The sequence below is a fragment of the Notamacropus eugenii genome, chromosome 6 (genome assembly GCF_028372415.1).
Source record: "Notamacropus eugenii isolate mMacEug1 chromosome 6, mMacEug1.pri_v2, whole genome shotgun sequence".
NCBI lineage: Eukaryota > Metazoa > Chordata > Mammalia > Diprotodontia > Macropodidae > Notamacropus > Notamacropus eugenii.
The window spans coordinates 383991180-384063268 of NC_092877.1; the positions used below are offsets into that span (position 1 = coordinate 383991180).

The following is a 72089-nucleotide window of genomic DNA, read 5'->3' on the forward strand; positions in this document are numbered from 1 at the left end:
TTCCTCTAATAGAATCTTAGCAGTTTCTCGTGTTGAACCACTTGACAGTGAAAAACACTTTTGTGTTAAGAACTTTCTCTTCTCCAGGTGCTGTGAGGATAGCACCTGCAAGAACAGTAGTCAGGCTATAAGTCTGTAGATGATGCTTCCCAATATGATGATATGAGGGTGCCTGGGCAGACACACAGCTCTTTTCAAAGCTCTTCAGTTCAGAGTCCTGGAATATTCCTGTCCGAGTCTGAGGGAAGATACCAGTCATGAAGGTCTGACTGGTCTGGAATGTGTTGGTTCCTATCTCACCCTTGGCTAGCGGTGGGGTTGATTACCCGCTTTTCCACAAGAGCTGGTTCTCTGATGATGGCTGTGAGCATGGGGCTGGATCTTCAAACACCTTTTCTAAACCAATGTGCAGGGAGACATTCAGTTTTGAGAGACAGATAGGAACAGGCACATCATGGAATTGTGCACTGAGAACTGGAAGAGATCTCAGAGCCTCTGTCATCCCATGTTGCCTTTACAGAGGAACAGAGTGAGGCTGGGGAGGGGGGACGGTGTTAAAGGAATATGTAAGTATACTCTTGGACTGAAAGAAATGCTGTCTATAAGAAATTCAGAGAAACATGGGAAGAATTATGACATGATACAGAGGCAAACCTACAGAACCAGCAGGAGTATATCCAAAGGCTAGAGCAACTTCAGTAAGCACAGTATGGACAGAGAACCAAACTAATTGCAATGATCTATCTAGCCTCTGAAACCAACTAATGAAACACATTCTCCTCTTTGCAGAGAGATGAGAACATCCAGGATTAGGATGCTACGTCAAATTGCCATATCAATTGGCTTTTCTCATCTCCATTTTCTGTTTGCCAGCTAGGTGGCAGAGTCAATAGAGTGCTGGGCCTGGAGTCAGGAAGTCTTCTCTTCCTGACTTCTGATCTGACCTCAGACACTTCTTAGTTGTGTGACACTAGCTGTCTGTCACTTAGCCCCTTTTGCCTATGCTGTAGGCTGTAAATGAGCTGAAGAAAAAAGGGGCAAATCAATTCAGTATTTTTTTTTTGCCAAGAAAACACCCAATGGAGTCATGAAGAGTTGGACACACCTGAAATGACTCAACAACAACCATCTTCTATGATGTAAGTGTATGAAGGGGTGAGGGACAGCTTTATCAGAAGATTTGGGATGCAAACACAAGTCATCATTAAATCTTTTTTTTTTAAGACAAATAATTACCGCTATTACCTCTATCAAAGCCTTTCTCTGCCTTGTTTTCCTTATTGTGACATCAAAGTGACTGGATTATACCTATGTCATCTAATCACAAGCTTGACATAACCTACTAAGTGGGAAAAGTTTTGTGGATGGGCCCAAGAATGGAAGGTGGGATTGTTTTCCAAGTTTGGTGAATATAGTCCAGCATAAGCCCCGAAGGCTGGCCACCAGTTGATGTCTCTTTGACCACAACGCCTGATGAATGCCATTGATTAAGGGGGGGGGGGGCATGTTTTGCACTGCCAGAGGGCATTCCCAGAGGGATACAATCACAGAATCTGGAAGGTCTTATTCCCTGAAGGTTATAATGGAACAATTCCTTCATGTCATAGAAATTCAAATTTCTCTTTTTCTGAAAATAAACTTTGACAGCATGGCAAAGAGAACGAGAGTTTGGTTGCAATCTGAGAGATTTTTTTTTTGCTCTGTTTTTTGTGTAGGGGTGGGAGGGGGAAGAATGTGTTTAAGGAAGACTTAGAGGATTGCTCCTTGGAGAGGATGGGACAAAGGACAACTCTTGGGTGTCTTCTGTTTTCTCTGTGGAGACAGATTTGAATTGGAAAGGACAGAACAGATATGACTGATGGGAGACTGAAATTCAAGATGAGTAAAGAGATAATTCAGGAGTTCCTTTTTGCCCTTGATGAGTTGGAGTTACCAACAGAGACAAACTGTTTCCTAGGGGACTGAAATAATGGTGTGATTACTGAGCCAATGGCAATATTCTCTGAAAGACTATAGAGAAGAACAGAGGATGAGAGAAAGGCAAATGGAAACTGTTCACTCTCCTGGTTGCCAGATTGACTCAGATTGTGTTTTATCATTCCCTAGACTCATTCCCCTAAGCCCAAATTTGTCCAGACTTTTTTCAGACAACTACTGTCTAGCCACAACTTCCCCATCCTGTACTTGATCTTGGACTGCACAGGAAAGGCAATGTATATGGGCCTGGGGTGGTGATAGACCCACTGTATTCTGTCCTTGCCAGACCACCTCCAGAAGACTGTGTTTACTCCTGAGCCATATGTTTTAGAAAGGAATTAGCAAGTTGGAGAGTGTGCAGGGTAAGTAAACTAGAGTGTTAAATATTAATTATGTTATCCTGGGCTACTAAAACTGAGAGAAGACACTGGAGATTGGCAGCCTGAAGAAGACAAAACTTAAGGAATTCATGATAGTGGTCCTCAACTGTTTAAAGACTGTCATCTTGAAAGGGGACATATGTATAAGAAACTAGAGTATCATGTGTCAGATGCAGTAGAGAGATCATTCTTATACAGGTAGGGGTCAGACTTGGTGCATCCCACTCTGAAAATCTATGTGACCTTCCAACCAGAGTTCAAATTCTGACTTTTCTCCCTAGTATATTTGATCTTGAGCAAGTCATTTGCCTTCCCAAGGCCTTCATTTCTTCACCTAAAATATGTGGCTTGGACTAGAAGAAATTAAAACTGCCCCTTTAATCTTTGGGCTCCCCCCTTCTCTTTCTCTCTTGTTTCTTCAATTCCTTCACCTTTAAAATAATTATTTGATTATATTGGAGCACAGGTAAGACCCAATACTGGTGAAGTCACTTCCAACCCTTTCTTCTGTTACTAAATAATTAAATGACTACAGGATCTCTAAGTTCTGCTGCAACTCGACATTCTATGCTCTTCCTGCTGCCTGATCTTCTAGTCACAGTGCAGTGAACATGAAGGAAAGCCCCCTTCAGATTTCCATGAGAAAAAAACTTTGACATTCATTCCATCTCAGGGATGCTCATTCTTTGTTCTATGTGTAGGAAGTGCATTTGCTTTAGAAGAAAGTCTTTTGGTTTCTCTCCTTTGGCCCTAGTGCCCTTTTGCTGTGTCTCCTGCAAAGTTCAGTGTAATCTAAGCACAGTAATAGGAAGGGACTAAGAGCTAATGCCTTCTTCTGGATTTCCCCAGGTAATGAGGAGCGCAAGCCATTCCTCCTCATGTGCTTGATTCTCATTGCTATAAAATCCATCTTATTTAAATGAGAACATGAAATATCTACTGTGGGCAAGGCAAGAAGAAGTTTGGTGTGATTGAAAGATAATTGATCTCATTAGTTGGAAGTCCTGCCTTCGAATCCCACCCTTGACACCTGGGCATGGAATTCTGGGCAATTTACTTAATGTTTCAGTGTCCCCAGAAAACTCTTTTAAGCTATAAGACTTCGAGAATCTGACCATGTGCTCTGTGAGAGGAAATTCCTTACCCAGAGAACAGGTCTGTTAATAGAAAAAACCTAAGGCATCATGCTGGGGCCTAGAGGTACGGAGATACGGATTGGAAATTGTGCCTGCTGGTAAGGAATTTAAATTATCCTGGGGCAGATGGCACATAAACAATGAAATGAGCCCAAGAGAATTTGAGAGTCGCAAGCAATCCCTGAGAGGCACAGATCAGTAGGGGCTCCTCTTAGGATGCGACACCAGAGACTTTAATAAAGCAAAATGTGCTCAGAGGAGAAATGAGGAAGGTTTGCAACTTAAGCCTCTGGATAACCTGTGCAAAGCCCGAAAGATTGAGGAGAGAGAAGAACGTTCAAAGAATATCAAGGATTCCAGGTTGACTGGAATGTGGCAGAGAATGGCACAGGGAATGGCACAGGGGGTCTTGGGGAAGAGATGGAAAGGACAGATGAAGATGGACTGAGGGTGAGCTTACATTGGCTTCTAGGAGCAAAGAAAGCCAGCAGAGGTTAGATATATGATCAGGATGTGTGTTAGAACACAAATATTTCAGCAGCAACATGAAGGATGACTGAGAAAGGGGAGAGATTAGAAGCAGGAAAAAGGAATAGGATGAAGTAAAATTGGAGAAGAGAAAAGAGGAGAAAAAAGGAAAGGAGAGAGTTGGAAGAGGAGAGAAGAGGAGAGGAAACATTTCTTAATTTGGTTCTGTAGCTCATGAAGAAACTGGAGAGGAAATAATTCAGAGCTGAAGGTGTGGCCAAGCCAACTCTCTTTTTTTGTCTTTGAAAAAAGGTCCAATTTTGCTTTGTCTTGGAACAAACAGTACCTAGACCACAAATCACTGGGTAGCCTCCCTCAGCCTGCACAGAGGACGGCTGTGTGCGATTAAAACAGATTGGATTTCCAAGCATGGCTGCCTCCCTCTGAAATAACAATGCCATTAAGAACAAGCAGGAAGCAAATGGCCATGGCATTCTGTGAGCGGGATGCCCATCTACAGAAATAAACCCACATAAAGCATTGATTCTCAACTCCAAGCCCAGACTGGACAACATCATGCCAAGCCCATCACCTCTTAGATTCAAACATGCTGACTGGGCAAAGATGGAGCAAAAGCTGTCTGGCTGCTGCAGTTGTTTGAAACATGAATTTCAGCAAAGATCCTACTAGAATCCCTTGGAGATTCATCTGACAGCACAGTATGAGAAATCTCCTTTTGCCATGTGTGACAGTACACTAAAGCTGCTGTGGTCCTGGGGCTTAAGTGACTGAGAAGCAGCAATAGAAAAGGGCCATTCTCAACACATTTGTTCATCCAAGATGGGATTGCTTCAAGAAGCTCTGATGTTTGCCTTCCAAAATACTCATAGAGTGTTCTACACATTGCCCCTTACCCCTTCTTTTCTACAAAATGAATGATTCGCTGATCCATACAAAGGAGGCAGCTTTCTTTTTCACCAGCCCTGGAGGGAACCTCTCCTTGGTTGTTGGCTTCCAGCATTGCCAGGCACAAAGGGAGGAGGTCCTCAGAAGACACCCCCAGTCACTGATGGAATAAGCCAAGCCTAAAGTATTGTCAGACAAGTGACCTCCTGTGACCCCTATATCTCCAGAGTCATCTATAACACCTCACTTTGGCACTGAAACTCGTTAGAAGCTGGACCCTTCTCTTCTCTCAGCCTGCTCTTGACTGCTAAGATTTGGGGGCACTGACCTCCTTGTAATTCCTCAAACATGCCATTGCATCTCCCATCAATGCCTTTAAACTGGCTTCTCCTCCTCACTGAAATGCTCCCCACCCTGGTCTTATGGTTATTGGCTTCTTTCAGGAGCAACTCAAACCCCATTTTCTGCAGGAAACTTTCCTCCTTCTCAAAATTGCTTGCTTTATCTCACTGAGATTACCACCCACATCTTATAGACACTGACTGCTAGGGAGTACCACAGTTCACAGAGAACTAGAATCTGAAAGTTCTAAGTTCAAAATCTGTCAGAAACCAACTAGCTAAGTGACCTTGGACAAGTCACTGAACTTAGTTAGCTTCATTTATTTTTCATCTGTAAAAAGAAGGAAACCAATAACTCTCAGTGGATTTTAGTGAAGATTAAAGGAGCTGATATTTGCAGTGTTTATATATAAAAGTTACACATTAATATTACACATTTTGTATATACACAATTGTTTGCATGTGGTCTCCCTTATTAGACTGGGAGCTTCTTGAAGACAGGAACTGTTTTATTTTTTGGTGGGTTTATTTGCGTATTAATATATAATTTATTCATTTTTCAGATCTTAACATTCACTTCCAGAAGAATTTGAATTCAAAATTTTCTCCCCATTCCCACCCCAGGACACCATATACCCCATCCACCCCTTCCTCCAGTCTGTCCTCCCATCTATTACCCATCCTTCTTCCATCCCCCTTCCCCTCTATTTTCCTGTAAGGCAGAATAGATTTCTATACTCCATTGCCTGTATAGCTTCATTTCCAGTTGCATGCTAAAACAAATTTTAATATTCATTCTTAAAGCTTTGAGTTCCATATTCTCTCCCTCCCTCCCCACCCACCCTCATTGAGAAAACAAGCAATTCAATATAGGTCATGCTTGTGTAATAATGAGAAACACTTCCATAATAGTTATGTTGTGAAAGACTAACCACATTTCCCTCTGTCCTATCCTGCCCTCCATTCATTCCATTCTCTCCCCTGACCCATCCTCCCACAATAATGTTTACTTAATTATCACTTCTCTCAATTTGCTGTCCCTTCTGTTAACTTCCCTCTTCTATCCCCTTTCCCCTTGCCTTCCTGCAGGGTAAAACATTTCCATATCCAATTGAGTGCATGTTATTCCCTCCTTAAGCCAAAACCCAGGACAGTGATGTTTATTTCCTTTCATCTCCTCCCTCTTCCCCTCCATTGTAGAAGCTTTCTTCCCTTTTCTATGTGAGATGATTTGTTACATTTTACCTCTCCCTTTTTCTTACTCCCAGTACATTTCATTCAACAATAAATTTTATTATATTTTTTTAGGTATTCTCCCCTCACATTCAGCTCATCATGTGTCCTCTGTTTCTTTCCATATATATCTAATCTATATATGCCATATATACATATACATATATGCATATATACATATATGTACATAAATGCACATACACACATGTACATATACATACCTATATATATAATACACCTATACATACATAGCTATAAACACCTACACACACACTATATATATATATATATATTCCCTCTAAGTACCCTAATACTGAAAAAGTTCTCATGAGTTAAAAATAACATTTTTCCATGTAGGAATGTAAACAGTTCAACTTTAATGAGTTCCTTAAAGGCTTCTCTTTCCTGTTTACCTTTTCATGTTTCTCTTAATTCTTGTATTTGAAAGTCAAATTTTCTATTCAGCACTGTTCTTTTCAACAAGAATGCTTGGAAGTCCTCTATTTCAATGAAATTCCATTTTTCCCTTGAAATATTACACTCAGTTTTGCTGGGTAGGTAATTCTTGGTTTTAATCCTATCTCCTCTGAACTCTAGAATATCATATTCCAAGCCCTTCAATCCCTTAGTGTAGAAGGTGATAAATCCTGTGTTATCCTGATTATATTTCCACAATACTTGAAATGTTTCTTTCTGGCTGCTTGTAATATTTTCTCCTTGACCTGAGAACTCTGGAATTTGGCTACAATATTTCTAGGAGTTTCTCTCCTTTGATCTCTTTCAGGAGGTGATCAGTGGATTCTTTCAATATTTATTTTGGCCTTTGGTTCTAGAATACCAGGGTAGTGTTCCTTGATACTTTCATGAAGTATGATGTCTAGGCATCTTTTTTGATCATGGCTTTAAGGTAGTCCCATCACTTCAAAATTGTCTCTCCTGGATCTGTATTCCAGGTCAGTTGTTTTTTCCAATGAGATATTGCACATTATATCCATTTTTTCATTCTTTTGGTTTTATTTTGTAATTTCTTGGTTTCTCATAAAGTCATTAGCTTTCATCTGTTCCATTCTAATTTTTAAATCACTATTTTCTTCAGTGAGATTTTGAAAGTCCTTTTCTATTTGCTAATTCTGCTTTTTCATTTTTTTATTAATTTTATTTGTTTTCAGTGTTCTACAATTGCTACTATATAACTTAAATTATTTACCTCTCCCTACTCCTTACATCCTCCCTCCCTCCCTCCCTCCCCAAGATGGCACACAATTTTATATAGGTTCTATACATACATTACTATTAAATATATTTTCACAATAGTCATGTTGTGTAGAAGAGTTAAAATGAATGGGAAAAATCATACAACAAACCAAAACATAACACAAAAGAACATGATCTGCTACATTCTGTGATTGAATTCCAAAGTTCTTTCTCTGGGAATGGAAGGCATTTTGCCTTAAAAGACCATTGGGAATTTTTTGAAGTCCTTGCATTGCAATGAAGTTCTAAGTCTACCAGAAAAAACTCTTGCACACTGTGGTCATTGCTGTGCACAAAGTTCTCCTGATTCTGCTCCTTTCACTCAGCATCAGATGATACAAGTCTTTCCAGGCTTCTCTGAAGGCTTCTTGTTCATCATTTCTTATGGCACAATAGTATTCCATTACATTCATATACCATAATTTATTAAGCCATTCCCCAATTAATGAGCATTCCCTTGATTTCCAGTTTTTGGCCACCCAAAAGAGGACTACTTTAAATATTTTGTATATGTTTATGATCTCTTGGGGATACAGTCCTAGAAGTGGTATTTCTGGGTCAAAGGGTATGCACATTTTTGTATCACATTTTGTATTTTGGATTACATTTTGGATCAGCTCACGGCTCCACCAACAATGAATTAGTGTTCCAGCTCTCCCACATCTTCTCCAACATTTATTATATGACTATTCTGCCATGTTAGTCAATCTGAAAGGTGTGATGTGGTATCTCAGAGTTTTGATTTGCATCTCTCTAATCAATAGTGATTTAGAACATTTTTTCACATGATTATAGATATCTTTAATTTCTTCCTCTGAAAACTGCCTGTTCATATCCTTTGAGCATTTATCAAGTGGGAAATGACATTTATTCTTGTACATTTGACTTAGTTCTCTATACATTTTAGAAATAAGGGCTTTATCACAGACATTAGTTCCAAAATTCTTTCCCAGTTTTCTGCTTCCTTCCTAATCTTGGTTGCATTGGATTTGGTTGCGCAAAAACTTTTCAGTTTCATGTAATCAAAATTATCCATTTTGCACTTCATAATGTTTCTATCTCTTCTTTAGTCAAAAATTCTTCCCTTCTCCATAAATCTGATAAATAAACTAATCATTGCTCCACTAATTTGTTTATAGTATCAATCTTTATACCTAGATCATGTACTCATTTGAACATTATTCTTGTGTACAGTGTCAGGCATTGGTCTATGCCTAGTTTCTGCCACACTTTTATCCAGTTTTCCCAGCAATTTTTGTCAAACAGTGAGTTCTTATCCCAGAAGCTGGGGTCCCTGGGTTTATCAAACAGCAGATTGCTATATTCATTGACTAATATGTCTAGAGTACCTAATCTATTCCAGTCATCTACTCTTCTGTTTCTTAGCCAGTACAAAGTAGTTTTGATAATTGTTGCTTTATAATATAATTTGAGATCTGGTAGAGCTAGGTCACTTTCCCTAGCATTTCTTTTCATTACTTCCCTTGTTATTCTGGATCTTTTGTTTTCCAGATGAATTTTGATATTATTTTTTCCAGTTCTAGAAAATAATTATCAGATAGGTTGATTGGTTTGGCAGTAAATAAGTAAATCAATTTAGGTAGAATTGTCGTTTTTATTATGTTGGCTTGGCCTAACCACAAGCAATTGATGTTTTTCCACTTACTTAGATCTGACTTTATTTGTGTGAAAAGTGTTTTGTAATTGTGTTCATATAGTCTCTTGATCTGTTTTGGCAGGTAGACTCTCAAATATTTTATAGTGTCTACCTTAGCTTTAAATGCAATTTCTCTTTCTATCTCTTGCTGTTAGGCTTTGTTAGCAATACGTAGAAATGCAGAAGATTTGTGCGGGTTTCTTTTGTAACTTGCAACTTTGCCAAAGTTGTTTATTATTTCAAGTAGTTTTTTAATGGAATGTCTGGGATTCTCTAAGTATATCATCATATCATCTGCAAAGAGTGATCTTAGTTTCTTCTTTACCTATTCTAATTCCTTCAATTTCTTTATCTTCTCTAATTGCTACAGCTAACATTTCTAGTATCATATTGAATAATAGTGGTGATGATGGACATCCTTGTTTCACCTCTGAACTTATTGGAAATGTATCTAGATTATCTCCATTATATGTGATGCTTGCTGAGGGTTTTAGACAGATACTGCTTATTAGTTTATGGAAAGTCCCTTTATTCCTGTGCTCTCCAGTATTTTTCATAGAAATCAGTATTGTCTTTTGTTGAAAGCTTTTTGTACATCTATTGAGATAATCACGTGTTTTCTGTTAGGTTTGTTGTTGATATGATCAATAATTCCAATAGTTTTCCTAATATTGAGCTATTACTGCATTTCTGGTATGAATCCTATCTGATCATAATGTATTATTCTCATAATAAGTTGCTGTATTCTTTTTGCTAAAATCATATTTAAAATTTTAGCATCTATATTCTTTAGAGAAATTGGTCTATAATTTTCTTTGTCTGTTTTGTCTCTCCCTGGTTTAGGTATGAAAATAATATTTGTATCATAAAAAGAGTTTTGGAGGACTCCTTCTTCCCCAATTTTCCCAAATAGTCTGTATAGTATTGGAATTAACTGTTCTTCAAATATTTGATAGAATTCACTTGTAAATCCTTGTGGCCCTGGAGGCTTTTTCCTGGGGAATTCATTGATGGCTTGTTCAATTTCTTTTTCTTAGATGGGGTTGTTTAAATATTCAAGTTCCTCTTCTGATTATCTGGGCAATTTATACACCTTTTAAAATACTCATTCATCTCATTTAGATTGTCGAATTTATGGACATAAAGGTGGGCAAAGTAATTTCTAATTATTGTTTTAATTTCCTCCCCATTGGAGGTGATTCCACCCCTTTCATTTTTGATAATTGTGATTTGGTTTTCTTCTTTCTTTTTTTTAAATCACATTGACCAAAGATTTATCAATTTTTTTGTTTTTTTCATAAATCCAGCTCTTAGTTTTATTTATCAGTTCAATTGTTTTCTTAATCTCAATTTTATTAATCTCTCCTTTGGTTTTCAGTATTTCTAAATTTGGTATTTACTTGGGGATTTTCCATTTGTTCTTTTTCAAGCTTTCTCAGCTGCATGCCCAATTTATTGATCTCCTCTTCTCTCTTTTATTCATGTAGGCATTCAAAAATATAAAGCTTCCCTTAAAAACTACTTTTGCAGTATCCCATAACATTTGGTAGGTTGTCTCATTATTGTCATTCTCTTCAATGAAGTTGTTGATTGTTTCTATGATTTGTTGTTTAACTCACTCTTTTTTTCAGAGTAGATTCTTTAGTTTTCAATTAATTTCTGGTCTACCTTTCCATGGTCTTTTATTATATATGATTCTTTTTTGCATTGTGATCTGAGAAGGATACATTGACTATCTCTGCCTTTCTGCACTGGATTGTGAGGTTTCTATGCCCTAATATATGGTCAATTTTTTATATGTGCCATGTGCTGCTGAGAAAAAGGTATATTCTTTTCTATCCCCATTCGGTTTTCTCCAGAGATCTATCATATCTACCTTATCCAGAGTTTTATTCACCTCCCTAAATTCTTTCTTGTTTATTTTAAAGTTAGATTTATCAAGTTTGGGGGGGGGGTTGAGGTCCCCCACCAGTATAGTTTTGCTGTCTCTCTCTTCCTGTAACTCCCTTAACTTCTCCTCTAAGAATTTGGATGTTATACCACTTGGAGCACATATGTTTAGTAATGATATTGCTTCATTTTCTATAGTGCCTTTCAGCAGGCTATAATTTCCTTCCTTATCTCTTTTGATTAGATCTATTTCTGCTTTTACTTTTTATGAGATTAGGATTGTTACCTCTGTTTTTCTTACATCAACTGAATCACAGTATAGTCTGCTCCAACCTTTTACTTTTACCCTGTGTATATTCCTCCAATTCAAATGTGTTTCCTGTAAACAACATATTGTTGGATTATGGCTTTTAATCCATTCTTCTATCTACCTCCATTTTAAGGGAGAATTCATCCCATTCATATTCACAGTTATGATTACTATCTGTGCCTTTTCCTCCATCTTCTTTCTCACCGCTTGTGCTTTTAGTTTTCCCTTCTTCCTTCCCCTCCACAATAGAGTTTTAATTTTTACCACTACCTCCCACAGTCTTCCCTTCCTTCTTTCAATCCACCTCCCTTTTACTGCCCTTTACCCTTACTACTTTTTCTCTCCCTCTTATCCTCCCCTTCCCCTTCTTTCCCCCTTTCCCTCCTACTGCCTATAGAGCTAGTTAGATTTATGTACTTAATTAAATTTGTTGTTCCCTCCTTGAACCAAATAAGATGAGAATACCTCTCAAACAATGCTCATTTCCCTCCCTTCTTTCCCTCCACTGTAATGTAATTTTGTACTCCTTCCTGTGATGCAGTTTACCATTTTCTGCTTCCTCTTTTTCACATCTCCTGTTACAATCCCTTTGCATGCTTAAATCACATTTTTATCATCACATAATTTACTTTATACCCATTACCTTTATCTCTGAATATCCCTTTTATATTTCATATTAGATATACAGTTCTCTAGATTAATGAATATCATCTTCCCTTATAGGAAGGTGAACTGTTTGCAGAAATTGAGTAACAACTTTTCCCCTGTTAACTGCTTTATGCCTCTCTTGACACCTGTGTTTGAAGATTGAATTTTCTATTGAGTTCTGGCCTTTTTATCAGGCAAGTCTGGAAATCCCTTATTTCATTGAATGTCTATCTCCTTGCCTGAAATGTTATGCTGAACTTTGCTGGGTAAGTGATCCTTGGTTGTACTCCCAGCTCCTTTGCCTTGCAAAATTTTATATTGCAATTACTTTGATCTTTTAATGTAGAACCTGCAAGGTCCTGTGTGATCCTGACTGTAGCTTCTCAATATTTGAATGATTTCGTTCTAGCTGTCTGTAGTATTTTTTCCTTCACTTGATAGTTCTGGAATTTGGCAGCAATGTTTCTTGATGTTTTTAGTTTGGGATATCTTTCAGGAGGTGAACAAGGGATTCTTTTGATGACTATTTTGCCCTCCAGATCTATCACTTCTGGCCAGTTTTCCTTGAAATTTCTTGGAAGATATTGTCCAGACTCTTTTTACATCATGGCTTTCTGGTAGGCCAATAATTCTTAAATTTTCCCTCCTCGATCTATTTTCCAGGTCAGTTGTTTTTCCAATAAGATATTTTACATTTTCTTCTTTCTTTTCATTCTTTAGATTTTGTTTGACTGATTCTTGATGTCTTGTAGATTCATTAGCTTCTACTTGTCCAATTCAAATTTTCATCAAATTGTTTTCTTCAGTTAAATTTTGCATTTCCTTTTCCATCTGTCCAATTATTCCTTTTAAGGAATTATTTTTTCCAGTCAATTTTGTACTTCCTTTTCCATTTGTTCAATTTTCCTTTTTAAAGATCTGTTCTCTTCAGTTACTTCTTTTTTCATACTTTTAAAATCATTGGCCATGTTTCCCTCTATTTCCTTCTTCAGTTGTTCCAGAAGTGCTCTCTGTGCATGGGAGTAGTTCATAGTCTCTTCGGAAGTTTCAGGTGAGAGTACAGTCTCAATACTGACCTCTTTGGTGTTTGTGTTTTGGACCTCGTCCCCACAGAAACATTCTATGGTCTTTTTCTTCCTCCTTTGCTTTTTGCTCATGATGGTAAGTCTTTGTGTGTTGTGGCCTCTGGTTCTCTAAAGAACTTGGAGCTGAACTAGCTGACATCAGAAAGCAATGGCAGGTGAAATCTGTGTGTGTTTCCCTGGATTAGCTCTGGGGCTAACTTGTTAAGTGCTCCAGAAGGGTAGTCTGTTCAAGGGAGATCTCCTAAGCTGAACTAGAGCAAAGGCAAGCTCAGTGCTAGGTGATCCTGGCTGTCTTCCCATTTCCCCTGGAATGTTTAGGCATACCTGGGTCCTAGTGCAAGCCTTTACACCCCTGGAGCTCCAGCTGTCTGGGACAACTACAGTCTGCCAGAGTAAGAGGAATCCTCTTTAGCTATTTTCCTAACCTCAGGTGCTATGAGACTGTTTGCCCCTTCTCGAGGGGAGATCCCACTGCTCAACGATTTTTCTGGGGGAGTATTTTTATGGTTCTTTCAAGGTCAATAAGGGGAGGAGGAGAGAACATTTACCATTCACTCCTCCATTTTGGCTCCAGGAAGTTCAAGTAGATGACTTACAGACATTTAATCTAAGGGTTGAAAGTCTCTGCACATCTGCTGCAGATATGAGGGCCTCCTTGAGTGGCTCTCATTTGCTCAGCTCTGCTTTACTCTCGCCCTGCTCTGCTATCCCACCATGCTGCCATTTCTTAGACTGCCTCTGGACTTTCCTGTCCAGCTGTGCCTCAACTGGGATGCTGTGCTGTGCTCTGTATGCTTCTCCACCCTTGTGGAATAGATTCTTTCCATCAATCTTCCAGTCTAACCTAGGCTGTGAAACTGTCAGTCTGTCTTCTATTGGATTCAGCACCTCCAAAATTTGGTCAGATTCTCTTTCTAGAAGTATCTGACAGAGTTTGTCTAAGAGCTTAGGTGAATAGTTGCTCTCTCTCCACCATCTTGACTCTGCCTCCTCATTCTACTTTTAAAAGCATTCTTCTCCTCATTGGCTTTTTGGACCTCTTTTGCCATTTGGGTTAGTCTATTTTTAAAGGTGTTATTTTCTTCAGCATTTTTGGGATCTCCTTTTGCAAACTATTGACTCACTTTTCATGAATTTCTTGCATTGCTCTAATTTCTCCTCTCTATTTTTTCCTCCACCTCTCTTACTTGATTTTTCAAAATATTTTATGAGCTCTTCCATGGCCTGATCCCACTGCATATTTATTTTGAAGGTTTTGGATGCAGAAGTATTGACTTTGATGTCTTCTTTTGATGGTATGCTTTGTTCTTATCTGAAAGGATGGAAGAAAATACCTTTTGACCAAGAAAGTAACCTTCCATAGTCTTATTTTTCCCTTTTTTGAGCATTTTCCCAGTCAGTTACTTATCATTTGTCAAGTGAAGGGCATACTCTAGGGACCTGTAAGTTCTCAGTTCCTCTAATAGTTCCACCATGCCAGTGCTCCCTTCAGTCCAAGACCATGACTCAGAACTGAGACCTAGATCAGCTGCCTGATTTCCCCAGGGTACTTAGGGGGAGGGCTCCAAAAGTGGACGCTGCTTGCCACAATGGCTGATGCCACCCTGGGACCGGGACTAGGGTCAAACCTTCTCCTTTCTCACCTGGGTGAAAGAGCTTCCTCACTGACCTTTGGAGTTGTCTTTGGCAAGGGTGGGTTGAGAAATCTGGGAACTGAAGCTGCTGCCTCTGGTTCCTCACCCTGAAGCCTGTTCCAGTCCTGTCCCTGAAGTTCTACACAGTCAAGGCTGGGATGTGCTGCGCTCTGAGACTAAAGAGATGGACCTTTCCTGTGGTCTTTCCAGGCTGTCTTGGACTGAAAATCTATTTCACTATGTTTCTTTGTGGCTTCTGCTTCTCTAGAATTTGTTTAGAGTCATTTTTAGAGGCATTTTATGGGTTATGGCAGGAACTAGGGACTATGTTTTGCCCATCTTTTGTAAAGCTGGTGCTTAGCACAGTGCCTGGCATGCAGGATGCACCTAATTAAAGCTTGTTGATTAACTAACTGAAGGATCACTACTTGAGCACCTGCCTCCAAATTCTTCCAGCTTTACATAAATCAGTGGAGGCCAGTCATGCCTGCAATGGGGTTCTCCTCCACTGTGGACCCCAGGAACACAGCTCACTTTCCCTGGTACCATCATTTTAAAAACAACAACAACAACAGTAACAATAATGCATGATCCAAGAAGAATGGTGCAGCCAACCATTGGAGCCAAGAGAGAGGCACCCTGTGGCAATCACTTCCATTGGCCCCAGGCCCAACTCCATCATCCCCGCCCCCTGAAAGAGGCAAACTGGGAAGCATTAGCCCCATGTGGCTGGGTGTTCTTTGTTCTGATTGCTGCTGTTCTAGCCTACCTGTGTGGGACATCTCTGATAGCACTGTGTGTGGGTGCCAAGGTTGGAGTCTGGCAGTTATCCTCAGAGCCTTGGCTTCTCTCTCTTTGGCTCCAGTAGCCTGGAGAGGTTTTTCCCAGTCCTTCTGCTCATAGATTTGGGCTTTATAACCATACTTGACATTTGGAAATCATATTGTGTCATTCAGTCATTCCATAAACATCGATTATGACTGCTGTGCCATAATCTGTTATGTGCTGCTATGCCAGTGTGGTAGAATGGGTGGAGGGCTTACTTTTAAGCCAGAAAACCCTGAGGACAAGTCACTGTACCTTTCTGTGCCCCCCCCCCCCCAGACAATTCTCTAAGTTTCTATAAGTGGCAGAGAAATTACCAACCTACCTTGGGAAACAAAGATTTCTATTCAAGTGAGTTGTGGCTGTCCAGAGATTTGGGTTCTGAGAATGGAACCCCCAGAAGTGAGTCTTGTCTATCTATACATGTGCCTCTTGAAAAACACCAATGGTTATTATCACCCACAAAACTCTTAGGATTATGAAATCTGATTCTAGACTCTGAACTGGTAACAAGTTGCTTTTGTCTGCTATAAGAACAAGAAAGTGTAGCTCCTTTTCCTTTGGGGAAAAGGAATGAACTGAGATAAGAGAAACAGAAAGACATTTATGCAATTCCCATAAACAGTAATAGGAAATCTTCAAGGTAATGAGACTCCAGGGCATGATTTAATGACTACCCTGTGTTACTTATCAATGTATGAATGTTTTTGACATTGGGCTTGTAATCTGGGATCACCTCCAATGCATATGACCAAACATTCATGCCAAAAGGTAGCCATGGTTTAGTCCAAAGAACTTTGGGCTTGGAGCAAGAAAAGACCAATGTTCAAATATTATTTCTGATCTCAGACTCCTGGCCATGTGATGCATAGCCTCTTTGAACTTAATAAATTTCCTCACTTGAAGAAGAGGAAAAATAGCATTGGCCCTAGGGCTGACGTGAAGGTCACATGGCACTAGGTTAGCTCAAAACTCTCCAGCAATGGGAGTTCTCCTTGTGATTAACCTCTAGCTGGGGGATCACTGACTCCTTCTGCAGAGCCTGTTACAAGAAGCAGTATCTGCTCCAACAAGCTCTGGCTGAATAATGGGCACCATATAACCGTGGCTGAGAGTCCAACATGAGCATAGTCATCACAAGCATAACCAATTATTTAACTAAATATCTAGAGGTTCGGCATATGTCAGCATTAGGCAGGAGATTGCCTGAAGGTTCCTCATAAATCATCTTCAAGGTTCCTGCTTTTCAGGTAGGAACATCAGACACTATGCCCATGGTCCATGCTAACGAGATTAGCTTTAAAATTAAGCAACACAAATATATTGCTTTCTGGTTCACACCTGAAATAATTAAACTTTTAAATCTCTGCTCTTTCTTATTGATCTAGCTCTTGTCAACTGAAAATGTGCTGTAGCAAAAAGATTTGATTTTGGGGGGTGCAATTGCTCTGAGATGAAGGTGGCAGCTGGAGTACAGTCCTTAATCAAGTCCTCTTTTTTTTTCTAGAGGAAATTGAAAGTGGGCCAGGAGAGCTAATGTGGCTTTGATCCCTGCTTTCTGCACCCTCTTGATCAAACTGAATCCTTTCATCAGAGTATTTGACTTTCCATCCAGACAGCAGGTACTGTGTCAGTTAACTAATGGGGAATACAGGGTGGGCTGGCTATCCCAGGGTCACACATCTTTTCATCTAAATCACAAGATTTTTCAAGGTCCCTTTTTCTTAAGGGTGGCAAGACTTCTCTCTCTTCCAAGGATGTTCTGATGTTTGACATTTGACACTGAACAACCAAAACCAGAAGTCATCGATTTTTTTTACTTCTTAAAAAAACAGTTCAACTCTTTTTAAAAATTAATGAGAGCAGTAAGAACACAAGCCGCAATAATGACAGATAATATCAACTTGTCTCTAAAGTTTTGAAGCAGTTTTCATGTGTTATATCATCTGACTGAGCCATAACGTGTATCCAGGTACAATGGAAGACAGTCCCTGTCCTCAAGGAGCCTATGTTGTGGTGTGGGGTTTAAAATCTGAGATAAGCAAATGTAAGCTGCCTTAAGGAGAGAAAGAGAGCTTCCACCACCAACTTTTCATCTAGGTGTTCTAGCAGCCATTAGAAAGAAAGGGTGTACAATGCAAAATACCAAGGACAGAGGGTCTGTGGGTACAAGGAGGTGAGGACCTAACATTTATTAAGTACTTACTATGTGCCAGGCACCATTCTAATTGGTGGGGATACAAATCCAAGGGGAAAAAAAGCAAGATGGTTCTTGTCCTCAAGGATAATGAGGAGCAAAGGGAAATACACAAAAGGTCCTGGAAAAGCAGAGTTAGTTGAAGTGGGGTGGCATACCTGCTCAGGTTCATAGCTGGAGAAGCTAGAAATAAGAAACTGAGTGATGAGGTGAAGGAAGGATGTTCTGTGTGGGCCACTCCCCAAAATGTAGGCCCTGGGAGCAACTCACCAATGGGAAAAGGTGAACAAAAAGGAGAAGGCTCCTTCATCAAACAGACCATTTTTAGAGGGTGTACCTTGTGCAGGAATTTTAATGTGTTGTTTGTTAGGGGACATAGAGCATTATAAGACTTGATTACTGCCCTCCAACAGGTTGTAATTAATCAACACTGGGCTACCATGTGCCAAGAACTACTTGAGGCACCAAAGAAATAAAGAAAAAATAAACCATTTCCTTTAGTTTAGCTAATAAAATAGTCCCTGAACATAATATATATACAGTACTAAGACATGGCTACTATACACTAGAACCTGAGTGGCAAATTTAGGGGGAATAGTGATCACTAGGTTAGGGAAGTTGACAGCAGTTGAAGGAAGGAAGGAGTTCCTCAGATAAATGGAGAAGGAAATGAGATAGCAGATAGAGAGGAGGAATAGCAGGGGCAATGCCTGCCCTTGGACAATGAGCAGATCACTTTCGAATGGAAAGTAGGCAGAAAGGATAGAAGATTGTACAAAAAGTAGAGGCCAGACATGATAGCCACTCCCAAAGTGACATGATCTGCCTGAAGATAGAAAGGGGCCTTTCTCACTGGAGGTCTCCGAGACTAAATTCCAAAGTGGAACTATCAAGTGAGGTGTCAGAGCTAAAGTGCAGTGGTTGCAGTTCCACTAATATCTGCTAGGTTCTTGTTACCAGTAATGGCTTCCAACCTCCCCCCCCCCCCAAAAAAAAAATAAAAGACAAACCATCATGTAATGGTCATCTGCCCAGAATGCATATAATGGAAAATGGAGATGGGACAGTCGTGTAGCAAGAGTGAGGAAAAGAGAATTAATTCTATTCAGAGGAAGGCTCACAAAGGTTGAGTGACAGGTTCTATGGACCCAAGTCACAAAGGATTAGAGAATAAGCATAAAATGGATTATTTAATATATGAAGGGCCAGGCTCTGCACTGAAGTGAATGCTGAGCCTTCTAAGGACTCAGATAGGAAGAAATGCTTTTTTTTTTTTTAAATGACAATGAATTTGATTTGCAGTCATATGGATAGACTCTGTGTTTCAATGAAATAACACTCAGTAGATTAGCAGAAATTGCCTGGACAATAAATTGACTGCTGGAAGTCAGTATTTTAATAAGTTAACTAAAAATGTGTCTGATGAATGGTTTAAAATGACTTCATTTTCTTCCAGAGGTGAAGCAAGGGGTGCCCTAAGAGAATGATGGGACTTAGCAGTTGCCAGTCAAATCAGCTGTCACAAGCACCCTGCCCACCATCTCCCTTTGTACAGCAATGGGACCAGCCCAGAACCTTGAGTCCTCAAACCTTGGTACTAGTCATAGTTCTAGCTCAGTGACCTCAGTCATCAAGCATAGGGGTTAAGCATTCTAGAGATGTGGCTGGGTAACTGACTGCTCTGGCCAGAGCTTGAGCCATAGCTACCGAAGACCCACGCAGTAAAGTTCCTGCCACCAAATCCTTGGTTCTGGCAAATGGGTCATCACTGGAAGTGGAAAGGATTTTTATTCCTGAAAATAGCATTAACCAAGAGGTGTGAGATTATGTACTCTACTGTTACATCCAAAAAATCACAGAACTCTTCCATGTGACTGCAACTGACATAATCCATATGTTGTCTTCCCTATCAGAATGTGAACTCCTTGGGAGCCGGAACAGTTTGACCTTTCTATCTGTAGCCCCTGAACTTAGCACACTGCTTGGAAAACTGAGAAAGCCTAATCTTTTTCATTCATTCAATTTGGGGTAAAAATAATGTGGGAGCACTGGTGATTATTTATTAAAATAACTTATAAATAACCCATCAAGTCTATAGGTTGATACTTTATACATAAAACTTTAGAAATGCAAATTAAAGACACATTTTACCTCTGCTGAGTTTAATGAAGAAATATTGATATTTACAACTGATGACAAACTTGCGCTTCCTTGCCTAGTTTTGTTCTCAATTATCTGGAATGTTTATAAGTGAAAGACATGGATACTCCTGGACACTCAGTGCTGCTGAGTAATGGAAGCCCAGAGCAGCAGCCCTTCAAGAATATTGACAGGATTCATTAACTTCTTTCTGAACTTTCTGCAATTGAAATCAGAATTAAAAATGAATTTTCCCTATTGATTTCTTTGTTCTGCTCCTTGGCTCAGCTCCAAAGATGAAAGTGAGGTACATACCTTAATCAAATCCAAGTCTCCCAGCTCCCACTTATCACAACTGATGTCCAAAGTTGCCACCCCATATTTATGCAGGCAAACTGGATGCCCATCGCTCATTTCCACCTTATCTCTATTTTGCCCTTAGCATAATTACTCCCCCCCCCCCAAAAAAAAACTCCAATGTGTGAGTTTGTAGAAAATCTCTCAATCTCCCAGGAAATATTGTGGTCTGGAATTATCTCATTTGGTCTTTAAAAAAAATGGAAAAATCTTAGCCTTCTAAATCTTAGATAATTTTTATAATGCTTATGTTTCCCTAAATATGGGCAACATCTGCAATTTTGAAGCATGTATTTTAATGATCACTTAAAAATAAAATTATAAATACATAATCAGTGCATTCTATTTTGATTGGAAGTTACCTCCCAAAAGTCTGCATGTCATCTACTTTCTTGTAAACAGCATGAAATGGATTGACAGGCAGATTCCTCTCATGATCAAAGTCACAACCACCTAATTTACCTTTTAATTATCAATGTATCTAGAATTCAAGCATCTGGCATCAAGGACTTAGCAGAACAACAACAACATTAGAAGTGCAGGCAGTTAAGTAACAAAGGATAATCAAGTGTATGTATGTATGTATGGATGGATGGATGTAAGAACACTTAAAATCTTACAGTACTACTTAAATTCTGTGGTAACAGCAAAGATAGATAGATAGATAGATAGATAGATAGATAGATAGATAGATAGATAGATAGATGATAGATAGATAGATAGATAGGTAGAAGATAGATAGATAGATAGATAGGTAGCTAGGTAGCTAGGTAGATAGATAGATAGATAGATAGATAGATAGATAGATAGATAGATAGATAGATAGATGATAGATAGATAGATAGATGATAGATAGATTGATAGGTAGGTAGGTAGATAGGTAGGTAGGTAGGTAGGTAGATAGATAGATAGATAGATAGATAGATAGATAGATAGATAGATGATAGATAGATAGGTAGGTAGGTAGGTAGATAGATAGGTAGGTAGGTAGATAGATAGATAGATAGATAGATAGATAGATAGATAGATAGATGATAGATAGATAGGTAGGTAGGTAGATAGGTAGGTAGGTAGGTAGGTAGGTAGATAGATAGATAGATAGATAGATAGATAGATAGATAGATAGATGATAGATAGGTAGGTAGGTAGGTAGATAGATAGATAGATAGGTAGGTAGGTAGGTAGACAGATACATAGATAGATAGATAGATAGATAGATAGATAGATAGATAGATAGATAGATAGATAGATAGATAGGTAGGTAGGTAGGTAGGTAGGTAGATAGATAGATAGATAGATAGATAGATAGATAGATAGATAGATAGATTGATAGATGATAGATAGATAGGTAGGTAGGTAGGTAGATAGATAGGTAGGTAGGTAGATAGATAGATAGATAGATAGATAGATAGATAGATAGATAGATAGGCAGGCAGGCAGGCAGATAGATAGATAGATAGATAGATAGATAGATAGATAGATAGATAGATAGATAGATAGATAGATAGATAGATGATAGATAGATAGATGATAGATAGATGATAGATAGATAGATAGATGATAGATAGATAGATAGATAGATAGATAGATAGATAGATAGATAGATAGATAGATAGATAGGTAGGTAGGTAGGTAGATAGATAGGTAGATAGATAGATAGATAGATAGATAGATAGATAGATAGATAGAGAGATAGAGAGATAGATAGATAGAGAGAGAGATAGATAGATAGATAGATAGATAGATAGATAGATAGATAGATAGATAGATAGATAGATAGATAGATATGGCATAGGGATGAGGCCTGTGATTTTATTATTCTGAGTAACTCATTGAAAATGAAACTCTTTTTAACAGTATTGGGTCGGTTGCTTTGCAACATATAGTAGGTTCAATAAGTAGTTCCTTTCTCTGCTTCTCATAGTCTTAGTCTTTTTATAAATTGTCCCATATTACTTCAAATAATTTTAACAAAAAATGTCTTTTTTATCCCCCGCAGTAATGTTAAACAAATAAAATCTTTTGAAAATTTAAAATCATAACCCAATCACTACAACATGAAAATAAATGTATGCTAATATTAGGTAGTTTGTCAGGGAAAATACTCTCAAACTTTTTATTTCAAGGTTGTGGTAAATTGTATATTTCAATAATATATTTTAAATTCCCAGCCCATTGCTTAGAGTTTTTCTGAGGAAAGAAAATGAGAGATGTAGGGAGACAGATGAAATGGCAAGAACTGAATTTGTGATTATTTGGAAATAATCACATAATAATTAATAAATGGAAGAAAATAATGAATTAATCTATAAGTTAGCTAACATTTTGTGACTATAGCTAATTTTAACTTTAAAATATTAAATAATTAACCCTGGGTCTCATATCCAGAATGTCAGAGATAGGACTGGAACCTAGGCCTTGTTCTGAAGCTAGTCATCTACCCAATTTACTATACTATGTTATACTATACTATGCTATACTGTACTTCACTCCAAAGCCCTACACTGTACCACACTACGCTATGCTGTGCTATGCTATTCTATGCTATACTATACCACACTATACACTACATTACACCATACCATACCATACCATACCATACCATACCATACCATACCATACCATACCAAACTTTACTATACTATGTTATACTGCCTATGAGCAACAGCAAAGCTTGTGCTGAAATGGAATCTTTGTAATTGCTGAGAAACAAGAAAAAATAAATCCTCCATAGACAATAGCTGCATCAACTCAACGAACAATATGCCAATGAAAAAATATTGAACAAGTGGGAAAAATGAGGAGTTGGTCATAGCATTTTGAAGCCAGGCCACTGACATCAGAAGTTACATAATTATCCATAAGTAGTCCTGAAGTGAAACTGGAGGAAATTGTACAACATATTAGTTCCAACCTTAAAAAATATAAAATCTAGTGGATATCTGGCAAGGTATAACATGGTGGCTACAAAGATACATCTGATGCACAATATTTGTTTTTCAAAGATTGGCAAATGACAGATGTTCATGCTACAAATACAAGCATCAAAACATTCTCAAGAAATCAACAGATAAATTGTTCTCCAATTAGACCTTTATAGCAAACTAAACTTTTGGTCACAATTGCCTGGACATCATATTGATTCATATAAATAAAAAAATAAATTTCCCCATACCAAATGCTTAATCTTTCAGCTACATCACATCAGAAAATATAGAGACCTTCCCAAGAAGAATCAAAATCATGGGATGACAGGATAACAGTTCATTAGTGTCCTGTCCAACAATGGAGGTGTACCAAACATGGTTTTATTGAACCTAGAGATAATAATCTTATACCTAACACCTTTGCTAGACTGAAATAAAAAGTTATTTCTACACTTTGGTAACAATTTTCAAAATACTTTGGATATACGAAAATGTAATAGTAATGTACTCATTGACCCAGTGTTATTTAAATCTGAAAGCCATTAAAATGATATGGTGATGATTGTTGATAACAACACCTATTATCATAATTATTATTTCTAATGAGAGGTATCAAATATTTATTTCAAATAAGTGAATATCAGTAACTCTTCCAATTATAGGCTGATCACATGATTCTCTAGTTTACAAAAAGAATTCAAACATTGTATCAATTAAAAAAACAGAAGAAAAAAACATTCATTGACGAGTAAAATATACTTAAGAATTACAGAGATATCAGGAATTATTCATTATCAATATGTTGATTACTGTAAAAGCCAAAGTATCATATACCTTATACCATCTTTATTTATTATCAAAATTGGCATTGGTTAGATCTTCTCTAATGACTTACTCATTTACTCTTAATATATAAATAGATAGAAGAACAGTGAGTACTTGAAAGTATTTGTGCTCCATGTAGAAAATTAATTTCTATTTAAAGTAAGCTACAAACATGATAAATTACATGTAACCTTATGCCAGTAACAAAAAAACCCAATCAATTTGAGCCCAATATATTTATGTTACTTTCAATATTCCTAAATAGAAAAATTGAACTTCAAGACAAAAGGTATAGAATCCTGTTTGGGCTGTACCACCAACTCAACTCTCACAAGTTTAAAGATTGGATCTCAAGTGGAGTGACTGATGCTAAGTTCCAGGATCTAGGATCTAGGAAGTCTTAGGATCCATAATCCTAAAACTATAGTTCACAAGCTATGATTGGTGTTCTTGCCTTTAGCAGCTAGCAAATAATGTAATCAACTCAGAACAGGCATTTTCAAAAATAGCACAGCAATTAATGCCTAAGTAAAGTGAGCCAAGGGAGAAGGCTGCATCAACCATCTATTGAACTCTCCTTTTGCTTGTAACAAGCACTACTTCAGTTCAGTGCTGGGTCTGAGAGATGGAGGGCTCTCTCCTGAAATGCTAATTGCTACCACAGTACTAGGTGCCAAATTGCAGCTGCTTTGATTTGTATCAGAGCAGGCGCTCAGGGGAGGAATAGACTAAGAAGTAGCCCTGTCTTTGGCTCTACCTTTTAGAATCCGACTGACTTTAGAACCCATTGCCCTGTAGGACTCAACAAAGCAGTTCATTACAGATGAGAAGCTCTGGTTATACTAATCAGTGTACAGCCTAACAGAATAATGAAATTGACTTACCTTAATGAACAGAAAATGATGGATTATTGATGAGAGTTATATTCGAATGGTTGTCTATATACAATCAGACCGTCATACACTTGAGGCAAAGGTCAAACTGTATATAAAAAGCAAAATAGAGGATAAATATGAGATCTATCATATCAATGTGATCTTGCAAAATAAGCCAGTAATGCTGAAATATGAAAAAAAGAAAGGGGATAAACAAATCAATGGTATGGATTATGAAAATTAACATTTCCTGCACAAACTTAGCAGCAGTCACAATGAGGGGCCCCAAACAGTCTGCAAACTATATTAGCAATCATCACTAGGTTCTCATGGTTGGCATTGTAGCCAAGTAAAATGCTGTCCTAGAATACAGAATCATCTGAAAAGGACAAGAAAGTGTAAGAAAAGATGAAGAACCTTAGCACCAATAAAACAGGAAAAAACACAGTGAAAGCAACAAGACCAAGGAAAGCTTGGCACAAGACCCAATGTGCCACATCATCCCAAAAGTATCCATAAGTGACATTGGCAGGAGGACAGCAAAGACAAAGAACACATTTGTCATCATTGCTCGAATGATCTATTTCCAGCATCAGTAACAAAGAAAGTACCACATTTGTAATCTAATAGTCAAAGTCCTCTCTGTGGAAAGAGAAAGAGCTCTTAGGAAGATGAAACTGGGACAATTGGCTGGACTAGTCCAAAGGCAGACAGATGAAACCTGTGCTGGAAACACAACAGTCTTCAAAGCATTGAAAGGTGATCCTTCAAAATTTTCTCAGGGAGAAGACATCAAGAGAATGGTGGAATAAACGAATTATATTGATTCCCTAGAAATTTCATGAAGGTATCTTGAGTAACTATTGACTCAGAAGTCAATTTTCTCATTTGTATTTTAATTTTTAATGGGACTCAAAGGTATCTTTCTTAAAAAGAATTTCTTGTTTATTTATTTTAGCATCTAACATAAATAGAATTTGTTTATTTAAATCCAAATCATTTTCCTCTCTCCTGCCTTTCCCCCATCCATTGAGAAGGCAGGAAATGTGATAACAGTTATACATGTGAATTCATACAAACTATTTCTCTATTAGCCATGTGACAAAAGAAAACAAGAAAAAGAAAGTGAAAAAAATTACTTCAATCTCCACTGAGACTTCATCAGTTCATACACTGGAGGTAGAGAGCATTTTTCATCATCCATCTTTCAGAATTATCTTGGATCATTGTTATCAAGGTTATCTTTGATGGAGATATGACAACGAAATAGGTGATTTTTTAAAAATGATTTTCTCTAGGAGCTCATATCATATAGATCACATGGCCAAATTTAAAGCTGGAAAGAATATCTGACAACATATTGTTCAAACCTCCCATTATATGTCACAGAAACATGGGACACAGTGTGGGCAAATAACTTGGCCAGCATCATAAAACAATAAGCATTTGAGGCAGAATTTGAATTCAGTCTTCTGACTCTTCAGCAAGGGTTCTTTACATTGGAGCGCACCACCTCACTTGATTTAATGATGCAGAGGACATGAGGACCTTTGCTGTCTATTGTTTGTTGATTTAAAAATAAAAAGTTTCAGTACAGCAAAATCTTACATTGAGAAAGAAATTATTTGTGGAAATGATAAAAATCATTCCCTGTTTCATGACTGATGTAGACATGCAGATTCATTTGCTTAGTCATGCTAGATAAAGCATGAAGCATGGAAGTCAACTGAAGAGCTCAGTCTAAATGTTTCTTACTACCCTGAAGACTGTATCATATAGGGACCCCATGGAAGAGGCATTTTCCCAGAGATGGCAAAATCTCCCAGGCCCTCAGACTCACAATCTAGGAGTCATTCTGAACTCATCACTGTCTCTCCCACCCCAGATCCAATATGGTGTCAAGGCCTATCAATTTCATTTTTGCAACACCTCTCCCTTCATTGCCTTGATCACTCTAGTGCAAGCCATCATTCCCTCATACCAAGACTGTTTGGGTAGCCTGCTGAGGTGGGGCAGGGCATGCTTTTCTCAAGTCTCTCCCCACTCCAATTCATCATGCACTCAGTCACTAAAGTGTACTTTAGGAAAAATATTCCCCTCCTACTCAATAAACTCTAGTAGCCCACTATCGCCTCCAGGATCAATTATAAAATGCTGTCTGGCATTCAAAGCCCTTGGTCCCCTCCTGCCTTTCCAGTTTTTTGTACCCTACATTTCAGTCTAATGACATAATCTCCTAGCTGACCCATACACCTCTCAGTTCAGAGCATTTTCTCTGACTGTCCTCTATGTCTGGAATATTCTTCCTCTTCTGCTCCCACTACTGACCTCCCCAGCTACAAGTCCCAACTAAAATCGAGCCTTCAGAAAGAGGCCTTCCATGCTAGTGACTGCTCCCTGTTAATCATCTCCTATTTATCCCATATATAACTTGCTGTGCATATGTGTTTTCATGGGGGGTTGGAAGGGGAACTTCAATTGCAAGCTCCTTCAAGGCAGAGACTGTCTGCCTTTCTTTTTGCATCCGTAGCACCACTTAACACAGACTGTCACACAGTAAGTACTTAATAAATGTATGTTAATTGATTACTTTTCTTCTTATCTGACTGGTCCTATCCAGCACTTATCTCAATGCCTGGCACATCATTCCCCATCATTTTCCTGCCTCAGATTTCACTGTAGCCCCATCCATTTAGCTCTCCTTCCTTATTACTGCTATTTTTGCTGCTGTTATCTCCCCCATCCCATGAAAATGTCAACTCCTTAAGGGCAGGGCCTATGTCTCTTTATACTTGTATGTCCAACATTGGTTGCCCAGTCACTGGCAGAGTAAGTACATTTGAATGTTTGTTGACTAACTGGCCAACTTAAAGGCAGAGAGTTGTTTCACTTTGGCCCAACAGATCCCCAGGGCCTACCACAGAATAGGGTCTTCAGTAAATACTTGGTTGATTGATACATACCTCCTTTTGTTCATGAAGACTCTTTGAGGACAAGACCTTTTATTCATCTTCTTGGACCCAACACATGGGAAAGGATTAATTAGCATGTGCCAACTTGCTTTATCTTGAACAGAATTGTTCAAAATTCACCTCTACCTTCTCTAGGTTCAATGACACAATGACATCTGAAGTCTGGCTGCTCTCCAATGTGCTGACCACATGACTTTCTGTTGAGAAGAATAAATTATCTGCCCTTGAAGATCAATCTGGGCCCTCTAACAGCTGATTGGACAATGACTCTGGGGAGTCTGGAGTTAGAGGAAAGGTTGTTTATGTCCTGATCAGCTTGAACATAGGCTGAGATGTTCATTTGCCCCAGGTAGCATGATCATGTTTTGGTTTTCAGTCAATTGGGTTTGTTCTATGAAGCTATCTATACTCAAGGAAAGAGAAAAGGAAAATATTTCCTTCTTAGAATCACAGAATCTCAAAGGCTTTAAGAGGCTATCTAGTCCAAAGCCAGAACTACTTCGATGACACTGTACAATTCATATGAAAAAATGCTCTAAATCATTACTGATTAGAGAGATGCAAATCAAAACAACTCTGAGGTACTACATCACACCTATCAGTTTGGCTAACATGACAAAATGGGAAGACCATAAATGTTGGAGATGTGGGAGAGTTGGAAGACTAATTCACTGTAAATGGAGCTATGAGCTGATCCAGCCATTCTGGAGAACAATTTGGAACTATGCTCAAAGGGCCACAAAAATGTGCATACCCTTTGACCTAGCAATATCGCTTCTAGGACTGTATTCCAAAGAGATTGTAAACATGGGAAAAGGTCTCACATGTACAAAATATTTATAGCAGTGCTCTTTGTGGTGGCCAAGAACTGGAAATTGAGGAGATGCCCATCAATTTGGTAATAGCTGAACAATCTGTGATATATGAATGTAATGGAATACTACTGTGCTATAAGAAATGATGGACAGTAGGACTTCAGAGAGGCTTGGAAGGATGTATTTGAGCTGATGCTGAGTGAAAGGAAAACAATATGCATAGTAACAGCTATAGTGTGTGAGGACTGTTTCTAATAGACTTATCCCTTCACAGCAATACAAGGACCTAAAACATTCCCAAAGGACTCTTTAGGCAAAATGCCATCCACATCCAGAGAAAGAACTATGGAATGGGAATGCAGAATGAAGCAGACTATTATTTCTTGTGTTAGGTTTTGTTTTGGTTTTTCTCATGATTTCTCACATTCATTTTGAATCTTCTATGCAATATGACTAATGTGAAAATGTGTTTAATAAGAATGTATGTGTAGAACCCATGTAAGATTGCATGACATCTTGGGGAGGGAGAGAGGAGGTGGGAGGTGGGAATTTTAGACTTATGGAAGTGATAGTTGAAAACTGAAAACAAATAAATTAATTTAAAAAATGACTGTGAGAAGCCATTTTTTAAAAGCACCAATAAAATGCTTTATGAGAAAAGTCCCCCCATGTTCCTAGTTGTTCTGGTGTGGTGCTGTGCCAGTAAAGATTCACCAAGAAATTTCATTGCACTGACTTCATAAGAGGAAGAAAGAGAAAAGCTGTTCTTGGTCCCATTGCCACCCAGGATTTGTGTCATTTTTCCTGTTCTCTTTCTCTTCCTATGGCTTTGTGTATCAGATAGTCTTCGGATAAAACACACAGTGTTCTGCCCAAGGAGTTCTGATCATTCTGGAAATATTGAAGATCATATGAAAGTGAAGACACAGACACAAGAGGAAGAATGTGTACAGGCAACAGAAAACAGGCTTCAATTCACGAAATTCCAACTTACTCTAAAGACACACATAAGCTATTAAATGCTGTGATTCCGAGTGAGTGGGCTTGAATTTATGCATATTATAAATGGGAAGAATCAAGTGATGCAGTAAATAGAGCACCAGGTCTGAAGTCAAAAATATCTGAGGTGAAATCTCAGATACTACCTATGTGACCCTGTAAAGGTCATTTCACCTCTCTTTATCTCACTTGTCTCATTTGTAAAATGGAGGTCATAATAGTACTTGCTCCCCAAAATTGTTGTGAGGAACACAGGAGACTATAATTGAGAAATGCTTAACACAGGGCATTATAGCAATGTTAGCTATAACTCTTCTTGGTGATGTGATGCTGGGACCACATTCCCCCCCTGCCCCTAAAGAAACGATAGTGTGCATTGTGGTCTGGTTCACAGGCCAAAGCCATGTAACCTGAGATGTAGCTGAATGAGGAGAGTATTATCAAATTACAAAGTTTATTAATGAAGCGTTTTCTATAGGGAAATGCATTCAGATTTTCAATTTATCATTAATCAATCAAAAATTCAGTTCTTGCTGTGTCCCAGGCTCTGGGCTCGGCACTGAGGCTAGGCATCTGTCTTTGAGGGAGTTTCAGGTTTCCTTTTCCAAAGGAAAACTTCCCTGTCTCTTTCACCAGCTGAGACTGGGCAGGGTTCCTGAATTGAAGAGCAAACTGGGACCTCTGCAAGGGTGGAGGAGTAGGGGTGGGGACATTGCAGGTGAGCCTGGTACACTAGTGGTGGACATTCAGAGGGGCTGGCTACAGAGTGTACCCTTCCTTTCCTGCCTCCCCTAACTCCTGGCCACCACTAGCCATAACAACACAACCCTAAGTCAGAGAATATAGCTGGTGTAGGACAGAACAAGATTGTGTGTGTGTGTGTGTGTGTGTGTGTGTGTGTGTGTGACTGAAGTACATGGGCTTGGGTAGGGAGGGTGGTGGAGGGAGGTTCCTAAATATCCATCAGAGATATGGAATGAGAGGGAGATGGTGGCAAATCTTGGCTACAAGTTCTATTGGGAAGGGTACTACATTTGGAATCGAGCACCCAGGTGGGAACTCGGCTGAAGCTCCTTACTAGTGTGGTGACCCGGGACAATTCTCTTCATAACAGCTCAATGTGTGTTTCCATTTCCTCTTATATAAAAGAAGAAGTCAAAAGAACTGATTCCTAGAATCTCTTCCGCTTCTGAATCTATTATCCCAACAGAGAAACAAATGCAAATGGTAACAGTAGGAAGAATTAAAGGGTTATTTCATTATTTTCTCCTCCTGACTCTGTTCCTGCCATGCTCTTGCCCTCAGAATCGTGCCCAGATCCCCTTCCCTTCAGCTCCTTTCTGTATGTCCTCTTCCAAATTAGAAGGCCAATTCCATGGGTACAAGAACAGTCTTCCTTTCCATTTGGATTTGTACCCCCAGGACTTAGTACGGTCACTGCTGCATAGTAAATGTTAAATGAATACTTCTTTCCTTCCTTACTCACTCCCTCCTTCCCTCTTTCCTTCCTTCCTTCCTTCTTCTGAAAAATAAGACTGATCAAAGAATCAAAAAACCTGGGTTTGGTCCTATCTCTCCCATATTATAGACAGGCAACTTCAGCAAGGTCCCTTCAGTTTCGTTAGCCTCAGATATTTCACTTATAGAGCAGACATATCCATACTTCTTCTGCTTACCTCTCAGACATGCTGCCAGGAACTTCTTTGTAAATGTAAAACTCCTATACTGGGGTGATGGTTCTTCTTGGGGGGTGGCCTACTGCCACCTTCACTTTGAAAACCCAGTGTCTTACACAGGTCACCAAAGGGTCAGGGTCTGTCTTTGTATGTGTAGAGGGCTGGACTTTGAGTCAGAAAGACTGGGTTCAAATCTTGCAAGTGACATCTGTGACCTGGAACTACGTGATACACATTCAGTAAGTGCCTAAGGACTCCCAGGCACCATTGGAGTTGCTGGAGATACAAGGCCAAAAATTAAGTCATCTATTTTGCTCAAGGACTTTATTCTGTTGGGCCCTGGCCAAGTCACCTACCACATACCAAGCTGGTTCTCTTACTGGTACTGAGGGACAAATAAAGAACATGCTACCTAACTCATAGTGTTTTTGGAGGCTCATGTGAGTTAATGAATGTGAAATCCTTCAGAAAGTTAAATGATTATGTACATTTCAGTAGAAAAGAAGGCAATTAAAGGTAGAGAAGTATGTGTGTATGTGTATGTGTGTTTGTGTGTGAAGCCCCAGTGTTTAGCACCCTGGCCCTGAGTAGGTGCTTAATAAACGATTGTTGGATTGGATTGTGTGACCCTTACTGTTGATGTTAGTGGCGGTACATTGGTGTCGACATCCTGGCTTTCCACTCTTAACTACCTGCGTTCAGACCGAAGAAAGTAGGCATTCCTCAGAAAATCTGCATTTGAGCCCTTGGCATTTTTATGCTCCTATTACAAAGTTTGTGTTGCATTAACTTCTTTGCATTTAATTTTCCTTTTAAAGGAGAAATGAAACATAACAAAGCACCAGTGGTTATTAATGGTCATGGCAGCCATTGCTCAGGCTGGCTTTGAAGTTAATACTTCATTGGAGATGAATGGGTCTGGGAGCTCAGAGATTTCATACTCCACTGAGGTGAATAAAAATCATATCCCCGGCTCCATTTGCATAATGCTTTCCTCACAGAGAGCTCAAAGCACTTTGCATTCCCCAAGACCTGGAACATTAGTCCTTGTCTTGGACTTTAGGACTTAAAAGAATCAGCATGTCAGCTTAATGAAACTGGGCAACGTCACCTTCAACCTGCTTTGTCTCCTCTGTGTCTTCTGGTCTTTGGATGGTTTGTTAGGATGTTCTGGGTGCTCTCATTGGACATATCCATCTTCCTCCCAACAACTTACAAACAGACTCATCTTCCACAGGAACACTTTTCAAGATGCCTCCCCAGCACTGTATAGCAAGGTATAATAATTCTGTAAGTCTCCAGAAATTCATACCCCAGGAAGGGAAGGGAGCTAAGGAATATACACTGATAACTGTGTTACTGGGAATCATTGATAAGTGCTTGTCTTCTTTCCCATAGCATTACCATTCACCACGGGCCATTTCTCCCTTCTCAGTTTCCCTTACACTTTACATTGTTTCCAGTTCCTTTGCTGGTATGCCTCATCTCTCTGATGGCCCCTTCCTTGTCCCTCTGTCTCTGTTTCTGTCTCTGCCTCTCAGTGTTTCTGCATCTAAGCCTTTTCCCTTTGTCTAACTTTCTCTGTGTCTCATGTCTCTTGCTGTGTCTGTCTCTTTATCTCACAGTTCCCGTCTTTCTCTGTCTCTGTCAGTTTCTCTGTGTCTTTTCTTCCATGACTCCTCTTTCTCCTTCTGGCCCTTCGCTATGTGCATTTGCTACAAACTCAGATTTGGGATCTTTTCTTCTCTTTCTGCATTCTTCCTGGTTGATCCGATCCATTCAGATCTCAGATCAATGCAAATGCCTCCTGATTCCACCAGTGTTAGTGCCCTCCATTACTCTGGTGACTTTTTAAAATTGGCTCACTCTTATTCACACTGTGCTCATTCCCTGTAACAGTATAATACGAGCACACTCAAGGCAGAACATTTCTAACTGTGCAGGTGCTATCCCTAGCATGTAGCAAACTGCTCAGCACATACTGTGGTGGACACTTGGGATCACAGCATCACAAACACAGAGGACGAAAGTGGAAGACCTCAGAGAAGTTTCAGAGGTCTTGTAGTCCAGCCCCATTGTTTATATTTTATGGCTCAAGGACTTCAAGTAACTTCCTGAAGGTCACATAGCTACTTGGAATCAGAGACATGGTTTGAACTCACCTCTTGTGACTTCAGACCATGTAATAAACATACCGGAATGCATTTATTAACTGAATAACACCCCTGACCTATTCTCCAAATACAGAACACAATGTCCAACACAGTGCTAGTGCCCCAAGCTCAAAATTCTCCATACCCAAATCGTCTTCCATCCCTGGCATTCTCATTCTTCTAGACATGTATTACCTGGCAAGTTATATCCGTTCTCTGGGCCTCAGTTTCCTCATCCATAAAATAAGGGGAGGAAGGTTGAATTGGTTGACTTTCAAGGTCCTTTTTCCTCTTAGATCTATGAGCTCCCAATACTCACTTTATTAATGGTATGGCAGTCTGCCCAGATCCAAGATTTCTGAATTATCTTTGATTCTGCCTTCCCCTGCAGCCCCCAGATTCAGTCAATCACTCAGCCTCTGACTTTGACCTCCCTGATGTCTCTCAAGCCTGTTCACTCATTGCAATCCATATGTCACCTCCCTCATCCATTTTCTCATTAACTTACAAAGGAACTGCTCCTGTAGCACCAGTGCCAGCTGTGTTCACCTTCTGCGGTCTCATTGCTTGCCTCCCTCCCTAGATGCTTTGTCTAGAGTGTTCTGAAAACACAGTTATCAGCATGTAATTGATATGCTCAACAATCTCCTAGATAATCAAATGCAACTAATATTTCCTAAGCTCCTCTGTGCCAGAGAATGCTCCAGAGGACACAAAACTACAGATGAAACCGTCCCTGTCTTCAAGGAGTTTCCAGTGTATTAGGAGAATATGACTTCAGAAAAAAAGAATTCAAACTAGTTGGAAGAGGAGGAAGGAGAGAAGGAGAAAGAAGGGGAGGGAGAGGAAAGGGAGGAGGAGACAGAGGAGAAGGAGAGGTAACCTAACAGCAGAGGGGAAGCAAAGGTCCCAGGAAGACTTCACCAAGGATATGGCATCTGAGCTGAGTGTGGAAGAAGGAAATTGATTCTGAACTTGGCAGATCAATTCAGTGAATGTTTATTAAGCACTTACTGTATACCTGATACTGAGTTAGGGGATGGAGACACAAACAAAAAGAGAAAACAGTGCTAGTCTTCAGGGAACTCATACACTGATGAGGGAGACATGTGCAGATACTGGTACATAAAAGATTCATTCTAAGTCCATATGTGTTACTTTGGATACTATCGGTTGGAGGGATCAAGAGAGGCCTCCTTCCTCCAGAAGGCAGCCCATGAGCTTACTCTGCAAAGAAGCCATTAATCCTGAGGGCAGAATGGAAGATGTAAATGTGTGGAGGAAGGTGACGATACTTTGAGTCAGTCCACTTTGGCCAGGCTCAGAGGACAGGAAGGGAGAGAAGAGAAAGATTGCAGCCTGACTTTGAAAGGAATGAATGTCAAGCTGAGTCCTTCTTTGGGGTGCCTGCCCTCCACACCATTAGTCCAGAAGCCTTGACAGCTTTGAAAGATTCTGAGAAGGAGAGCCATGTCTTTCTTTGCCTTAGAGGAATGAGCTTGGTACCTATGTGGAGGGATCATTGGAGGGAAGCAGCACTAGATGCAGAGATCACCATTATGAGACTATTATATATTCCAGGAAAGCAGTGACAAGAGGCTGGTCTAGGGAGATCAGCCTGCCCCTCTTCTGAGGCAGTATTTCCCTTCTAACCTCATGCTGGACTTTCTCCTGACCTAACTCACTGGACTCTGAATTCAGTCTCCTCCCTTTCCCCCACTGCCTAAAGACATTGATTTCTGTGGATGGCACCATTAACATTTTGATTCTATTTCCTACCTTCTTCTCTGCCTTCTGGTTTCATTTCTAATCACTCGTAAATTTAAGTCCTTTCAATTCTGTATTATGTCTTGCATTGGTCCTTACTTTTCAATTACAGTTGCTACTTTCTTGTTCAGTCCAAACATCTTCATTTCTCACCTGGAAGAGTGGCCTTTTGGTAGTCTGGCCCCTCTGCCTTCAGTTCCCAGACCTGCCCCAGACATGACTACCTTGTACACTGCTGTTAGGTTAATCTCATAAAGTACAGTCCCAATAAGGTTATTCCCTAGCTCAGAAATACTCTATGACTCCTGGCTGCCTAAGCATTGAGTCCAGATCCTTTAGTTTGACTGTGTGGCATCTGAAGTCATCCTCTGACTAGACACAGCCTTGTCAGACTTGTTTTACGTTCCTCTGCTACATATAATGGAGGTTTCAGTCAAGTGGATGATCGTCCCCTTTCCCAAGCATTCCATGCAGTTTCAGGATGCCAATTGGTTGACTCCTTCTTCCCATCAGATACTAACAATTGAAGTCCTGTCCATCCCAGTGGACAACTCTATCTCTTTTACAAAGACTCTTCACCTCTATCATAAGAGTTTGGGCCAGATCAAATACTCCCAGTGCTGTTATATATATAGGCTTTTCAAAAGTTGTTCATAGTAACTGCATTGTGGAATAGGGAAATGAGGACATTTGAGGTGAAGGTCAATGAGGTGAAGTCAGAAGATCCAGGTCCAAATGGCAATCTCTGTCGCACATGACTTCTGTGATCTAAGAAATGTCTTTCCCCTTCTTTGGGTCATACATAACATTTTCCTTTGCAAAATGAGAGCATGGGAGGACACAACACAGATGTTCCTGTCTAGCTTGAAATCTACCTTCCTTTGGGAAAAGCTAATGTGATTTTAGCAATGTTTTAAAATATATTTGTATTTTATCAATCATTACTTCATCTGGAGTCATTTGAAAAATCACAAGACATTGAGATATGGGAGACAGACTATTGATTCCATCTCCATGAGGTGAATTTGTTTATCAATCACAATGAGTCATATCTCCCGTTCTGGGGGACAAATCGGTTTGGAGCCAGGAGGCAAGGTGCCCAGAGTGATGCACAGAATCTTTCCCATAACATTGTGTCCCCACCCCTCCAATCCAAAGGCATTCAAAAACCTCTGAACAAGATGAGTTTCGAGGTCCCTTTCAGCTCAAACCCTAAGACCCATTGAATTCTAGGTCCCGTATCAGTGGCAGTAACGTTCATTTCATTCATATTTAAGCAATCATAGATGGAGAGGAGATAGGAAACTGAGGCCAAAAGAACAGTGGCTTGCCCCAAGACCATGCAAGTGTTAAGGAGTGGAGAGCATGTTTGAATCCAACATTGTTAAGTGTTCTATCACTTTTCTGTCAGACTATGGAAACTTTTCTAAGGACTTTCTTGACACCAATTCTGTGGGACAGATAATGAAGGTCTTATTCTCCCCACTGTACAGAGAAGCAAGTTGTGGTTCAAAAGCAAGTGACTTGCCCATGGTATCACCTTTATTGAACCCCTGAGGTGGGATTGGAGCCCAAGTATCCTGACGTCAGTGCCTGCCCCTTCTGTACAGATAACTATGGGGCACAATAGGAAGATAGAATGTTGAGCCTGGAGTGAAGAATGTCTGAGTTAAAATCCTATGTCAGACACTTACTAGCTGTGTGATCCTGGACAAGGAACTTTCTCTTGTCTGCCTCAGTTTACTCATCTTTAAAAACTGGGAAAACACTTATCTCACAGGGTTATTGTGAGAAGCAAATGAGATGACAAAACTTCATTCACTCTCTCAGTTCTAGATACTTTGCTCACTGTCCTTCTTGTTCTGTCCTCTAGCTAGCATACTTTAGAAAACACACCTCTCAGTTAACTGGGTGGTTTTCTTAGCTGAGGAAGCAGAGTGGCAAGCTAAGGAGTCCACTTTTCTCCTTGACATTCTTGAAGGCCCTAAATCTTCATCATCTCACATCATTATCATGGCAATGGATAATTGGGGTATAATGCAATATGCTTTTTAAGGCCTCTCCACTTGCATAGTATGCTTATGGTAACTGCCAGAGGGAGGAAGGCATTGTTAAAGCCCATTTCACAGATCAGGAAAATCATTCTTAGAAAATTTTAATGAATTGGCCAAGGTTGCATGGCTGTGAAAGTAGAGTATAATTTAGGTCTACTGGCTCTACATAGCTTCCTCTTTCTTTTACACCAGATGTACTATCAAAGTGCTATGTTCATTACTGTCCTGGGTCACTTAGCCTTGCCTTCTCCCATCCCCAACTCTAACACACACACACACACACACACACACACACACACACACCAAATATGCCATCCCTTGCTCTACTTTTTTCAAAAGGATATCACGAATCCTAGCCCAGACACCAAAAATTTGTTTTACATTGCACTGCAGGCTCTGCTACATCTGAGGCAGATATAATGCCTTGGCACAGTGTGTGATGATGCAGCAAATGGGGGGAGGGGAGGGGCAGTGTAGACTCTCCTTTCTTCTTGATGATGACCCAACAATGGCTGGAGATTGTGACAAAATCTTCCATGACAGGGCCCCTGCATTTCCTACGAACCCTTCACACATTGTGGCTAAATTCAAGCTCAGAAGGGGATGGCAGTTGTTACCCAGCTCTCCTCAAAGCTGTCTGCCTTATGACTGCCACTGAGGCACAATCTATTGGATTGGAATCAGGATCATAGGACAAAATCATAGATCCTCAAAGAAGAGTCTTATTTCCTGCTCAGTGGTCCTGAAATCATGCTGCAAGGGGACAAGAGGATTCTAACACCACAGGACAAAATTAGAATGGCCACATTCTTGGGATAAGGGACATTGAGCTCTAACTCACATTGCTAGATAGTGCTACTGTCACAATTTAAACCCATCTCTGGCAGGCAAAGTTCATGCAGTGGAAAGAAGTTTGACCTTGTCTCCAGAAACCCGAGTTCAAGTTATGGCAAGGACACTATTTATCTATGGAAGGGAAGTAGATGGATTTATCTATGAAGTACTTTTAATTTCCCAATCCTACAATGTTAATCATCTAACCTCCTTCAGCCACAGTGTCCCAGTCTGTGAAATGAGGTCCATACTTCCCCAATACTTCCTGCTCTTCTGTGGGGCTGTTGTGGAAAGCAATCAAACCACCAGGAAAACCTTCTGCTAGCCTGAATGAGCTTCTGGCAAAGCTTTACCACTTGAGAGCTAATCTCACAGATGAGCATCCTCTGTCCCACATCCTCCAATACCAGGGACCCTTAGAAAATAACTCCCCCAATACTACTGAGGTATCTCCATCTTCCCAGACACCTGGGGTCACAATGTCAGGGTCTCTATTGGCTCCTCACTCACACTCATTCCACTTAGCCAATTCATGACCAAGACGTGACATGTCTCCCTTCCCATGTTGGTATAATTCTCCTTCTCCTGACTCCCACAGTGATGGACCAGCACAGTCCTCCACCACTCCTCTCCTGGCCCATTGTAGTAGCCTTCCTATCATTTTGGTTTCTTTTTTTTGTATCCCCAGTGCTTTGCACAGGGCCCAGTGTATAGTAGGGATTTCATAAATGTTCACTTCCTTAACTTGACTTGCCTCTAGTCTCTCCTCATCTTATAATTTATCTGTCAACATGATTTTTCTGGAACCTAGGTCTGATCATGTCAAAAACACCTTTCCTCCCTATCTCTGCAATAATCTCTAGTGTTTCTGAATGACCTTGAGCATCAAATATAATGACCTCTGTTTAGCATTGAAAGCTTCACATGGGAGCCACCTCCTGCCTTTCCAGTCTTCTTCCATGTAATTCACCTCCACACGTAATGAAAGAGTTACCCTGGCTTTCTGGCTGTTCCTCCTACACATCATCCTAGCTCCTTGTCCTATTTGCCCTGGTTATCTCCTGTGTGGAATGTTCTCCCTCTCTGCATCCTGTCCTGTCTTCCCCGGATCACTCCAGACTTTGCTCGTCTCTTCTTCTGCAGAAGGCCTTTTTCAGTGACCACTCTTTGCTGGTACCTTCCCTCAGACATTCCCTTCCATTCACTCCGGAGATATCAGAGTGTGGCTATCTATAGTTGTAGCACATATTCAGGAGTCCATCTTTTCCTTCTCATTTGCAAGCATATATACTCTTTCTCCCCTTCGGATCTGAGGTGTGACCCAAAGAGGTTGTAAGTGCATTTTGTTTTATTTAATATTTATTTTAAATTAATTCATTTTATTCAACTTAAGCTTAAATATAAGATAAGAAGGGAAAAGGACTTTTTTATATAAACAGAAAAACAAAGAGAATTTAATATAAAACCATGGCTTTCCATTTCAGAATGTTTACTTAAAACAAATAACTGTAAGAAATGCTACATATTATTTTCAAAGCTCCTCAGCTGTTCTCTGCTTCATTCTATGTTTTTTTTTATTTTTTGCCATGCGCATTTTTAGTTTTTCTCCTTTCCTTTCCACCCTGCTCTAGAGAAAGCTACACAATACAAACACATACATGTGCATGTACACGCGCACACACACACACACAAACACACACACACACACACACACACTTAGGCACTCACAGGGGCCATTTACAGTCATCCTAACCTGCATCTTGTCATTGGGCTCAGATGTCTCTGGAGAAGAAAGTGAGGCTGGTAGGCTGGTGACTCTGCACAGTCCTCCCTCACTTAAATCCAATTGGCTTTCAAGTCATGACATCATCTTCCCTTCATGGCCCCTTTCAAGAATGAAGGACAAACAAGAACATGTGAGTAGTATAAGGTGCCCCACTGGGGAACGAACTGCTGCTTCCAGTTGGCCAATGCAGCTCCTTCCTTCTCCATTTCTTCTCTTCTCCTTTTCCCTCCTATCCTTTCCTCTATTTTCCCCCCTTTCCTTTTCCTTTCCTCCTTACTCTCCTTCTATTTACCTAGGACATAACACCCTTTCCTGAAGATGCTGTGCCTGAAGGAATGCAAATTTTGACCCCTGAAACCTCATGAGATAGTCTTTCTTTTAATGTGCTGAACATTCCCAGACTCACAGAATCCTAGTGGTGGAAAGTAACTCAAAAATCTTCGGGCCTCACCTGTAGCTGACCAAGAATTCCCTCTATACAAGTCATCAGCCATCCTTTCCTTGAAGACCACCTCCTTTGCTGAAACCTTGCAAGATATCTTGGAGTTTATAAGTTAGATCTCTTCCTTAAATCCAAATCACTAGTTTTCATTGATTGACCAACAGTAGAGTCCAGCCCAAGCTCCATCTGGTCATTATTTGACTCAGACTGAATGAAATAGCAATTGTTTCTATTCTGATCAGAAACCCTGGGACTCTTTCCCTCCAAGGTTGATTTTTTTAAAATTAGGTAAAAGAGGCCATTCTTTTCCTCATGTCTTAACAAGCCCTAATCATTGCATGGGTGTTGCCTCAGTCAAATTGAGATCTGAGAATGACCTTAGCACAAAAAGGCCAAAGTCTCCTCCTGCCTCTGCAGCCACCTCCAGTCATCCTGGTCTATATCTTTCCACTGGGCCAAGATGGCTCCAGAGGAGAAAGTGAGGTTAGTCAGTTTTCCCAGCCCTCCCTCACTTAAATCTAATTCACTTGCAACTCCTGGTATCACGTTGCTGATGTCATGGTCCTTTTCAAGAATGAAGGACACACAACAACACACACACACACACATATGTAGAAACATACTGTGCATCATTCCAATCATGAGTTCTTTCTCTGGAAATGGACAACACCTTCAGAGGTCCAAGCCTTACTTTGTTTTTCTGAAAATCAACCAGCTCATCATTTCTTATTTTATCATGATCACATACTATTATATAGTATTTCTAACACTACATGTTACAAAGCCCCATTTGGTGTGGAATAGACTTTCATAGATTGCATCTTTCCTCTGGTTCCAGACTGACCTTGGATTTCAATGAAGTAATCCCAATAGACAATGACATTATCTCATTTGACCATCAGTTTCTGAGAATAGTAGACCCCAAAATGAGCGGGAGCAAGAGGTCAGATTGCCTTTGTCTGGGAAGTTGGATGGAATGCCCACAGTGGTTCAGAGGAATTTGGGCACCATTCTCAGGTACAGTGGTTCCCTCTAGGCTGCTGACAGTGGGTAGTGAACTGCAAGTCATGGGAGACAATAAGTCTTCTTGCCACATTTTTTTGGGCTGGTGTGGTGAATATTTTGTGTCTGTTCATATCTCTATGTGGTGATTCTTCCCAATAGAATGTTTTTTAAGGTTTGTCTGTTTTAATTTCTGTCCTTGTAGTCATACCACATAGCATACTGCTGAGCCCTAAGCAGCTGCTCAGTATCGGTTGGAATTGAACTGAATGTCTCTTTCACCTTTGGAGATCCTTTTGGGGCAGCTCCTATTCTCCCAAAGGTAGCAGGAATGAAAGCACATTTGTTCGTATGGGGGTGAGGGCAGTGGTGTGCAGCAGATGTATTTGAGGATGTTATGCAGACTTAAAATATGAAGGTTAATCACTGCAAACAAATTTCAATTTATGAAATAACGCTTTGATGAATCATCTACTTCCATCAAAGGAATTCATATTTTTATCAATATAATGTTGAATATTTCAGCATCTAATTTGGAATGTTGCTTCATCACTCTGCTCATGTACTTCCAACACCCAAAAGGGCAGGAGAAAGTGTTCTGTGGAATGTTCTCTCTTTGATAAATTGAAGAAACTCAGCTAGGTGATCTTCCTTACTGAGAGCATTGGATTTCAATATTCTGTAATGTCAAAGGGTTTATTTAACACGGAGAACAATACAGTATGAAGGACAGACTCTTGGGCTTAGAATTAGGAAAGACTTGGGTTAAACACCTTCCTCAGGTATGAATCCACTTGCTGTGTGGCCTTGTGCAAATAATCTAACCTTTTTCAATCCCAATTTTCTCATCTGTAAAATGGAGATGATACGAGTCCATGCCAGTAAGGGGAACTAGGAAGATCAAATGAGATCCTCTATGCACAACACAATGAAATATTTAAAGTTCTACACAAAGAGGTCCAGGGACTCAAGCTGACATTTCACTGGTCTCTTACGAACATAAGAAATGTATATTACCTGTACATACTGACTACCTAGCTGCAAATTAGAGTTATTGATGATGACAACGATGACAACGATGACGATGATGATGATGCATGACAGCTAACAATGACATCGCACTTCCTATGTGCCAGGCACTGTGCTAAGTATTTTACAATTATTATGCATTTGATCCTTACCATCACCCTGGGAAGTAGATGCTGTTATTTCTCATTTTACACTCAAAGAAACTGAGGCAGACAGAGGTTAAGTGACTTGTACAGGACTTGTGTCCATGAGGTCTGATCTGAATTTCCATCAGCCTGACACCAGGCCCTGCATGCTATTTACTATGCCACCTAGCTTCTCCGACTTACAGTTTTTGAGAGATGCCTAGGAGGTTAAGTGACTTTCCCTGGGTCCTACAGTCAAGTATGTTGGTGTACAAGGTAGGAGCTCAGTATGGGTATTCCTGGCTTCTCTTCTTTAGATCCCTATGTCCCGTGACTGTATGTCACCATCTAAATATTAATTGTTGTTGCTATTTACATGAAAAGTCCTAAAATGAACCCAATGGTCAGCAGTAGCTTAATAATAAAAATATTGCTTCAAAGCTTCAGGCACACTCTTCACTGGCTTCTGCTGGATTACTTCCTCTGTATAATCAATCCCCAAATACAAAGCACAATCCTTTGAGGAACAGTGGGGAAACCATGCTCTCTCCTGCCCAAGCTGTCTTTCTTGTGCTTTAATAGGCTGGGTCTTTATTGCTTCCACTCCAAAGCCCAGCTCAGGGCTTACCTCTTCTGTCAGGCATTTCTGGAGCCCAGCAGGATTTGGGTTTTTCTCCTCCTTGAAATTTGCACAGTATTGTAGTGATTCACTGGTGTTCATGCTGCAAAATTCAACAGAAGCAAAGCTTTTGAAGTCAGGAATTATTAGATTTTTGTGTTCATCTCCCAGATGCAAATGCAATGCTCCATGCGTGCATGGATAATAGATCCTCAGGAAGTGCTTGGTAAGTTGAAAATCATTAGTACATATCATATCATCTTAAAATCATAGATTTAGCCTTTAAAGAGATCTCACAAGTCATCTTAACAAATCTTGTCATTTTACAGAGGAGGAAATTGAGGTCTGGAGAGGAAAAGGGACTTGCACAATTCACATTAAACACTTTTACTTCTTACAGACAACTCTCAATCACCTGATTACAAACAAGTCATACTCCAGATCTTAGTGACGACCCCCCTGCCCCTCCCTCTCGATCCATTCAACTTCTGTGACTTGAGAGGAAAGGATCCAGTAAAGCTGCCATGTGGCCATCATTGTTTAGGAAGTCCTCTTTGGGACTGAGCTGAGCACATTAGCCTTCTTCTAATATTCTAGGGGACCCCAAGGGTGCTTCAGGGGTGGGGGGGCCAAGCCAAAGAGAAGAGAGAGCATTAGTAAAGAAACACAGCTATTCTGTTAGCTGATTTTGTTCCAGAAATAAAGCTGCTCAATCTAGTAGTGTTTGAAGGAAGTGTGCATGTGTGTGTGCGTGTGCGCGTGTGTGTGTTTACTGTCTCTAGGTAGGAAGATTCCATTACTGCAGTCTGGAACTGCAAGCACTGGGAAAGAGGGTGATAAAAAAAATTGTAGGCAGTTGTGGGTGAACAGAGCCTCCTCATCTATTGTGATTCAGAGGTCTATGCTGACACTAGGGAAAGCCCCTGCGTGTCAAGCTGGGACAAGGATAGATGAATCCACTGATCAAAGAAGTGGTCACATTTTCCAAGCTCAATAAGACACCAGGGAGATGACAGTTCAATGACTGTGTGCCTTATCTCAATCTGTTCATTTCTTCTGCTGCAGTAGTGATCCTGAGGTCCAGTGCGTGCATAACCCTAAACCCTAAATGCACTTCACAGGGATGAGAATAAGGAGGAGGCAGAGGAAGGCCAACAGGAGAGGGAGAGGGAAGAGGAATAGAAGGGGAAAGAGGAGAGGGAGAGAGAGAAAGACAGGAGGAAAAGAAAGAAAAAGAGGAGGAGAAAGGGGGAAGGGAAAAGGGAGGAGAAGGGAGTGAGGGAGAAGGAAGATGAAAGACTACCCACCCTGCTGTGCCTTTGACAGGGAGTTTCTCAGTTTACTGCTGGTTCTTTTCTCCTCAAGTCTTGCACATGCGGTTTTATCTGGGGTTGTATGGGGTGGAGTTTCCAGCTGTATAGACAGTAAAATGGGGATCCCTTATCATAAATCCAGGAGTTTCTAAGGGATTATGTGACTTGTTAGGTTCACATGGCTAATAAGCATTTGAGGCTTGATTGTCATCAGTGTTCCCTATCTCAAAGCCCACCCACTGTTCCATCAACTACACCAAGCCACATCTTGCTCCACCACCACTGTGCTAAATACAAAGCTATATGTGTTCACCTTCCTTCTTCTAGCTTTGAATTCTATCCAGTCTCAGAATTTGAGAGTTCTAAGGGACCCCAGCACTCACTTTCTCATCAACCACATCCACCAAAGCACTTCCCCTGGTAAAGTCGCAATAAGTGAACCTCCAACCTCTGCTTGGAGACAGTCAAAATAAAGAAACCCACTTGCTCTTCAGGAAGCCCATTACATTTTTCACCAGCTCTCATCCTTAGAAAGTTGTTGTTTTTCCTGAAATGCAGCCAAAATTGCTCTCTTCACAACTTCTCCCCATTGTTTCTAGGTGTGCTTCCTGTGACCTTTGAAAAAGTCAAGGTTTGAACTTCACTTGATAGCCCAACAAGGGCTTAAACACCACATATCCTTTTGTCTGTATTTCTTCATGTCAAACATGGCCAATACAATCAAGTAATCCTCACATGTCATGAATCAAGTCCTTTCCCTATACTACTGTCTTCCTTTGAACAGGAACCAGCTTATAAATTTCCTTCTCAAAATGAGGTGCCTAGAACTGAGCTCAATTCTACAGATCAGGTCTTAGAAAGACAGAAGATAGGGAACTATTGATTCTCTACTCCTAGAAGCCTTTCCTAATGCAGTACAAGATTGCAAGAGATTTTTAGGTCACAACAATAAGTTGCTGACACATACAGACAATGGAGCTCACAAAACCCCCTATTTACTTTTTAGAATAATTGACATCCAGCTATCACTCCCAATCTTGCATTTGTGGAGCTGATGTTGTACCAAGATGAAAGATTTTAAGTTTATCCTTATTAAACATAATTCTATCAGATTCAGGTCAATTCCCAGCTCAGTCACAAACCTTTTGGATTCTGACTCTGGCATCCAGTGCATTACCTGCTCTGACAAGCTTAGTATCATCTGGAAATTTGCCGTCTTGCTCTCATTCAAGTCACTGCTGGAAATGTTAAACAACATATGGATAAGTACAGGTTCTTGGGGGAATCTGCTGGAGACTACCTTCTCTTGTCTTATGATACTGCTCCCATTTTCCTTAAGAAGAGAGAAAAGTATTTCAGGGACAACTGCTTCTAGGAGCTGGCTTTATTAGCTAATGTGGTTAAAAGACTTTAGGACTTGTAAAGAATATAATTAGTGGAAGGATGGAGTTGAAACTATGTCATTCCATTTTAGCTTTGATATCTTAATTAGATGAGAACATGTCTAAATCAAGCAATTAATCATAGAAATCAATTCATTGTGAAAATGCCTTTGACTGAGATGACAAAGCACAAAAATAAGATTCAGATGCATAAAGAAATTGGGAAACACCCCAAGAATGTATGAAAGTCATCAAGGGAGTTGAGAAAAGATTTAATTCTAGAAATTTAAGGACGTGTGATATTCCAACACACTCTGAAGAGAATTTCCTGTAGGGAGGAAGAGAGCACAGAAGAGGTCTCATAAACTAAACTTCTAGCAACCAGCAACTTTGAATTAATGTTTTTACTCTTTAACCTTGGGTTCACTTTCCAATGGAATCTGTAGGTACTTGTAGTTCCATATATCATAGACTTTAAAGTACATGGGGAGGAGGGCACGTTTTGTAACAAGTATTCTTATAATACTGTACCACTCTAGTAAATGAGTCTTCCTTAAAAGCTAATTAAGGCTGATTGATTCTCAACTAATCATGGTGTGGTAGTGGTAGTGGTAAGAACACACCACTGGGGGCTAAAATTTATAGGATTAGAGAAAGACACTCCACTGTCCCTTCAAGGGTATTCCTAAAAACCTGAGTGGGGTGGGTGAGTGAGAGAGAGGCAGTCTAGCTCTGGGGATCCAACTAATTCATGAGTGGGAATTGGAATGAGGATGCTCAGAGCTTATGTGGTCTACAGGTCCATGAATCTCCTAAACAGCCTTGTTAGGGCAGTTTTATCATTATCCTCCTTTTATAGTTGAGGACACTGAGGCTGGGGAGAGCAGGTGACTTAGCCAGCTTTACCCAGTAAATTTTAGCTAGTAAATTTTTAGTTAAACCAGTAAAGTAGCAATAAGTTGACCTAGTAAATTTGTAAGGTGGGATTCACACACAGATCTTCCTGCTTCCAAGTCTAGTATGTTGTACATTACTTCAAAATTAGCAAAAATCTCCACTATTTTTTGTGACCTTTTTCATGTTACTCATCAATCCAGTATCAACTGATCTTTAGATCCTATCCAAAGTCAGGCATCAGACATATAGCCAAAAGGTATTTCTTTCATGAGAGGAATTCCTTCAATAGTGAGTACTGGGGAGAATGTCTCCTTCGCATTCCCTTTTCCCCCTTTGTCGCTGCTTCTCTTCCATCTTTACATATCCTTTTGTGATCCCTCTAACCTCCTTCCCCCACCCCACAAAATTGTCTTGTATGTATCTTGTACAAAGTTAGTATTTAACCCTCTGCGGACATGTTGCATTCCTAATTTCATGTCAGCTCCCAGGGGCTTGGGTGTGCTTCACTTTTATCTCTGAAATCTAGAACCAAGAAGGGTACCAAGCATATGATGCTTGATTCAGAAGGTAATGAATGACTGATTGAATCTTCTGGCTTTCTCAAACATTTAATTTATTTAAAACGAGTTTTGAGACAAATGAGATGCATAAAGAATGCTTGCTCAATTGTTTGTGGAAAGGCTGGAAAAAAGATTCTGGGGACAATATTCTTCCCAACCATTGCCACCAACTGCTGCCTCCCAAATCAGGCCTTTGTCTGTCTATATATCCACATATAGAGCCATGACTCTAGAGAGATTTTCTAGGAAACTCCCTGTATACGGTTTGTAACAAATTCATAGAAAGGTTAGTCTATACATGGCAAAAAGAAATAGAGATGTGAATTATTCTGTTAACATGCTCTTTAAACAATAAAACTTCTATACTTTAGACTAAAAGTAAAAGCTCATGTGGTGGTACTAGTAACCACAAGATAATGAAAACACACAGCTATAGAAACCCAGGACATCAGGACCACCAAGAAGGCAGCAGCACTGGACTGTTTCATTGGTTTAAATCTGGTATGTAGTAAGTGCTTAATAAATGGTTTCTCTCATTTCTATGGTATTTGCATGTTGATGGTATGCCAGTTTAGGTGATTTAAGCATCTATGTGAGAGTGAGAGGAGGTAAAAGAAGGAATGAAAAGATGAAGAAAAAGGCAAAAGACTTTGCTCTCCCCAAGTCCCTGGCCATCCCTGTATTCTTCTTCTGGGCAATTCCACCACACTGCCACATTGTCATTACTAAGTAGGATGAATTTTACACAGTGGCATTTTGTGCATGCTCTGAACCAAATGAGATGACTTTGCTAGGTGCAGCAAAGAGCCTGTAAATTACCTTCTATTCCAAGGACATGAGTCAATGCATAGTGGGGGAAGAAAAAACCGGCACACACTCAGCTACCAAAAAAGTCGCTTGCTCGCAGACTGGATAGGCTTGAGATTTAATTAGTTGATGAAAGAGAGTGTGAGGCTATGGAAAGAGCGTTGACTTTGAAGCCAGAGCAAGAAACTGAGGCTTCCAAAGAAAAATGAACTTGTCCAAGGTCACACCAATATCAGATGAGGGAACTAGGACTTGCACCTCTCTGTATTCTAATTTCAAGGCCAAAACTCTTTACCATGTCATCAAGTCTCTTTCACTGAGGGCAAACATGAAGGGATGGTCCTTTACCCCACCACCCATGGTGATATGTACTGAACTGATTTTTCCCCTCATAGAATAGATTTTTAGCTTCACCTCTTCATTCAATCTTCAGTTAGCACATGCAAAATGGAAAATATATGTGAATATCTTAACTATTTTGTTGTTCAGTTGTTTCAGTCATGTACAACTATGGCCGCAATTAGGGTTATCTTGACAAAGATACTGGGATAGTTTGCCATTTCCTTCTTCACATCATTTTATAGATGAAGAAACTGAGACAGACAGGGTTACATGATTTGCTCATGTACTAGATAGCTAGTAAGTGTCTAAGGCCACATTTGAGCTCAGGAAGATGAGTGCTCCTGATTTCAGGCCCAACATTCTATCATTCTATCTACTGCACCACCTAGCTATCTCCCAAAACTTTTGAGCCTCAAATCCTGTTTCTCCCCCCCTTCCCCTCCTTGAGAGGAAAGGTAGTTTGATATTTGTTGCTAAATAAATAGCAGAGAAAAGAAAACAAGAAAAAGTAATTTTAAAATGTATGCTTCAGTCTGTATTCAGAGTTCATCAGTTCGCTCTCTAGAGGTTGATGTATATTTCACCATGGGTTCTTTGGAATTGTCTGGGATCATCGCCTGCATCAGAGTAGCTAAGTATTTTAAAACTGATCAGTCTTGCAATATTGCTGTTACATAATCTCCTGGTTGTGTTCACTTCACTTTGCATCAGTCCACATAAATCTTCCCAGGTTTTTCTGACAGCATTCTGTTCACCATCTCTTATACCTCAATAGCACTCCATCACACTTGTTTAGTCATTTCCTAATAGATGGACCCTTTCAATTTCCAGTTCTTTGCTACAACAATGAGAGCCACTATAAATCTTTTTTGTACATTTTTTGTAAGTCCTTTGTCTATCACTTTGATCTATTTGTGTTAAATCCTCAGTAGTGGTATTGCTGAGTCAAAAGATGTGCACAGATTTATAGCCCTTTGGGTATAATTTCAAATTGTTCTTCAGAATGATTGGACTAGTTCACAACTCCACAAACAGGACATTAATGTCCTCATTTTTTTACATCCCCTCCAGCATTCATCGTTTTCTTTTTCTATCATGTTAGCCAATCTGATAGGTATGAAGCGATGTTTTAGCGTTGTTTTAATTTGCATGTCTCTAAACAGTAGTAGTTTAGAATATTTAATATGACTTCATAGCTTTGATTTACTTTCTTGAAAACTGCCTGTAAATATGTTACCCATTTATCACCTGTGATATTGTGCACTTTTTTTATAAATAAGACTCAGTTCCCTATATATTTGAGAAATAAAACCCTTTTCAGAGAAACTTGCCCTAAAGTTGTTTTGTTTTTTCCCCCAGTTTTCCATTTTCCTTTCACTGCGGCTGAATGAGTTTTGTTTGTGTAAAAGCTTTTTTAAAAATTTCATGTATTCAAAGCTATCCATTTTACTTCCCATGATGTTCTCTAACTCTTATTTGGATGTAAACTCTTCTATTATCCATAGATCTGATAGGCACTTTTTTCCTCATCTATAGTTTTTAAATTAATTTATTTGTTTTCAGTTTTCTACAGTCACTTCCATAAGTCTTAAATTTCCTCCCCCTCCATCCTCCCTCCCTCCCCGAGATGGTATGCAATTTCATATTGGTTTTACACATGCATTCTTATTAAAAAATTTTCACATTAGTCATGTTGCATAGAAGAATTGAAATGAATAGGAGAAACCATGAGAAAAGCAAAAGCCAAACAAAATATTACATAAGAGAAAGCAGGCTACTTCACTCTGCATTCTGCTTCCATAGTTCTTTCTATGAATATGGATGATATTTTGCCTCAAGAATCCTTGGGGAATGTTTTAGGTTCTTGCATTGTTGTAGGGGACTAAGTCTATCAGAAGTAGTCCTTGCACACTGTGGCTGTTACTGTGTACAGTGTTCTCCTGGTTCTGCTCCTTTCACTCAACATCAGTTCATGTAAGTCTTGCAGTCCTCTCTGAAGTCCTCATGTTCGTAATTTCTTATAGCACAATAGTATTCCATTGTATTCATATACCACAACTTGTTCAGTCATTCCCCAATTGATGAACATCCTCTCAGTTTCCAGTTCTTGGCCACCACAAAGATCACTACTATAAATACTTTTGTACATGCGAGACCTTTCCCTTTTTTATGATCTCTTTGAGAAGCAGTCTTAGAAGCAATGTTGCTGGGTCAAAGGGTAAGGCACATTTTTCTAACATAGGTATGTCAAAAGAAAATCTGTATTGGCTGATGCATTCCTTATCATTTTCTTCACATCATTTCCTTCCCCTCCTGTACCAAGGTTATTTCTTATTTTATCCTCAGAATATCACTCTTGAGGAGCTTCTATCCCTCCAGACTGATCTTCCTTACATAATTTTAGGCTATAGAACCTTAATCTTTAGGCTATAGAATCTCAAACAGAATAGAATCAAAATAGAATCATCTCAATCCTTTGATACCACCTTTCCTAAAAATCTCATATGCCTATCAGGCTATATCTATCTTTCCTCTCTATCACAAATTTTAAGACAGTTTCAGAAACATAGTTTCAGAAGCTCACAGCTCCCTTAGTCTGAACTTTCCCTGGATTAGGATCCATTCTTTTCATACCTGAATAGAGGACATGTCACTTTTGCTTGAAGACCAACTCCAAGGGGGCAAGTCTTTGAGTATTAGGAGAAAACACACCACTCAGTCAGCACAGAATTCACATCTGTTCCCAGTTCGTGGCTGTCATCATCGTCTCAACAATTAATCTCTTTTGGATGCAAGTGAGATCTGCCTTTCAAAGAAAATCCCTTGAATATTTTTATGTCTAATTGAGAGGGAATTGCTTTTCATGTATAGGTAAGGTAAAAACCTTCTGAGGTCCCTTCTAAGTTTGTAATTCAACAACAGAAACAGTGACAACAGCTAATCTTCCTAACGATTAGAACAGATGAAAAATAGAATGGAATACTCCACAAGATACTCATTTGTCTTCCATGCTGTCTCCATCACTGGAAGTTGTCCAATGGAGGTAGAATGTTTTCTTATCAAAGATGTTTTGGAGAAGATTGTCGTTGAAGTATGACATTATCTCTAGAATTCTTCTAAGTTTCAAGTAATGATAATCTTCCTCAGTGGAGTTAATATACATATTCACTTTATCCAAAGCAGTCATGGTAGATAAATTGATGGAATATTACTTTTTTTTTCAGATTAATCCTCTCATTTATGAAGACTTTAGTAAAAGAAGTGTATAACCATGCTCCCTTAAGAATGGCCTTCATTTCTCCTAACTTTTCACTGAAGAGGAGACATTATTCTGAAGCTGTTCATGCTCTGTTTGAGCCCAAAGGTAAATTGGTTTGTGAAGTTAGAAACACATTCATTTAGTTGTCTCTGACTCACAAGAAAATGAAAGAAGACCTTCTTTGAATTTTTTGGCATTTTTGATCACTAACCTTTAAAAAAGAGAGAGAGAAAAAAAGACCTTAGTAAAAGTGGAAAACTGATAAATATGTGTCTTGTATTTTTTTTCTGTTTAGAGATTGTTGTTATAATGCTTCTTACAGAAGATGGTGAAGTTACACTGAGGCTGTGGTAAAAGTGAATCTTCCAAAGTACCCTTCAAAGTCTGAAGGTAGCCATCCCGTGATCAGATTAAATATGGAAGAGGCTTTATGGACATTATCTCATTTGTTCCTCACAAGTGCCCCATAAGTACTTTTACTGTGCACATTTTATAGAGAAAGACTGTTGAGGCCCCAAAAGGTGATGTCACTCTCCTAGGATTGTACATTTAGGATTTGTCACAGGTAGAATTGGAACCCATGTCACCCTGTCTCCACTTCCAGAACTGTATGTAGCCTTTGACTCTTTGCACTTAATACACTACACAGTGGCTGTGGTTTCTAAACATAACTGCATGGAATTTCCAGAAAAGAATAGCTCTGAATTAATGGGGACCTACAGGTAAACTGGTCTCTTACCAAACCACCTCCATGGTCCAAGTTATATCTCTTCTTCCTGAATTCCCAAAGGAGATTCCACAGCCTCTCCCAATCACCTTTTCCCTAGAGCCAATTACTCCTGAATACCATTTAAATCCTTAGGTTTATTATATTATATTCAGATAAGTCAAAGAGTTGGGGAAGATTCACCTATACCATCTTCCATATGACTTTTTCCTTAGATGGTTCAAGCAACATTATAGACCCCAGACCTTGCCAATCTCCTTGAAGCCTTCCTGGCCTTTCCACCTGCCCTCAGTCTCCTGCAAAAGAAGCATGAAATACTTGAGAGTTGTGACTATCTTGTTTCTTTAATATGTATCCCCAGGCCTTAGCACAGTACTTAGCACATTGTAGGAAATTAGAATTTTTTTTCTCATTTATTCCAAGGTGAATACTGGATCTGCTTCAAACAGGGAGCAAGAGTTTGGGAGGAGAGCAGATTTTCCAAAATGTTGTTGGGTTAACAACAATCCTTTCCTTTCATTTGATTTGTAGATATTCAACCTGCTTAGGAAGCGCATTTTAAATAGACTTTATGCATCCAAGCTTGACTTGCCATGCTATCAGTTAATTGAGGGCCAAAGGCTCTGGGGACATTTTATCTTTACAACATTTCAGGCTATTATTTTATTTTCCATTTTCAAAGTCATAAAATACCTCCTTTGCCAGTCAGTCCAAATAGAAAGCTTGCCTCTAAATTTCACCATTCCATTTGCTGACATTCCTTGATAAGCTGTCCCTCTACTGTCTTGAGTCTATTCATGGACATTCATCAGGAGCAGCTCCTCGTACCTGGACCATTTGGGAAGGTGATTCTGATCTATATTGTTACCAATGTGTGCTCAAAATGCAAGCAAAGGCTTTATTTGAGATGTAAACTCACCTTGAACATATCTTCTGCCAATCTCAGTCTCCTTTAAAAGCCTGTCCATTTCTATGAATCAGTTTATTCTATTAACCCCTTTTTTGCCACTTAAGGAAAAAAGTCTAAACTTTCTCTAAATTCACTTGTTTATAAGTTTCCTTGGAGGAGGGACTTCAGTGGTGGGGAGGTTTCATGTGAATGCTGTCATTGTTTCTATGTACTCAAGTTTCCTCGTGTCCAACTTTTCTTCAGCCCATTTGGGGTTTTCTTCTCAAAGAACTGGAGTGGTATCTTTTTCCAGCTCATTTTACAAATGAGGAAAATGAGACCAACAGGGTTAAGTGACTTGCTCAGGATGACTCAGCTAGTGAGTGTCTGAGATCAGATTTGAACTCCAGAGATGTTCTCTCGTTCCAGGCCTGATACTCTACAACTGTAGCACCTAGCTGCCTTTTTCTCATTGTTTTTTTTACTTCAGCTTTGGAGATGCACTATCATCTCAGAGCTCATGTGTTTATATAGGTAGTTTTATAAGGCAGAAATGCATTCCCTACCTGATATATCATAGATCGGGAGTTAGGAGGTCCATTGCCCATCCTGTCCTGACTACCCAGTCTACAGATGCAGGTTAAGCAACTTACCCAACTGGGCCCAGGAAAGAAGCATCAACAGAGAGATGGGAATGCTGAGTGAGCACTCACTTGGTCACCATCAATGACTCCTTTTACCCTCATCCACCTCTGAGAAGGCTGCAATTCCATTAAAGCTCAGGTCAGTGCTGCCTCCAATTGAATGTGTTTACTCATCCCAACTGTTACTAGGACCTTCTGCTTCTTGAAATGGCTTTGGAGGTCTACAATAGTTTACATTTACTTATATGAGTATTTGGTGGATTCTGCAGGTAAGTGGAGCTTATAGACATAAGCTTCCAGCACTCGTCACAGTTCTGAGCACAAGACAGGTGCTCAGTGGACGTTGGACTGACTAACTGATGCCAGAGACGATTTCATTTCTTAAATGTCTGAAACCTAGCACAGCACTAAGGAAGGAAAGGAAGAAAGGAAACATTTGTTGAGGCCTTACTCTGTAAGAAGCACTGGGGATGCAAAAATCAAGCTGCTTTCTCCCCTCTGGGAGCTTGTATTCTCATATGGGAAAATGACACAGAACTAAACAGCTTAAAAGTGAGGTGAAAAGTCACATATGTGAAGGGAACAGATGCAGGAGTTTACTTTTGACTTCCTAAAGGCCAGGAACAATAATGAGAGGGAGATGGAGGCCTCTCTCTAAGCCTTTTCTCAAAAGAAAGGCTTCCGGAAGAACTCACTAATGGAGAAGGAGGTAGATTTTGTGGATGGATATTCCCTGGTGAGTAAGCCACAGGAGTGGTAGGATGATCCAGCACATAGAGGAAGCCTCAATCACAGAGGAAAGTTCCTATATGAGAAAACAGGCAATTCCATGGAAAAATGGATAGATCACTGGATCTGGAGTCAAGAAGATCTAAGTTCAAATTCAGCCTCAGAAACTTATTAGCTGTGTAACCCTGTTCAAGTTATTTAACCTCAGTCTATCTCAGTTTCCTCAACTATAAAATGGGAAAAATAACTACCCACCTCAAAGAGTCACGTGTGTGGATCAAATTATGTAATGTTAGTAAAGTGCTTAACATAGTCTCTGGCACAAAGTGCTTAATAACAATTTATTATATTCTCCATCTCCAACTGGAGAGCAGCTTAGTGACTTCCCCTTCTCCAATATAATTTCTAAGTATAGAAGGTAAAGAATTTCATAGTAGGAATTCAGTGATTATCTGTTAAATCACTTTGAGCATCAGATGTACTCTGTGAATAAACATTTATCTTTCTTAAGCCATATTTAGAAGTAGTAATCAGATTAGTAATTACATACTCTAGGACAATGAACTTGATTTCTATTCTTGGAGAAATTCTAGAATGCTTCATTAGAGAAATGGACAGTGAAACTCAATACAGATATATGGAGTCTCATTCTTGACTTCCAAGAAAATATAATTTCAATCACAAAAAAGCAGAAAGTGTATTTGAATAGCATTTTACCTGAAAATGATCTGGGAGCTTTGGTAGACTACAGATTCAGTGTGTTAGAAGTGTGATGCAGTGACAAAACCAAACCGAACAAACCACAATGCTGATGTAATCATTAATTACATTCAGGATGGCAAAGCTTTCAGGAACGGGGCATGATAACTCTGCCCTCAGGGAGGAGAAGCTATAGGTTGGGGGAAGGAGGAGGGGAAGGGAATAAGCATTTATATGGTCCATATTTTGGTAGGCACACTGCTAAGTGCTGTATCACATCTGATCCTCACAACAAATCTTCAAGTGTGACCCTCTTGTTATTCTCACTTTATAGTTGAGGAAATGGAGGTAAACAGGTCTGGTGACTCTCCTAGGGTCACATAGCTAGTTTGAGACTGGGTTTGGACTCAGGCCTTCATGACTCCAGCATTTATCTGTCCACTGCCCCACCTAGGTGTCTGATCCAGATAAGCAGGTCTCATTTGGAACACTCATTTAGGTTCTCAGTTGAAGAAGAATGGACATTAGCTGGAGTGACTCTAGAGGATGGAAGCCAGCATGATGAAAGGCCTTTAATGTATTTCATATGGGGAAGAGCTGAGGGAACAGGGAATATTTAGAGAAAATTCAGATGTTAATCATGGTCACAGTGAAAGAATTGAAGGAATGCCTTGTGGAGGAGGAGCTAGATTTGTTCTATTTGGCCCCAAAGGATGGGATCAAGAGCATGAGTGGAAGGCACAAAAAGCCCAATTTAAGCTTGGTGTCAGAAAAAAAATCCCTGCCTCATAGCTGCAGTAATTTCAGATTGATTTGCCTGCCTTGTGAGAAATCTCCCTTACGATCCACAGCCTCAGGTGAGGCTGAATTGGAAGTTTAAATCAACCGGGCCACATGTACAAGATGTGTCACATGGGTGTCCTTTTTACTCCTAAATTGGCTGCTGATGTCCCTGATGACTCATAAGTTCTGTTCCTTTCAGCAACGATAAATGTGTGCAAATAGCAAACAAACAATATCCAGCTTTCCACTCTGGTATTTGTGGTACCAAGACTTTCTCCTTCTTCTAAATTTGGCTGGCTCCATGTTCTTGTACTCACTTCTTCCCAACATTCATGAGCAGCAATGTCATGAGCCTCCTGCTCCCTCAGCTCCTTGCACTCAATTCATCAAGGCCTGAGGGTGCTAATGCTTTCAGAAATTGATCTTTCTTCTTAGGGCCTCATCATCCATCTTAAGACACCAGTACTTGTCTGGGTTCTTTGTTCCACTTTTTCCAGAGCATTTTCTATGCTGCAGAAAGCAGAAGCAAAATAAGAATTCACTGGCTCTGTGTCCTCTTGAACATGCAGTCAGGAAGATCTGAGCTCAAATCCAGCCTTGGGCACTTAATACCTGTGTGGTCTTAAGCTTCCTCTCCTGTAAATTAGGGAGAGCACCAACTTTGCAGCGTTGTTGTGAAGAACCAATGAGATATTCACAAATCACTGAATACAATATCTGGCACATAGTCTGCACTTAATAAATATTTTCTAGCTTTTCTTTTGCCGTCTAATATTGACTAAACCTCCACAATGAACAGTTCTAGCTCTTCTGGTCAGCAAGTCAACAAGCATGTAGTAAGTACCTACTATTTGCCTGGCACTGATAAGTAATAGAAACACAAAAAAGGAAAAAAAATATAGCTCGTGATCTTGAGAAACTCCTAGTTTAAGGGAGGAAATGAAATGTAAATAACAATGTACATAAAAGATGAATATGGCATAAATGGAAGTTAGCACTAGCCAGAAGGACCTGGGGTTGTGCCCAAGGTGAGGTTTGACTTGCGTCTTCTCTGTGGACTTAACATAGCTTTCAGAGCTCTCTTCTCCATTAGTTCCAGTATCCCTGATCCAACTCTCTCCCTTCCACATACATGTGGCACATCTGTAATCTGTGTGGGGACCATGTTCAGAAAGATTTGACCGAGGCAAAAGCCAAGTTATGCATTTTGACCAGGATTTGCTGTTATCTTTTCAGTCTCTCCCCCTGCCTCATTACCTCATTTTGATAAAAGCCCTGTCCGTGACTCTTTTTTGACATTATTTTAGAATGTTGTTTCCTTTCAGTACAACAATGCCTGGCAAACAAAGGAGACAATCAATCTTCACTGATTAGTGGTTCATTTAATGATTTACAATGTGATCTCAGAGTTATACTCCTCCTACTGGAGATCTCCTAGTTATCAGTGATGTTGGCATTCATTTACAAGTCCATGTGGTTCACCAGTAGTTAAGTCTTGGCAAATTATTTTCACTGTTATCGTTGATGACAAATCCTTATAAAAATGGCAGCCAATGTGTTAGATTTGCTATTGTTTGTGATCCGAATTCTAGTTGTATCTATAAATGTGCTTGGGCTATAAAGGCTTAACTAGATTTCCTATGAAGCTATCTTTGGTTTACTTTCACATCTACTACTACTTATAGTTTTATGACTTTCATAAAATTAGGCTAGTGAAAGTAGAGGACACATGCTAATTTCTTCCTAATCATCTCTTTAATTTTGAGCTCAGATGATGAGTTCATTTGTCCCAAACGCTATGCCAATTCCACAATGTTAACCAACTGGCAGTGACTTCTTACTGCGAGGTATGTCAATGACTAGTTTTACACTTCACCTAACAAATATTAAGACATGGTACTTTTATATCCAAGAAGCGATAGAGCATTAGCTAAAAGGAATTAACCCACTTGTTGTTACCCAGGTATGTCAATTCGTGTTTTAATGAAAATGTGATCGTCAGAAGTTAGGAACACGTCTATAGAAATATTAAAATGTGTATATTTCTTCCTCTTGGGGAGTGTTCACAAATCCCAACTCCCTGCCACAACACACACACACACACACACACACACACACACACACACACACACTCCTACTGATTCTAAAATGTCTCACTTTTCCATGGAACATGTTGGGATAATTCTTCATAATTTCCAAAATCACCCAGTAGGAAAAGAGATGCACAGTTGTGTCTTCATTCCACTTAGACAAAAATGCTCTTTTTTTCCTGCTGCCATGTTTTTACATATTTGACCTTTATTCCAATCCACCTCTTTTATTATGTCGTTGTTATTATTATTTTACTTCTCTGTTTTCCTCTGAATACCTGATCCCTTCCCATCTTGTCTAAATACCCCCATTCCTATCCTTCTTAGTAATCTGGAGTACAGTAAGATATTTGGGATTTCATTTCTTCCTTTTCTGTCATAGGAAAATAGATTAGCCTTTGATTTCTATGAAAATACCTGGTCTGGACCTCAATCAGGTAAACAAATATAACGCCCTTAGTGTTTGCATTCTTGTGTCTCTGGACAAGTCTCCCTCTAGAAGCTAATGCTCTAAAATGAAATTAAAATATGCTATTTCCATACCTATTCTTTCTGCTCCTGGAACTAGGTTTTTGAAGACTGTATCTACATATCAAACACGTACTAAATGAGGCTGACATCTGTCTCCCTGAGCTCTTCAGCTTCAAATAACAGAAAAGCCTCCTATCTATTTTGTGGTTCTGATGGTGCAGAATCTATTGTCCTCTGTCTCCATGGTTCCATGTTCCCCACACCCACCACTTGACACTGGTTTCTGCCCACTCCCTCGGTGACTTTTTCTTTCTGGCTTGCTTCCTAGACTAATTCCCTATATTGTTGGATCACTCATCTTCCTTCCCAATACACACAAATATTCAAGAGCTTTCACCTTCACTCCCAGCAAGGAAACTGAGTTGTACTTGTGATATACTGTTGCTGCTCAAGGCTAGTAAGGTGGGTTTTATCCTGACCTCCCCAGCACACAACAATGAAATGTAGCTAAAATATTCCAACGTCTCTTTCCAACTCTTCAAATCCACTATAAGGAGGGTGAACCAAACTCTAATTAGATACATTTAGTCAGCCAACAAAAAAGTGTTGAGTATCTAATATGTGCCAGGCACCCTTCTAAGTGCTAGAGACCAAATGACCAAGCAAAAATCTCTGTCCTCATAGAACTTAGAATTTAATAGAGAGTACAAATCACAATCTGCAAATTACACCCAAAGTAATTTCCATGGGGGCACTAATATGTAGATGAAAAATAAAGATGGCACCTAGAGGAAGCCTGAGCACTGAAGAAATAAGTATATGAAGGGGGTGCATTCCAGTCATGTGTGTTCATCACACCAGGAAGCTCAAAGGGGAGTTTGGTTGAGGACTGGAAGCAGAGATAAAGACCATGACAGCAAGACGATTGACCAAGGACCACCTGGCGTCCAATGAAAGAAAGCATATTAAAGTATATTTCTTCTGACTTTGAGGTGTCAAGCAATTCAACTGGGATGGGAAGGGTGGTGCAGTGGTTAAAGCATTAGACACCCCCTCCCTCCAAATACAATTCAACTCAATTCAACAAACATCTGTTGAGCACCAATTACGTGCAGGTCTTGAGGGGGTGGAAAGCCCGAAGCTGACAGTCCCTACCTTCCAGAGCCTACACCTTAATAGCTTCATAGAGTTCAAATTCTTTTTCAGACATGTCAATTAATCAACAAAATAGTAAATGTCTGAACACTACCTTGAAACAAGGGCACAAAAACACACATAAAACAGTCCCTCTCCTGAAGAAATGAGGGTTTTCATATTAGGGTTACAAATGTGGACACATGACTTAATTTTTCATATAATTGGTGATGATCATACTTACATTTGTTGCCTCCCAGGGTACCAGTGAAAACACTGAGTAAACTACAAATGGCTGCATAAATGTGAGATACTTTCATTAAATGATGTTCAGTAATTTTTTTCAAGGGGTGATATATGTATATATGTATGTAGTTATGTGTATGTATGTATGTATACATGTATATGCCTGTGTATGTATATGTGTATATATGTGTATGTGTGTATATGTTCAGGTGTATATGCATGCATGTATATGTATATGTGTGTATGGATATATCTATATGTATGTATATATATACATTTATGTATGTATATATGTGTGTGTTTGTATGTATATATATATACATAGAGAGAGAGAGTATGTATTACAAAGTCTCACATCAAATCATTGAGAATGTTTCATTTCTTTTTGCATTTTTGTGGATTTGCTTCCACTATAGTGAACATCCCTTTATGTATATGACATGTTACCAGTCACAAGATAATAAATTGTCTTACAGTGTTGCTAGATGCAATTCCCCTTAAAGGGCCTTCTGAGAGCAGACAGTGCACATCTCCTTATAATCAGAATAATTGATAGGTACCATCCAAGGTGGGGCTGTCAATCCTTGCTGCAAAATAACGGGTTCCTTTGGACAGAGAAGTCTGTTGCATTGAACAGATATAAATGTCTACATTAGTGAAGTAACAAGATGAAAATGAGGAATGAAAGTGTCCTGAGTCAGGGAAGCGCGCATCTCCATGGTTGTGACTTGCATTGTTCAATGTGGGTTCAGTTACTTTTATCTGATGGATTTAATTAAGTCATGATAACTGCTCCCTGGGCCAGGAGAAATTCACTGGGATTCAGAAGGACTTGTCTTAACAGAGAAGCAGAAGTGACTCAACCAGGAACCCCATTGGAACAAGAAGAGCTAAATCACTAACCCACTGGAGGTAAATTAGCATGAGACAAGACAACGATCTCTACTCTGAAATATGTCTTCTATACAGAGGGCGAAGGGACTTCAAGGCTCCTAAGAGAACAGCAAAGATGCCTTACTGTGAGCACCCAACTGCCCTGATTATTAGACCCTGTAGCTAACCCAGAATCTGAAGGACAGATAAGGATGCCAGAGTTTCTGTGGGCATCTTGATATCATTGCTCTTGAATGAATACTATTACAGATTTTGAAGACTCCACCAATTTCTGGATGCTCCTAGTATGAGAACTATTAAATGTGTAACTAAGTGTCCAGTTTCATTTCAGCAGCTTTTCTTAGCTGAGCATGAGGAGTGGTGGGAGCTGCTAGTCAACTTCATCGAGTGAGTGGTTGAAAGGTATTCCATGACTTCATCTGTTCCTGACCAGGAGTCTTCAGATTTACTTGGTAATTAGATATTTGAACAAAAAGCAGGTGCTTCTGCTTATTAGATTACTGGAGTTGTGTTCTTTCTGAGTTGAAGTTTTACTAAAATAATTCTCCCAGTTTGAATCTTGTATCAACAATATTTCAATGAAGTTGAACGTTAGTTTTATGAAAGTGGGGGCTATTTTGCGTTCATCTGTCCACAACATAGACCAAAGTGCCTTGGACATAGTCGATGATTATTACATACTTGTTGAGTTTGATTGTACTGGCGTGTGTATGTGTGCATGCGTGCACACACATATGTGTATATGTAGGGAGTGTGCACAGAGTGTTCAGACTCTAGTTTTCTTTCTGATACATCTCTCCTTCTCTGAATTCTTTTTTTAAATGTTTATTTATTTTTAGTTTTCAACATTCATTTCCACAAAATTTTGAGTTCCCTATATTCTCCCCATCTCTCCCCTCTCCCCACGCCATAACACCTTGCATTCTGATTACCCCTTCCCTCAATATGCCCTCCCTTCTACCACACCCCTCCCTTTCCTTATCCCCATCTTCTCTCTTTTCTTGTAGGGAAAGATAGATTTCTATATCCCAATACCTGTATTTCTTATTTCCCAGTTGTATGCAAAAACAATTCTCAGCATTCATTCCTAAAACTTTGGGTTCCAACTTCTCTCCCTTCCTCCCTCCCCACCCATCCCCACTGAGAAGCAATTCAATACAGGCTATATATGTGCAGTTTTGCTAAAGACTTCCATAAGACTCATGTTGTGAAAGGCTCCCTATATTTCCCTCCATCCTATCCTGTTCTCTACTTATTCTATTCTCTCTTTTGACTTTATCTCTCCCTAAAAGTGTTTACTTCTAATTTCGCCCCTTACCTGGCCTGTGATCTGATCTGTGAGGAGGATTCCCTCTCCAGAGCCTCTGCCAGCTCCACCATGCCAGCCAGCACTCCTTTTCACCCCAGGGCTGCCACTCAGGGCTTAGATCCAGATCAGCTGCTCAGTTCCCCCAAGGGCTTTAAGTCAGGGCTCCAACAGGGGAAGCTGCTGCTTCCTGGGACCAGGTCTAGATTGCTGCATTCCCTTCTCACCCAAATGAAAGTTCTCTTACTGACCTTTGAAGCTGTCTTTGGCATTTGTGAGTTGAGGAATCTGGGATCTGCAGCTGCTGCTGGTGGTGACTTGAAGTTTGCTCTAGTCCTGCCCTTGCCTTGGTGTGATCCATGCTGTATTGTGCTCAGCTCCACACCTGGTGTGATAAACTTTTCCTGTCGACCATCCAGGCTGTCTTGGGCTGGAAAATCTCTTTCACTCTGTCGTTTTGTGGCTTCTGCTGCTCCAGAATTTGTTTAGTCATTTTTTACAGTTATTTTATGGGCTGTGGGAGGAGAGCTTCTAGAGATGTGTCTTTCTACTCTGCCATGTTGGCTCTGTCCCCAAGAGTGGTCTTATTTCAAGGCAAACATACAGTCAGCAATGAAAAAGTAACAAAATGGATTTCTGGGGAAATGTGTAGTGGACTCCACTGCAGCACTGTTCCTGATTATTCATAGAGGAGCATGGGATTCTTTTCCAGGCTGTGAGGAGCACTGTCATTTATGGTTTAGACTTTGGTTTGCTGTAGTTTTTTTTGTTGCACCATAAATAGGATTGTAATTTAATAAAACGTAATTATGATAGGTGATGTCAAAGTTTGCCACTGGCCTCTGCCCCATCTTCCCAGAGAGATTTTTCCAAGTTTCTAGATGGGTACTCATGTCAATTACACTTGTAAACTTACACACAGACAGAACACACACATATACACACAAACACACATGCAAATTCTTAAAATTCTTTTTTTCAAAACAATGGAAAGATTCTCAGGGCTCTTCAAGAATTTTGTTTATAGGATTTCAGAATGGGAGGGAGAAGGGGAGCCTTAATGATCATCTCATACATTTGGCAGATAAATAAACTGAGATTTAGAGAAGAGAATGGCCTTGCTCTTGATTAGTAAATCTTGGTCAGAATTTGAGCCTAACCCTCCTGAGACCTTAGACACTTTCCTCTATATCTGAACTCTTTCCAATGAACTTGGATTCTTAGGAAAAGAAGGGATGACAAAAGAGAATAAAGGAACAAAATTAAAGGTCCTTCAGATGATGGAAATGGATTGAGGAATGAGGAAGAATCCTGACAGTTTTCAGTATTTGTGACAGCTTCCCTTTCACATGAGTTTGGTTCCAAAGGATACTACAATAGCAATGGCCAAATTGCTAAGTAATTGATAGCCAGAAAGTAGTAGACATCTCAAAAGGTTGGGATGTTGAGTTTTGCTAGCCACTAAAATCCACAGGTCTTTTACAAAGCAATCATTATCTGTCTCTCTCCTACCCCACCCAGGTCCTATTTTGGTGAAGTAATTTTTGGACTTTAAGTACATAACCTTTCCTTTAATCCTTCTAAGGTGGTAGGAGTTATTGGACTGTGGTTTATAGGAATAGAGAAGTACTTGGTAAAGAAACTGTCTTTCCTGATACAGGACATGAATTTTCTTAGAAAATTGCTTTGAGTAGCAGAGAAGTAGTTTTGGAAGTATGGGCTGGGGCCCTGAGGACATTCCTGAAATCCTGTCAGGGAATCTGTAAGGTCAAAACTATTTTCAAAATAATACTGTGACTTGGATTTCTAGTCCAGTAAATTCTAATGGATTTAATGCACATAAATCAAAGCTCCTTGGAGTCCTCCCTAATTTTTCATGGTTAAAGGGCTCCTGAGACCAACGATTTTGAGAAATTCAGACCTGGAGCATTAACAAGTTAGTGACTTGCAAGTCACTTAGCCTGTTTGTGTCAAAGAAAGTGCTTGAGCCTAAGGTTTCTTGTCCTCAGAGTCATCTCAGTAGCCACTAAAGCACCCTGTCTTTCTTCCTTATTTGATTGAGCCTATTTTTATGGCCTTAAAGAAGCCCAATCTGACTCTCCATTAAAACAGTTCCTTTTCTCTAGATGCCCATGAAATCTTGCTTTATTGGCTTCTAGAATATTAATGGAAAGAGAAGTTAAGTTCATTGCTTATAGTCAAAATATTTCATTCTCAATTGAGGCAGTGTTGGTTCTTTCCCAGTTCTGGGATGACCTCTCATACTTTTGTCCTGATTTTCAATGAAAACCAAAAAGGCAAAGAAAGGAAGCAATGAGAAAATAGGAGAAAATGAGCTTTCAAATTCCCAAAATGGAGGCTTTCTACTCAATTAATCTTTGGCAAGTCAATTTTCAATCTAAATTGAGCTTTTCTCCAATGCTAAAGAGGTTGGAGGCAGAGGACCTCTCTATTTCCTTCTGTCTCTGAAATCAGATGGTTTTGTGATTCTAGTCTCCTTCAGTGGAACATGTTAAAATTGAGGTTCAAACTGCTCTTGCTTTCCTTTGAGGGAGTTTCAAAACTGTGTTTGCTTATGAAACTGAAGACTCATATCGGGGGAGATAAGAGCTGACATTTTCTGGATCTTGATGACTACTAAAGTTTAAGGTACCACAGTGTTCACTTTTTTCCAAACCATGAATTTAAGGCAAATTTTTTATGATTGTGTCAAATTTAACTATTGAAATTTCCCTTCCTGCTTAAAACCCTACTGACTAAAAATAGCCATTTGTACTTCTGCCTGAATATTACTGATTCCATTTCTTCCTATTCCTTCTCTCTTGTTACTTGTACTTATTCCTGAGTTGCCAAGAAGCAGCAATGGTCAAAGTAGTTTAAGTTGGTGGGTTGGAATGTCTTACCTCTTCATAGTAGGCTTTGGATTGGAAAATAGCCATGTATACTCTCCCTAGGTTCTTGAGAACCTAAGAGAAACAAACAAATGTCTTAATTTTGAAAACGAAAATGACCATATTTTTTCATTTTGATGCAGATATTTGGTACTAGGTAGACAGCCAAATTCACAAAGGACTTGCTCTAAAAATAATTAATATAAGAGTAAAAAAATTGAATATTACATAACTGACTTTTAAAGCTAATTTATAAATATTTTATGTTATAAATAGTCTAGTTCCTCAATTCGTTCAGTTAATTATTTAGGTTGTCAGGTTATTCTGTGCTCATTTTCCTCCTTCCCTAATTTAAAATACCGTTATCATTTTCTTGTGCTTCAAGTTCCTTTGAAGATCCTGAGCCCTCATCTGTCAAAGAGAGTGATTTTTTTAAGTGATTTTTTGACATTTTATTATAAATAATATTGGCTAAAGAAATCCAGAAATTAGAACATTGAAAAATTTGCTATGATACTGATTTTAGCCGTTTTCATGAAAGTGAGTTATTTTCTTCTAGCAGATGCTGTTGCAATTTCAGTTCCTATATATTTGGTTATACATTGGGCTTAGAGTCAGAAGACCTGGGTTTGAATCTTGGCTTTGCCCTGACCACACTACCTTAAAGAAGTTACTCATCCCCCATTTTTATTCAAGGAAACATAATCTCAGAGAATTTAATAATCATATGCTACTTTATCCTCAAGGTTGTTTTCAGCATCAACAGAGATAATAGATCTAAAGCACCTTGTAAATTTTAAAGCACTAAAGAGATATTTTATTAAACTTGAATAGGACTATAAAATTTTGTTTGAATGAAATTTAGTGTGATCTCAGGGAGGGAGACTTTTGGCAAGCATTTTCACAACACTCTTGTAGGAAAGGGGAAAATTGTTCACTGGGTGTGGACTGTTCAGTGAAAGAGTGTTTGTGAGTGTGTGTGCTTATTGGTACTATCTTGAATGCAAATATGGTGAAAGATAGAAGCAAATGTGTGAATGTTATTCAAATTATTGAGAAAATGGCCATTGTTTGAGCACCTAGAGAGGGGAAGTCCATAAGCTACTACTGCTGAAGTTCTGAACAGGTCGCACAATCCTGGAAAGTGGTTTGGTACAATAACCTCAAGTCATTAGTCTGTGACAGCTTTGAGCCCACTTGGAGCTTTAAGTCAGCAGTAGCATTGTTACATCTACATCCAAAAGAGTCAAAAGGTAGAGAGAAAAGAATCCTATGGATGCAATTAATTAAAGGCAGCATATTTGGATGGAGAGAAAAACTGAAAGATCAAGCACTTGCCCATCAGTTGGGAAGTGGATGAACACATTATGACACATGTAAATAATGAGATAGATATTTTCTTCTATAAGAAATGACAAATGAGAAAGATCAGGAAAGTGAGGAAGGTTTGTATGCATTGGTGCATATTGAACTAAGTAGAATCCAGAGCCCTATTTATGCAATAGTCATCACATTAGAAAAGAAAACATATTTATTATATTCCATGCAGTGAGCAATCATGACTCCAGAAGACTGGTGGTAAAGGAGGAAAAGGAGAAAGAGAAAGAGGAAGTAAGAAAGAGAAAGAAAAGGAGAAAAGAAGGAGAAGGAAAAGAGGAGTGACAGTAGCATCAAGAAGAAAAAGAACAATAAGAAGGAAAATAGAAACAATGAGAATAAAAACAAGAACAAGGAGAATGGGAAAATAGGCAAAAGAAGGTCATTTATAGAATAAAATAAACAAAGAAATAGAAGAATCAACCAAGAAGCATGCATCAATTGTCTATTATGTGACAGATAGTGTGTTAAGGACTGATCAAAAGAACTCTACAAAGCTAGAATTCTAAACCACTGGAAATTATGAGATTATCAAAGGATGAAAGGCTTTCTGAAAACTCTTAGGGGGCAAAGTAAACAAATCTGAATACATACTTTAAGAAAACATGCAAAATTAAAGTCTAGAAATACACAAAGTAGAAATCAGAAAGTAGAATCAGAACACCTATCTATTTATCTATCTATCTATCTATCTGTCTGTCTGTCTGTCTGTGTACATGTGTTTATATTTTCTCGTGAAAGAAATATATGAAGATTTCAGTAAAGAAACCTCATATTAAAAAATCAATATTACAGTTGTTTGGAAAATATAAAAAATTTCCTATTGAGAGGCCATTAGGATGGAGTATATGAAAGAAAGGGAAAAAATACTAAAAGTACAAAATGATTGAGAAGCTTTCTATGTGTCTATACCTTTGGTGTGGTAGGATAAGTGTAGGACAAGTATGAGCAAAACACATAGAGATGGTTCTAAGTGAGATGAACATTAGCAAATAGGGAATGATTGGGGACCATCTTAAAAAAAAAAAAAAAACCTTCACCCACTACCCAAATATGGGAATATCTTACATGGGTCATGCAATGAATTCACTTGGGAGCAGAGCTAACAATTGAAGGAGCTGAATATCTGTAAGATGGGTTGATGCATCTTGGAAGCAAGTTCCAATTCATGGAGAGAAAGACAAAGGAAATGGTGACACCAAATTGTGGCCATGAATCTGATTGAATTTAAAGGGGAAAAATGACAACTTCAGAAAGGATCTATGATGAAGCAAAAGATAAGGAATAGAATATCCCATGGACTCAAGGTCCACATAACACTCCCAACAATAGATCCTAGTGCTTCCTGGGAGAGGAAAGTACAAAAAATGGGGTGAAATGAAAATTGTATTTTTGGAGCTCAGAAGTTTACTGGCATTGTGAGATATGGGTATCCAAAGGGGTAATTTTTCTTGATTGTTTTTGTCACAAAGGAGGATTCAATACGAGGTTGGTGGGAGCTCCAAAAAGTGATTGTGACTTCAAGTCAAAAGTAATTTGTTTCATGGTGATGGTGTCTCTGCCTTACTTCCCATGCGAGTTGTTAAAACCAAATGTTGTGAAAAACCAAATGAGAAAGGTTTGCTGTTTTTTGTTTGTTTGTTTTACACAGAATAAAATGGAATGTATTTTGCTATTAATGATCATATTAGATTGTGCCAAAGAAGTTGTCACAGCTTAGCAGGGTACAGGAAAGCATCTTCCAGCATAGGGCATTAGAAGAAAGCCCGACTTTGTCATACTGGGCAAAAGTCTCCCCTATTCCCTTCCCAGCTCCACAGTCATCCTCATCCCTCCATAGCCTTGCACCAAAGATTCACAGGAGGATTGGGCTGAATATCAATTGAATTTTATAATATCATAAAAGTGAAATGTTGCTAAAGACAGCACAGAACTAGAAACAAAAACGATCTGGAGGAGAACACGTGTCTGCTTTGGGAAAGTGAGTCCAGGAAAGGTCAAAGAAGAAGGCATGAATAACAAGTATGTCAGCAGCAAAGAAGATAAAATTGACAAGAAAACTAGAAAAAAAATGTCTATTGTGCAAAGGTAAGGAAAGTATCGACATTCGATGCAAATTTCATTTTCTCTTAAAAAAATTAACTGCTAACAATTAATGGCTTAGTGTACCACTGGCAAATGGAGAGGAGAGGAGGGGTGAGGAGGGGAAAAGAGGAGAGGAGAAGAGAAGAGAGGAGACTGGAGGGGAGGGAAGAGGAAAGGAGGGAGGGAGAGAGAGAGACAGAGAGAGACAGGGAGAGAGGGAGAGAGAGGGAGAGACAGAGAGAGACAGAGAGACAGAGAGAATTTTTCAAAGTACAGGTCAACGAATCTGACTTTGAATTCTGTCAAAATTCTAGAATGCATAATTAAATGGCTGCACATTTGAAAAGGTAGTGTAGTGCTGCATAAAAGGGCCAGAGACCTGAGTCAAATCTTTGATGAACTGAATGAATAGAGGCAGGACACTGCACTTTTAGGAGGCTTACTTTAGAGACTGGGTCAAAGTTACAAGCAGACTAGCAATATATGTGCTACATTCCTCACAGGGTTGTTGGGAGGAAAGTGCTGTAGTCAGGAAGAGTACAAACATTCATTAATGTTGATGTGCCAGGCACACTGCTAAAGTCTGGAGATATAAATATGAGAAATAAAAAGACTTCCTTTGCTCTGAGGAGCTTGTATTCTAAAGGGGAAAAGATAAAACATAAAAAGGAGCTGAAAGGCAAGGGTAGAGGAAACCCTTGCCAGGGCATGGTGGCAAAGTGCAGAGTCAGAAGAAGAGCCAGGATGTAAATTTAAGAAAGCCGTCCTGGCCACCTTTCACTTCCCAGACTCCTTTGAGAAGAATGAAAGGGAATTCCCCTCTCCTATTTTTTAGATACATCACTCTTCTAAAATTCAGCAGATTTATAAGAATATCACAAAACAAATTCAATATAAATAGTAGCTAACTATAAAAAGAATCATACAATAAATTCTAAGATAAAGTTGACCTGTATAAAGCCTAATAGTCAACCATCAATTTCCATAGTGTTTCACAAAAAAACAAACTCAATGCATAGTCTGCTACTGATTTGCATTTTAAATCCATTTTATTCCCTTCAGCAAAAGACCAAAATCTTATCCAAGACTGACCACTGCTAAAATATTATCTGAAGCCCAATGGTAACATGGAGAGATATTGATAATAAAAGACTTCCAAGTTCTATTCTAATTAAACCAGTTATACAAGTGCTGGTACACTGTGCCAACTAATAGAAGTATTAAGATCATACTCCATCTTTCATTGTATACATGCAACTCACCAAACACACTCACAAACTATTACGTGTTCTGATGAGTTCTCTACATCATTCTCCCAAGAAAATGTAACTGGAATTATAAGAGATGTTAAGGAATCTTATTTTAAATCTTTTTTTTTCAATGCATGCTAGAAGTCTTTTATATCCTTCAGTATTTTTTTATGTAGGAAAAAATGCCTGCTCCTTACTTTATTCATATCAGATGTTGCATGTTTTTCTATTTCCTTCCTTTTTTGGGAGGGTAGACATAGATTTGAGTCACAATATAAGGCTTACATAATAGTTTTGTGTTCAGAGTCCCAGGGTGATTTAATATGGCAATGAAAGTGAGAAAATAAATGACCATTGTTATCAATGGTGGGCCTCCCCCAGGACAATAACAGATTCAAAATATCTCTAGATCCAGGCAGAGTAGCTACCTAGAGAAAGAGATTGGGTGAAGTACCCTAGGCCCAATTATGGTTCTAGATGTTAGCAATGATAAATAATTATTATTAAATAATAACTCCAAATATGTTTTTTTTCTGAATATAGAAAATTCTAAATATAAAATTTGGAATAACTCCTGTCCCAAGGCTTCCTGGTCTGGGACTCATTACTGCTAGTGACAAAGGCTATGCCCTGACTGAGAGGTAGGCCAGATTTGTTGAGATTAGAAGTGCTTCAGTTTTAAGCCAGTCCCCTCTTTGGGGACTTTAGAAGCAAGAATTTCTCTCCAGGACTCATCGGGACTAGTCTCCTTTTTGGGACTGGTCAAGTTTCAAGCTAGCTTCCAGCTTTGACAGATAAATGAGGACAACCCCATGTCAGGGAACTTGAGAAAAACATTCTAGGAAGACATAAGAAAAGGCAATCTCTATCATGAGACTATACACACCTTATTACACTAGAGACTTCAGGAAATTTCACTCTTGAATGTGATCTGGGATGCTTTCTCTTGGTTAAGCTGAGTTATCTTACTCCTAATGTAAGAGATGCTTCACTATGTCCTGTCACATATTCTTCTTTGAATACCTTATCTGATTTCTGTTTTGCTATGGTTTGGATAAATGTACTTTTTTTGCTATTCTCTATATGTTTTCATTGTGAAACTAGCCTTAAGCAGGGAAGGAGTGGAGCTTTGGGCATAGACCTTGGGACTTCTCTTCCTCCACCCCCAACATGGCAGAGTCATCAAGAGTGAGATGAACCCAACCACATCCTGTAGAATAACAATATTCAAAGGAGCAAATATACATCTTTCCAACCTGGTAGTCCCCTGTCTCTTTGAAAAAATGAGAATGCTGGACTCTGACCCCAACCTCCTAATTCCCCTTTTGGCAGGAGTGAAAATCTACCTTGGAGAATGGTGGAAGGAGAAGAGATAGAGATGTCTATGTCTCCCTTTGAATCACACACAAACACACCCTGGTCATGTAGTGACCTCTCTCTACATGTGGAGTTCCACATAGCTACATAAACAAGCATTCAAAAATAATATTATCAAACAAAATTTTCACCAAGTTATAACACACAAATCTCCCAGTTCCATAATAATTAAAGAATACAAAATGACAGTCAATATAAAATGCAAGCTATTAAGTGCTCATCTGTTAATGAAGGAAGTTCCTGCACAAGAAAACAAGTTTCAGCAGGTAGAGTCAAGATTATAGAGTAGAAGCACGTACCAGCTTGAGTTCTCCCCATAAAGTCCTTAAACTACATGTAAAAATTACTAAATAAATTCTAGAGCAGCAGAAGCCATGAAACGACAGAATGAAACAGGAAGGGTCTATTGCACTGGGCTAGGGATGGAGCACAGCCTAGCATGGGCCACACCAGCCCAGATTGGACTGGAGAAGGCTTCAGGGCGCTGAATCACAGGCAGTTGCTCTGATTTCCAGATTCCTCAACCCACAGATGCCAAAGACAGCTTCAAAGGTGAGTGAGAAAGCTCTCTCACTGATCAAGAGGGGAACTTGATCCAGC

General features: G+C 39.4%; 1 long non-coding RNA gene across 2 annotated transcripts; it reads right to left on the reverse strand.

Annotated features, from left to right (window-relative positions):
* Positions 1-20100: 20100 nt before the first annotated feature.
* LOC140511849 (uncharacterized) lies at positions 20101-40112 on the reverse strand. Of its 2 annotated transcripts, XR_011969687.1 has the most exons (5): positions 40088-40112; positions 32638-32791; positions 28028-28233; positions 25074-25170; positions 20101-20300 (listed from the first exon to the last, which is right to left on the reverse strand). It is a non-coding gene; the product is annotated as an uncharacterized lncRNA (long non-coding RNA). The 2 variants fall into 2 exon arrangements; XR_011969686.1 differs by lacking the exon at positions 28028-28233.
* Between the last annotated feature and the right edge of the window lie 31977 nt (positions 40113-72089).